This window comes from Apteryx mantelli, chromosome 39, assembly GCF_036417845.1.
Source record: "Apteryx mantelli isolate bAptMan1 chromosome 39, bAptMan1.hap1, whole genome shotgun sequence".
Taxonomy (NCBI): domain Eukaryota; kingdom Metazoa; phylum Chordata; class Aves; order Apterygiformes; family Apterygidae; genus Apteryx; species Apteryx mantelli.
In genome coordinates, this window is record NC_090016.1 from 126,631 (window position 1) to 191,519 (window position 64,889).

Consider the following 64,889-nt stretch of genomic DNA (forward strand, 5'->3'; position numbering starts at 1 on the left):
AGTGCCCCCATGACCCCTAAGTGCCCCCCCGGGCCCCCCAAGTGCCCCCCAAGTGTCCCCTCTGCCCCCCAAGTGACCCCCAACTCCCCCCAAGTGCCCCCCAAGTGCCCCCTAACCCCCTCTCGGGACCCCCAAGTGCCCCCCCACGTCCCCCCCCCCCAGGTGCGGCGCCTGCTGGAGGAGCTCCCCCCCCCAGCCGTGCCCCCAGGTGAGCGCGCTGCCCCCCAAGTGTGGGGCTGGGGTCCTTGGGGGGGTGTGTGGGGTGCCCCACGGCGCCCCTCCCCCCCCACTCGTGTCCGTGTCCCCCCCCCTCCGCCCCACAGCGCCGCCCCTCGTGGTGCCGCCCGAAGTGATCACGCTGCGGGAGCCCGAGGTCTTGCTGCTGCCTCCCGTCGAGGTGTGGGGCTGCCCCATAGCGGGGGGGCCCTGCCCCATAGCGGGGGGGGTTTGGGGAGGGGGGATCCTGCCCCATAGCGGGGACCCTGCCCCATAGCGGGGGGGGGTTGGGGAGGGGGGGGGACCCTGCCCCATAGCGGGACCCTGCCCCATAGCGGGGGGGGGTTTGGGGAGGGGGGGGGACCCTGCCCCATAGCGGGACCCTGCCCCATAGCGGGGGGGGGTTTGGGGAGGGGGATACCCTGCCCCATAGCGGGACCCTGCCCCATAGCGGGGTTATGGCTCTGCCCTATGGTGGGGGGCGGGGCTGGGGGCGGCTATAGCCCCGCCCCCACACGTGGCCCCGCCCCCGCGCGTGGCCCCGCCCCCGGGCACAGGCGGAGCCGGGGGGGGTGGTTACAGCTCTGCCCTGTGGCAGGGGGGCGGGGCCGGGGGCGGCTATAGCCCCGCCCCACGCGTGGCCACGCCCCCACGTGTGTGGCCCCGCCCCCCGGGCACAGGCGGAGCTGGCTGTGGTGGTGGGTGGTTACGGCTCTGCCCTGTGCGCAGGGGGGGCGGGGCCTGGGGCGGCTTTGGCCCCGCCCCCAGGCGTTTAGCCCCGCCCCCACGCGTGACCCCGCCCCCCGGCGCAGGCGGAGCTAGGTGGTGGTGGGGCGTAGTTATGCCTCTGCTCCATGGTGTGGGCGGGGCCGGGGGCGGTTATGGCCCCGCCCCCCTGCGTGTAGCCCCGCCCCCCACGCGTTTGGCCCCGCCCCCCCCCCGGGCGCAGGTGGAGCTGCCCGAGGTGACGCCGCGGGAGCTGGAGCTGCTGGTCGAGGCCGAGGCCGAGCTGCTGCCGCCCGGTGCGGCCGGGGGGGGGGGACGCTATGGGGCAGAGAGGGGGCCGCTATGGGGCTGCTATGGGGCTGGGGGGGCTGCTATGGGGCTGCTATGGGGCTGGGAGGGGGCTGCTATGGGGCTGCTATGGGGCTGGGGGGGCTGCTATGGGGCTGCTATGGGGCTGGGAGGGGGCTGCTATGGGGCTGCTATGGGGCTGGGGGGGCTGCTATGGGGCTGCTATGGGGCTGGGGGGGCCGCTATGGGGCTGCTATGGGGCTGGGGGGGCTGCTATGGGGCTGCTATGGGGCTGGGAGGGGGCTGCTATGGGGCTGCTATGGGGCTGGGGGGTGCTATAGGGCTGGGGAGGGGGCTGCTATGGGACAGGGAGGAGCCGCTATGGGCTGGGGGGGCTGCTATGGGGCTGCTATGGGGCTGGGAGGCTGCTATGGGGCTGGGGGGCTGCTATGGGGCTGCTATGGGGTTGGGAGGCTGCTATGGGGCTGCTATGGGGCTGCTGTGGGGCAGGGAGGGGGCCGCTATGGGGCTGCTATGGGGTTGGGGGGGCTGCTATGGGGCTGCTATGGGGCTGCTGTGGGGCTGCTGTGGGGCAGGGAGGGGCCGCTATGGGGCTGCTATGGGGTTGGGGGGGCTGCTATGGGGCTGGGGGGGGCTGCTATGGGGCTGGGAGGGGGCTGCTATGGGGCTGGGGGGGCCGCTATGGGCTGCTATGGGGCTGGGGGGGAACTTGGGGGGCAGGAGGGGGCTGCTATGGGGCAGGGAGGGGCTGCTATGGGGCTGCTATGGGGTTGGGGGGCGCCATGGGGCTGGGGAGGGGGCTGCTATGGGGCTGCTATGGGGCAGGGAGGGGGCTGCTATGGGGCTGCTATGGGGTTGGGGGGGGCTATGGGGCAGGGGGACCGCTATGGGGCTGGGCTCTATGGGGCAGGGAGGGGGCTGCTATGGGGCTGAGGGGCTGCTATGGGGCAGGGAGGGGGCTGGAGAGCCAGGGGAGCACTTGGGGGGCAGGGAGGGCGCTGGGGGCTGGGGTGGGCACTTAGGGGGCAGGGGGACTTGGGGGGCACTTATGGGGCTGGGGGGCACTTGGGGGCTGGGGGGACTTATGGGGCTGGGGGGACTTATGGGGCTGGGGGGGACGTTTGAGGGGCAGGGCGACTTGGGGGGGCACTTATGGGGCGGGGGGGGGCACTTGGGGGTCCGGGGGGGGCACTTGGGGGTCGCAGCCCCCCCCCCCCCCAGCACAGCCGCCCGGCCCACAGTGGAGGAGGTTCCCGAGGAGGTGGCGCCGCCCCCGCCCCCCGGTGAGCGCTTGGGGGGCAGCGGGGGGGCACTTGGGGGGCAGGGGGGGGCCGTGGGGCGGGGGGGGGCCGTGGGGCAGCCCCTGAGCCCCCGTCTCTGCCCCCCAAGTGCCGAGGCCCCCGGTGGAGCCCGTCCTCCCCCCGCCGCCCCCCGAGGTACGTGTGGGGCAGGGAGACGTGTGGGGCAGGGAGACATGTGGGGCAGGGAGATGTGGGGCAGGGAGACGTGTGGGGCTGGGATGTGTGGGGCAGGAGCAGACATGTGGGGCAGGGGCACGTGTGGGGCAGGCAGATGTGGGGCAGGGAGACATGTGGGGCTGGGAAACGTGTGGGTCAGGGAGACGTGTGGGGCAGGGACGTGTGGGGCAGGGAGATGTGGGGCAGGGGGATGTGTGGGGCAGGGACGTATGGGGCAGAGGAAGACATGTGGGGCAGGAGCAGATGTGGGGCAGGGGCACGTGTGGGGCAGATGTGTGGGGCAGGGAGATGTGTGGGGCAGGGACGTGTGGGGCAGGGGGACGTGTGGGGCAGGGAGATGTGTGGGGCAGGAGCAGATGTGTGGGGCAGGGGGGAATGTGTGGGGCGGGGAGACGTATGGGGCAGGGACGTGGAGCGGGGGGGACATGTGGGGTTGGGGGATGTGTGGGGCAGGGATGTGTGGGGCAGGGATATGCGGGGCAGGGGAACATGTGGGGCAGGAGCACATGGGCAGGTGGCAGGGGCAGACGTGGGGCAGGGGGGACATATGGGGCAGGGATGTGTGGGGCAGGGGGGGATGTGTGGGGCAGGAGCAGATGTGTGGGGCAGGGGCGTGTGGGGAAGGGGGACGTGTGGGGCAGGGGGGGGGACGTGTGGGGCAGGCAGATGCGGGGCAGGAGCAGACGTGTGGGGCAGGGGCGTGTGGGGAAGGGGGACGTGTGGGGCAGGGGGGGGACGTGTGGGGCAGGCAGATGCGGGGCAGGAGCAGACGTGTGGGGCAGGCAGATGTGGGGCAGGGAGGGACGTGTGGGGCAGGAGCAGATGTGTGGGGCAGGGGCGTGTGGGGAAGGGGGACGTGTGGGGCAGGGGGGGGACGTGTGGGGCAGGCAGATGTGGGGCAGGAGCAGACGTGTGGGGCAGGAGCAGACGTGTGGGGCAGGGGCGTGTGGGGCAGGGGGGGACGTGTGGGGCAGGCAGATGCGGGGCAGGAGCAGACGTGTGGGGCGGGCGCAGGTGCCCCCCCCCCGCCGCCGCCGCCCCCCCCCTCGACCTCCAGCCCCAGCTGCCGCCCGAGACGCTGCGAGCGCAACTGCTGCAGCCCCAGGCCCACTGCCGCCCCCCGGTGAGCGAGGGGCCCAGGCGTCCGGGCAGCGAGGGGCCCAGGCGTCCGGGCAGCGAGGGGCCCCGGCGTCCGCGGGAGCGAGGGGCCCAGGCGTCCGGGGGGAGAGGGGCCCCGGCGTCCGGGCAGCGAGGGGCCCAGGCGTCCGGGTGAAGGGGCCCAGGCGTCCGGGGGGAGAGGGGCCCCGGCATCCGGGAAGGAAGGGGCCCAGGCGTCCGGGGAGCGAGGGGCCCAGGCGTCCGGGGGGAGAGGGGCCCAGGTGTCCGGGAAGGAAGGGGCCCAGGCGTCCGGGGAGCGAGGGGCCCCGGCGTCCGGGGAGCGAGGGGCCCAGGCGTCCGGGAGAGGGAGGGGCCCAGGCGTCCGGGAGAGGGAGGGGCCCAGGCGTCCGGGCAGGGAGGGGCCCAGGCGTCCGGGAGAGGGGCCCAGGCGTCCGGGAAGGAAGGGGCCCCGGCGTCCGGGAGCGAGGGGCCCCGGCGTCCGGGGAGCGAGGGGCCCAGGCGTCCGGGGAGTGAGGGGCCCCGGCGTCCGGGTGAAGGGGCCCAGGCGTCCGGGAAGGAAGGGGCCCCGGCGTCCGGGAGTGAGGGGCCCAGGCGTCCGGGGGGAGAGGGGCCCCGGCGTCCGGGCAGCGAGGGGCCCCGGCGTCCGGGAGAGGGACCCAGGCGTCCGGGGAGCGAGGGGCCCCGGCGTCCGGGAGCGAGGGGCCCAGGCGTCCGGGCAGAGAGGGGCCCAGGCGTCCGGGGAGCGAGGGGCCCAGGCATCCGGGCAGCGAGGGGCCCAGGTGTCCGGGAAAAGGGGCCCAGGCGTCCGGGGGGGAGCGAGGGGCCCAGGCGTCCGGGGGGAGAGGGGCCCAGGCGTCCGGGGGGAGAGGGGCCCCGGCGTCCGGGCAGCGAGGGGCCCCGGCGTCCGGGAGCGAGGGGCCCAGGCGTCCGGGGAGCGAGGGGCCCAGGCGTCCGGGTGAAGGGGCCCAGGCGTCCGGGCAGGGAGGGGCCCCGGCGTCCGGGGAAGGGGCCCAGGCGTCCGGGGGGAGAGAGGCCCAGGCGTCCAGGGAAGGGGCCCAGGCGTCCGGGCAGGGAGGGGCCCAGGCGTCCGGGAAAAGGGGCCCAGGCGTCCGGGCAGCGAGGGGCCCAGGCGTCCGGGGAGCGAGGGGCCCAGGCGTCCGGGGGGAGAGGGGCCCAGGCGTCCGGGCAGGGAGGGGCCCCGGCGTCCGGGGGGAGAGGGGCCCAGGCGTCCGGGGGAAGGGGCCCAGGCGTCCGGGAAGGAAGGGGCCCAGGCGTCCGGGGAGCGAGGGGCCCCGGCGTCCGGGAGAGGGACCCAGGCGTCCGGGGAGCGAGGGGCCCCGGCGTCCGGGAGCGAGGGGCCCAGGCGTCCGGGCAGAGAGGGGCCCAGGCGTCCGGGGAGCGAGGGGCCCAGGCATCCGGGCAGCGAGGGGCCCAGGTGTCCGGGAAAAGGGGCCCAGGCGTCCGGGGAGCGAGGGGCCCAGGCGTCCGGGGGGAGAGGGGCCCAGGCGTCCGGGGGGAGAGGGGCCCCGGCGTCCGGGCAGCGAGGGGCCCCGGCGTCCGGGAGCGAGGGGCCCAGGCGTCCGGGGAGCGAGGGGCCCAGGCGTCCGGGTGAAGGGGCCCAGGCGTCCGGGCAGGGAGGGGCCCCGGCGTCCGGGGAAGGGGCCCAGGCGTCCGGGGGGAGAGAGGCCCAGGCGTCCAGGGAAGGGGCCCAGGCGTCCGGGCAGGGAGGGGCCCAGGCGTCCGGGAAAAGGGGCCCAGGCGTCCGGGCAGCGAGGGGCCCAGGCGTCCGGGGAGCGAGGGGCCCAGGCGTCCGGGGGGAGAGGGGCCCAGGCGTCCGGGCAGGGAGGGGCCCCGGCGTCCGGGGGGAGAGGGGCCCAGGCGTCCGGGGAAGGGGCCCAGGCGTCCGGGAAGGAAGGGGCCCAGGCGTCCGGGGAGCGAGGGGCCCAGGCATCCGGGGAGCGAGGGGCCCAGGCGTCCGGGAAGGGGCCCAGGCGTCCGGGAGCGAGGGGCCCCGGCGTCCGGGGAAGGGGCCCAGGCGTCCGGGCAGGGAGGGGCCCAGGCGTCCGGGAGGGGCCCAGGCGTCCGGGGAGCGAGGGGCCCAGGCGTCCGGGGGGAGAGGGGCCCAGGCGTCCGGGCAGCGAGGGGCCCCGGCGTCCGGGAGCGAGGGGCCCAGGCGTCCGGGGAGCGAGGGGCCCAGGCGTCCGGGTGAAGGGGCCCAGGCGTCCGGGCAGGGAGGGGCCCCGGCGTCCGGGGAAGGGGCCCAGGCGTCCGGGGGGAGAGAGGCCCAGGCGTCCAGGGAAGGGGCCCAGGCGTCCGGGCAGGGAGGGGCCCAGGCGTCCGGGAAAAGGGGCCCAGGCGTCCGGGCAGCGAGGGGCCCAGGCGTCCGGGGAGCGAGGGGCCCAGGCGTCCGGGCAGCGAGGGGCCCAGGCGTCCGGGCAGCGAGGGGCCCCGGCGTCCGGGAGGGGCCCAGGCGTCCGGGGAGCGAGGGGCCCAGGCGTCCGGGAGAGGGGCCCAGGCGTCCGGGGAGCGAGGGGCCCCGGCGTCCGGGGAGCGAGGGGCCCAGGCGTCCGGGCAGGGAGGGGCCCCAGCGTCCGGGAAAAGGGGGCCCCGGCGTCCGGGGGGAGAGGGGCCCAGGCGTCCGGGGAGCGAGGGGCCCCGGCGTCCGGGAGCGAGGGGCCCAGGCGTCCGGGCAGAGAGGGGCCCAGGCGTCCGGGGAGCGAGGGGCCCAGGCATCCGGGCAGCGAGGGGCCCAGGTGTCCGGGAAAAGGGGCCCAGGCGTCCGGGGAGCGAGGGGCCCAGGCGTCCGGGAGGGGCCCAGGCGTCCGGGCAGCGAGGGGCCCCGGCGTCCGGGGGGAGAGGGGCCCAGGCGTCCGGGGACCGAGGGGCCCAGGCGTCCGGGGGGAGAGGGGCCCAGGCGTCCGGGGGGAGAGGGGCCCCGGCGTCCGGGCAGCGAGGGGCCCCGGCGTCCGGGAGCGAGGGGCCCAGGCGTCCGGGCAGGGAGGGGCCCCGGCGTCCGGGGAAGGGGCCCAGGCGTCCGGGGGGAGAGAGGCCCAGGCGTCCAGGGAAGGGGCCCAGGCGTCCGGGCAGGGAGGGGCCCAGGCGTCCGGGAAAAGGGGCCCAGGCGTCCGGGCAGCGAGGGGCCCAGGCGTCCGGGGAGCGAGGGGCCCAGGCGTCCGGGCAGCGAGGGGCCCCGGCGTCCGGGAGGGGCCCAGGCGTCCGGGGAGCGAGGGGCCCAGGCGTCCGGGAGAGGGGCCCAGGCGTCCGGGGAGCGAGGGGCCCCGGCGTCCGGGGAGCGAGGGGCCCAGGCGTCCGGGCAGGGAGGGGCCCCGGCGTCCGGGGAGCGAGGGGCCCCAGCGTCCGGGAAAAGGGGGCCCCGGCGTCCGGGGAGAGAGGGGCCCAGGCGTCCGGGGAGCGAGGGGCCCCGGCGTCCGGGAGCGAGGGGCCCAGGCGTCCGGGCAGAGAGGGGCCCAGGCGTCCGGGGAGCGAGGGGCCCAGGCGTCCGGGCAGCGAGGGGCCCAGGTGTCCGGGAAAAGGGGCCCAGGCGTCCGGGGAGCGAGGGGCCCAGGCGTCCGGGAGGGGCCCAGGCGTCCGGGGAGCGAGGGGCCCCGGCGTCCGGGCAGCGAGGGGCCCAGGCGTCCGGGAAAAGGGGCCCAGGCGTCCGGGGAGCGAGGGGCCCCGGCGTCCGGGAAAAGGGGCCCAGGTGTCCGGGAGGGGCCCAGGCGTCTGAGAAGAGGGGCCCAGGCGTCCGGGAGGGGCCCAGGCGTCCGGGAAAAGGGCCCAGGCGTCCGGGGAAGGGGCCCAGGCGTCCGGGAAAAGGGCCCAGGCATCCAGGGAAGGGGCCCAGGCGTCCGGCTCTGCCCCCCCCAGGTGCTGCTGGAGCCTCCCGCCAAGAGGCGCCGGAGCCCCACGGAGCTGCTGCGAGCCCCGACCTGCGGTGAGCAGGGGCCCAGGCGTCCGGGGAAGGGGCCCAGGCGTCCGGCCCCACTCACCCTCCCCCCCCCCAGGTTGGCTCCCCCCCGATCTGGAGCCTCTGTGGAGCCGCTGCGCCCGCCCGGGACCCCCGGCCCCCCCGCCCCCCCCGGAGATCCCCAGCGAGGTCGAGGTGAGGGCCCAGGCATCCGGGAAAAGGGCCCAGGCGTCCGGGTGAAGGGGCCCAGGCGTCCGGGAAAGGGGCCCAGGCGTCCGGGGAAAGGGGCCCAGGCGTCCAGGAAAGGGGCCCAGGCGTCCGGAAAGGGGCCCAGGCGTCCAGGGAAGGGGCCCAGGAGTCCGGGAAAGGGGCCCAGGCGTCCGGAAAGGGGCCCAGGCGTCCGGGGAAGGGGCCCAGGAGTCCGGGAAAGGGGCCCAGGAGTCCGGGAAAGGGACCCAGGCATCCGGGAAAGGGGCCCAGGCGTCCGGAAAGGGGCCCAGGCGTCCGGGAAAAGGGGCCCAGGAGTCCGGGAAGGGGCCCAGGCGTCCGGGAAGGGGCCCAGGTGTCCGGGAAGGGGCCCAGGCGTCCGGGAAGGGGCCCAGGCGTCCGGGAAAGGGGCCCAGGCATCCAGGGGAGGGGCCCAGGTGTCCGGGGAAGGGGCCCAGGTGTCTGGGAAGGGGCCCAGGCGTCCGGGAAAGGGACCCAGGCGTCCGGGAAGGGACCCAGGCGTCCGGCCCCCCCCCAGGTGCCGCGCGAGGCGCTGGAGCCCAGCATCCCGGCCCTGCCCATCTCGGGTGAGTGACCCCAGCGGCGCCGTGGGGCAGTTGTGGGTCCTGTGGGGCAGTTAGGGGTCAATTGAGGTCTCCATGGGGCAGTTGTGGGCCGCTGTGGGGTGCTTGTCGGTGCCGTGGGGCAGTCGTCGGGCGGTTTGGGGTGGCTGTGGGTCCCGTGGGGCAGTTGTGGGGTCCCGTGGGGCAGTTGCCAGTCACCATGGGGCAGTTGTGGGGCGGTCTGGGGTGGCTGTGGGTCCCGTGGGGCAGATGTGGGGTGGTTGTGGGTCACCATGGGGCACCAGTGGGGCAGTCGCAGGTGCTGCGGGGTGGCTGGGTGTCGCCGTGGGGCGGCTGTGGGGCACTGTAGGGTGGTTGGGGGGCAGTTGTGGGTCCCATGGGGCAGCTATGGGTCACTGTGGGGCAGTTGGGGGAGGCTGTGGGTCGCCGTGGGGCAGTTGCAGTCACCATGGGGCAGTTGGGGGGCGGCTGTGGGTCACTGTAGGGTGGTTGTGGGGCAGTTGTGGGTCCCATGGGGTGGCTGTGGGTTGCCGTGGGGCAGCTGTGGGTCCAATGGGGCAGTTGTGAGTCACTGTGGGGCAGCTGCGGTTGCTGTGGGGCAGTTGGGGGGTGGCTGTGGGTCGCCATGGGGCAGCTGTGGGGCAGTTGTGGGTCGCCGTGGGGCAGCAGCGGCTTCTCCCCAGAGATTTCCCTGGAGGTGCCGGAGGAGGAGCTGCGACCCCGACTGCCGCCCCCCGAGGAGCTGCGGTGAGTGGGGACACGCCGGGGGGGGGCGGGGTCACACGTGTGGGGGGCGGGGTCACGCGTGGGGGGCGGGGACACGGCAGTGACTCCGCCCCCCACCCCCCCGCAGCCCCCCGGTTCCTCCCGCCCCCCCGGTGCTGCCCGAGGTGCCGGAGTGGCCTGAACCCGAACTGCCGCCTGCCCCCCCCGCCCCCAGCACGGCCGAGCTGCGCAGGTACCCGGACGCCTGGGCCCCTCTCCCGGACGCCTGGGCCCCTTGACTCGGACGCCTGGGCCCCTCTCCCGGACGCCTGGGCCCTTTCCCCGGACACCTGGGCCCCTTCCCGGACACCTGGGCCCCTTCCCCGGACGCCTGGGCCCCTTCCCCGGACGCCTGGGCCCTTTTCCCAGACACCTGGGTCCCTTCCCCGGATGCCTGGGCCCCTTTCCCGGACGCCTGGGCCCTTTTCCCGGACACCTGGGCCCCTTCCCCGGACACCTGGGCCCCTTCCCCAGACGCCTGGGCCCTTTGACCAGACGCCTGGGCCCCTTCCTGGACGCCTGGGCCCCTTTTCCCGGATGCCTGGGCCCCTTTTCCCGGACGCCTGGGCCCCTTCCCGGACGCCTGGGTCCCTTCCCGGACGCCTGGGCCCCTTTTCCCGGACGCCTGGGCCCTTCTCCCGGACGCCTGGGCCCCTTTCCCGGACACCTGGGTCCCTTCCCCGGACGCCTGGGCCCCTTTTCCCGGATGCCTGGGCCCCTTCCCCAGACGCCTGGGCCCCTTCACCCGGACGCCTGGGCCCCTTTTCCCGGATGCCTGGGCCCCTTCCCCGGACGCCTGGGCCCCTTTTCCCGGATGCCTGGGCCCCTTCCCCGGACACCTGGGCCCCTTCCCCGGACGCCTGGGCCCCTTTTCCCGGACGCCTGGGCCCCTTCACCCGGACGCCTGGGCCCCTCTCCCGGACGCCTGGGCCCCCTTCCCCGGACGCCTGGGCCCCTCTCCCGGACGCCTGGGCCCCTTCCCCGGACGCCTGGGCCCCTTTTCCCGGACGCCTGGGCCCCTTTTCCCGGACGCCTGGGCCCCTTCCCGGACACCTGGGCCCCTTTCCTGGACACCTGGGCCCCTCCCCGGTCGCCTGGGCCCCTTCACCCGGACGCCTGGGCCCCTTCCCCGGACGCCTGGGCCCTTTTCCCGGATGCCTGGGCCCCTCTCCCGGACACCTGGGCCCCTTTCCCGGACACCTGGGCCCCTCCCCGGTCGCCTGGGCCCCTTCACCCGGACGCCTGGGCCCCTTCCCCGGACGCCTGGGCCCTTTTCCCGGATGCCTGGGCCCCTCTCCCGGACACCTGGGCCCCTTTCCCGGACACCTGGGCCCCTTCCCCGGACGCCTGGGTCCCTTCCCCGGACGCCTGGGCCCCTCTCCCGGACGCCTGGGCCCCTTCCCCGGACGCCTGGGCCCCTCTCCCGGACGCCTGGGCCCCTTCCCCGGACGCCTGGGCCCCTTTTCCCCGGACGCCTGGGCCCTTTTCCCGGGACGCCTGGGCCCCTTCCCCGGATGCCTGGGCCCCTTCCCGGACGCCTGGGCCCCTCCCAGATGCCTGGGCCCTTTCCCGGACCCCTGGGCCCTTTTCCCGGACGCCTGGGCCCCTTCCTTCCCGGACGCCTGGGCCCCTTTGCCCGGACGCCTGGGCCCCTTTTCCCGGGCACCTGGGTCCCTTTTCCCGGACGCCTGGGTCCCTTCACCCGGACGCCTGGGCCCCTTTTCCGGACGCCTGGGCCCCTCTCCCGGACGCCTGGGCCCCTCTCGCGCAGGCTGGTGCTGGCCGAGCTGCGGCGCACGGGGGGGACGGATTTTGCTTCGCTGCCTCCTCCCGGCGCCACCCGGATCCTCGTGAGCCGCCTCTTCTCCCTGCTGCTGGGTGAGCCCCGCCCCCCTCGCAGAAGCCCCGCCCCTTGCCCAAGCCCCGCCCCCTCTCTGCCTAAGCCCCGCCCCCCCACACGCGTGTGCTGCCCGCAGAGCTGTGCGGCGCCGGCGTGGTGCGGCTGGAGCAGGCCCGGCCCTACGGCCCCGTCGCCGTGGGGCTCGGCCCCCGCTTCCCCCCCAGCCCCACGGCGGCGGCGGCGCCCTGAGGGGGGGTCCTGCCCCACGGACACGCCAACGACACGCCAACGACACGCCACGGACCTGCCATGGACCTACGGACACGCCACCGGCACGCTACTGACACGGCAATGCCTGCCCCACGGACGCATCGATGTCTGCCCCACGGACACGGCACCGACACGTTACCGACACGCTACCGACACGCCATGGACCTGATATGGACCCACGGACACGCCACAGACACGCCAATGCCTGCCCCACGGACACATCGATGTCTGCCCCACGGACACGCCATGGACACGCCACTGACATGCCATGGACACGCTACCGACATGCCACTGACATGCCATAGACCTGCCACGGACCCACGGACACGTCGATGTCTGCCCCACGGACACACCACCGACACGCTACCGACACGCCATGGACACGGTAACCCCAGCCCCACAGACACACCACAAACACGCCACGGACATGCCACCAACACGCCAGGCCCTGCCCCACGGACACACCAGGAATAGCCCCACGGACAGGCAAGATACAGCCCCACGGAGACGCCACCGACACGCAGTTCCCAGCCCCACGGACACCCCACGGACACACAGTTCCTGGCCCCACAGACACATCAACCCCGGCCCCACGGACACGCAGTTCCCAGCCCCACGGACAGGCAAAATACAGCCCCACGGACACACCAGGCTCGGCCCCACGGCGACCCCTTTATTGCCCCGGCGCCGCGACCTCGCGGTGACGTCACCCGGCGACCACCACCGCCGTCGCCTCAGGGGCCTCCCAGCGACGGGACCGGTTCCTGTTGGCAACAGCGTGACGTCACCGCGGGCCCGACCCCCCCCCCCCCGATGACATCAGTCGTCACCGGGAGGACGAAGGACCCGAACCGGGGAGGGGGACACGGGGGGGGGGTGTCGGGCGCGTCCGGTTGTACCACGAGGGGGGTGGGTTGGGGGTACCCGGCTGTACTTTGGGGGCACAAAGCTGTGCTTCATGGGTGTTTCACAGCCTCTGCCTGTGCTTTGTGGGGGTTTGGGGGCGTCCGGCTGTACTTAGGGGGTGCTGGGGGGGGGGGGGTGTCCGGCTGTATTTTGGAGTCACAGGGCCCTACTTTGGGGTTACTTGGGGGGTGGCCGGCTGTACTTAGGGCTATTTGGGGTGTGTCCAGCTGTACCTAGGGGGCCTGGGGCTGTAGTTTGGGGGTGTCCAAATGTCCTTTGGGGGTATCTGGGGATATCCGACTGTACTCTGGGGGTATCCGGGGCGCACGGCTGTACTGCGGGGGCAGAGGGCTGTACTTTGGGGGTATCCGGGGGCACAGGGCTGTAGTTTGGGGGTGTCCGACTGTATTCTGGGGGTGTCTGGAGGCACGCGGCTGTACTGCGGAGGTATCCGGGGGCACGTGGCTGTACTGCGGGGCCGCGGGGAAGTAGTTTGGGGGTGTCTGGCTGTCCTTTGGGGGTATCTGGGGCGCAGGACTGTAGTTTGGGGGTACGGGGCTGTCCTTTGGGGGTGTCTGACTGTACCGCGTGGGTATCTGGGGGCATGGGGCTGTAGTTTGGGGGTGTCCGGCTGTATTCTGGGGGTGTCTGGGGCACACGGCTCAACTGCAGGGGTATCCGGGGGCACAGGGCTGTAGTTTGGGGGTGTCCGACTGTACTGCGGGGGTATCCAGGGGCACGTGGCTGTACTTTGGGGGTATCTGGGGGTGTGCGGCTGTACTGCGGGGGCGCAGGGCTGTAGTTTGGGGATGTCTGACTGTACTGCAGGGGTGTCTGGGGCACGTGGCTGTACTCTGGGGGTATCTGGGAGCATGCAGCTGTACTGTGAGGGTATCTGGGGGTGCGGGGCTGTAGTTTGGGGGTGTCCGGCTGTACTGCGGGGGTATCTGGGGGCACGCGGCTGTACTGCGGGGGCACGGGGCTGTACTCTGGGGATGTCCGACTGTATTCTGGGGGTGCCTGGGGGCACATGGCTGTACTCTGGGGGTGTCTGGGGGCACACGGCTGTACTGTGGGGGTATCCGGGAGTGCGGAGCTGTAGTTTGGGGGTATCTGGGGGCACGGGGCTGTAGTTTGGGGGTGTCCGGCTGTACTTCGGGAGTATCTGGGGATGTCCAGCTGTGCTTTGGGGGTGTCTGGGGACGTGCGGCTGTACTCTGGGGGCACGGGGCTGTCCTTTGGGGGTGTCCGACTGTACTCTGGGGGTATCCGGGGGGTGCGTGGCTGTACTGCGGGGGTATCCGGGGGTGTCCGGCTGTACTCTGGTGGTGTCTGGGGGCAGGCAGCTCTACTGCAGGAGTATCCGGGGGTGCGCGGCTGTACTGCAGGGGTATTTGGGTGTGCATGGCTGTAGTTTGGGGGCGCGCGGCTGACACTCACCGGCGGGGGGGGGCGCAGGGCGGCGCCGACGCGGGCGGCCGCCTCGGGGGGCAGCCGGGCGAGCGCCTCCCCCGCGGCCCCGGGGCGCCGGGCGGCCACGTCCCGCAGCACCGCCGCCACTGCCGTCCCCAGCCCTGGCCGGGGGTGGGGGGGGGGACACACACACGCCGGCGTCAGTCGCTGCCGCCCGCGCGGGGGTCCCCGGCCCCCCCCGTGCCCCCTTCACCCCCCCAAGCCACCCCGTCACCCCCCGTACCCCCCAAAAGCCACTCTGTCGCCACAAATACCCCCATAAGTACCCCCAAACCACCTTGTCACCCCAACTACACCCCAAATACCCTCGCAAGTACCCCCAAATACCACCCCGTCACCCCAGATACCCCAAAAGCCACTTTATCACCGCCAAATACCCCCAAAACAACCTTGTCACCCCAAATACCCCCAAAAGTACCCCCAAAACCACCCTGTCACCCCAACTACACCCTCAAATATCCCCCAAACCACTCTGTCACCTTACATACACCCCAAATACCCTCTTAAGTACCCCCAAATACCACCTGGTCACCCCAACTACACCCTCAAATACCCCCCAAACCACCCTGTCACCCCACCTACACCCCAAATACCCTCTTAAGTACCCCCAAATACCACCCGGCCACCCCAGATACCCCCAAAAGCCACTTTATCACCGCCAAATACCCCCAAAACAACCTTGTCACCCCAAATACCCTCTTAAGTACACCCCAAACCACCCTGTCACCCCAACTACACCCTTAAATGCCCCCCAAACCACCCTGTCACCCTACCTACACCCCAAATACCCTCTTAAGTACCCCCAAATACCACCCGGTCACCCCAGATACCCCCCAAAAGCCACTCACTCACCCCCAAATACCCCCAAAACAATCTTGTCACCCCAAATACCTTCTTAAGTACCCCCAAATACCACCCTGTCACCCCAAATACCCCCCCAAAACCACCCTGTCACCCTATATACACCCTCAAATACCCCCAAACCACCTCGTCACCCCAAATACCCCTCAAAACCACTCTCTAATCCAAATACCCTTTTAAGTACCCCCAAATACCACCCTGTCACCCCAACTACACCTTCAAATACCCCCAAGCCACCCTGTCCCCCCAAATATTCCCTGAAATACCCCCAAAACCGCCTTTCACCCCAAACACCCCCTCAAATACCTCCCTAAAAACCATCCTGTCACCCCAACTACCCACTCCAATACCCCCAAATACCCCCTGAAAACATTGTCACCCCCCAAATAGCACCTTGTCACCCCCAAATGCTCTCCAAATCCCCCTAAAAACCACCCCGTCACCCCCAAATACACGCTCAAATACCCCCAAATACCACCCTGTCACCCCAATTACCCCCCAAACACCATCTTGTCACCCCAAATACCCCCTGAAAACCACCTTGTTACCCCAATTACCCCCCAAATACCACCCTGTCACCCCAAATACCCCCCCAAACCACCCCCTAACCCCAAACACCCCCTCCAATACCCCCAAACACCATCTTGTCACCCCAAATACCCCCTGAAAACCACCCCGTCACCCCAAATACCCCTCTCGTCACCCCCAACACCCCCTCAGTTACACCCCAACCCCCCCCCCAAAACACCCCCCCCCCCCATTACCGGGGGACAGGCGGGAGGTGCCCACGACGCTGCCGCACACCCGCACCAGGGCGCTCGCATGCTCGGCCAGCTGCGGGGACGGGGTAGGTCACGCACACCCGGGGGGGCAAATACACCCACCGGGGGGCAAATACACCCGCCCGGGGGCAAACACATCCACCCAGGGGCAAATACAGCCGCCCAGGGGCAAATACACCCACCCAGGAGCAAATACACCTGCCCGGGGGCAAATACACCCACCTGGGAGCAAATACACCCGCCCAGGAGCAAATACACCCTATTTTGGGGCAAATAACACCCCACAGGGCAAATACCCCCCCCCCCAGTCTGTCCAGGGACACCCCCAGGACCCCAAATACCCCCCTGGGACCCCCAAATACCCCCCAGGGACGCCCAAATACCCCCTGGAAGCCCCCCAGGGCCCCAAATGCCCCCTCCCCAGGAGCCAAATACCCCCCCCCAGGACCCCAAATGCCCCCCCAGGACCGCAAATACCCCCCCCAAATGCCCCCCTGGGACCCCCCCCCCCCAGGACCCCAATTGCCCCCCAGGGACCCCAAATGCCCCCAGGGACACCCCAAGGATCCCAAATCCCCCCCCAGCCCCCCCCCAAATGCCCCCGGCCCCCCCCGCACCTCCTCGGGGTGGGAGCGGTGCACGGCCACCAGGTACCCAAAAACGGTGGAATCCTCCTCAAAATCCTCGGTGAGGGGCAGCGCCGGCAGCAGCAGCGGCAGCACCTGGGGGGGAGGGACTCTAAATACCCCCCCCGGGGGCAAATAACCCCCCCCCCAGGACCCCTAAATACCCCTTGGGGGCAAATAACCCCCCCCCCCCCAGGACCCCTAAACACCCCCTTGGGGGCAAATAACCCCCCCTCCGGGGATCCCCAAATGCCCCCCCCCCCCGGGGCAAATAACCCCCACCGGGACCCCTAAATACCCCCCAGGGTCCCTTAAATACCCCCCCCCCAGGGGGCAAATAATTCCTCCCTGACCCCCCCCAAATACACCCCCAGGTGGCAAATACCCCCCCCCGACACCTAAATACCCCCCCCCCAGGGTCCCCAAATACCCCTTAGGGGATAAATAACCCCCCCCCCCAGTCCCTCCCCAGTAGCTCCCCAGTTGCCCCCAGGGGGTTCCCAGTCACCTCCAGTGGCTCCCAATTGCCCCCAGTGCTTCCCCATCCCCCCCCCCCCAGTGACTTCCAGTCCCCCCCAATCCCCTCCCAGTCCCCTCCCAGTGCCCCCCAGTGGCTCCCAGTCCCCTCCCAGTCCATCCCAGTGGCTCCCACTCCCCCCCCCAGTGCCCCCCAACCCCCCCCCAGTGACTCCCAGTCCCCTCCCAGTCCCTCCCAGTGGCTCCCAGTCCCTCCCAATCCCCTCCCAGTGACTCTCAGTCCCCTCCCAGTGCCCCCCAGTGATTTCCAATCCCCTCCCAGTGGCTCCCAGTGACTCCCAGTCCCCTCCCAGTGATTTCCAATCCCCTCCCAGTGGCTCCCAGTGGCTCCCAGTGGCTCCCAGTTCCCCCCAATCCCCTCCCAGTGCCTCCCAGTTCCCCCCAATCCCCTCCCAGGGGCTCCCAATACCCCACCCCAGTGACTCCCAGTCCCTCCCAGTCCCTTCCCAGTTCCCCCCAATCCCCTCCCAGTCCCCTCCCAGTGGCTCCCAGTCCCTCCCAGTCCCTTCCCAGTTCCCCCCAATCCCCTCCCAGTCCCCTCCCAGTGACTCCCAGTGGCGCCCAGTCCTTCCCAGTCCCTCCCAGTCCCTTCCCAGTTCCCCCCAATCCCCTCCCAGTTCCCCCCAGTCCCCTCCCAGTTCCCCCCAACCCCCCTCCCAGTCCCCTCCCAGTGGGGTCGGTACCTCGGGGGGGGTCAGCGCGGGCCCCAGCCGGGCCAAGGCTCCGCTCGCGTTGTCCCGCACTCGGCCCGGCCCCTCGCGCCCCAGCGCCGCCCCCAGCAGCCCCCGCACCGCGGGGCGGAGCCTCGGCGCGTCAAGGAAAGGGGGCGGGGCCTCTGCCCGCCGGGGGGGGAGGGGGCGGGGCCTCCCGGTGACGTGCGGGGTGGGGGTGGGGGAGGAGGAACCACGTGGCGCCCAGGGAACCGGGCTGGGGGGCGGGGCCAAGCCGCTGGGGTGGGCGGGGCCTCGGTGCGGGGGGGCGGGGCCGCGGCATGTGGGCGGGGCCACGGTGGAACGTCACTGTGGAGGGGGCGGGGCCGCGGAATGTGGGCGGGGCCGGGGTAGAACGTCACTGTGGAGGGGGTGGGGCTGCAGAATGTGGGCGGGGCCGGGGTAGAACGTCACTGTGGAGGGGGTGGGGCTGCAGAATGTGGGCGGGGCCGGGGTAGAACGTCACTGTGGAGGGGGTGGGGCTGCAGAATGTGGGCGGGGCCGGGGTAGAACGTCACTGTGGAGGGGGTGGGGCTGCAGAATGTGGGCGGGGCCGGGGTAGAACGTTCCCCCCCCCGGGGAGGGGGGCAGAACCGCGGGACAGGGAGGGGGCGGAGCCACGGGATGTGGGCGGGGCCACGGCAGAACGTCCCCGGGAAGGGGGCGGGGCTTCAGAATGTGGGCGGGGCCATGGGCAGAACATATCCGGGGAGGGGGTGGTGCCGAGGAATGTGGGCGGAGCCAGGGTAGAACGTCCCCGCGGAGGGGGCGGGGCTGCGGAATGTGGGCGGGGCCACGGCAGAACGTCCCCGGGAAGGGGGCGGGGCTGCAGAATGTGGGTGGAGCCAGGGTAGAACGTTCCCCTGGGGAGGGGGGCGGAGCCGCGGGACAGGGAGGGGGCGGGGCTGCAGAATGTGGGCGGGGCCACGGTGGAACATCCCGGGAAGGGGGCGGGGTTAAGGCTGGAACGCCCCCGGGAAGGGGGAGGGGCCGCAGAATGTGGGCGTGGCCGCACAGTAGAACACCCCAATGTGGGGGGAGGGGCGGAGCTATAGGAGGGCGGGGCTAAGGGCACGGGGGGGCGGGGCCTCCCCAGGGGACACACCCCCCTCCCACCACTCACTCCCCCCATCGGTGCCCTCCCTCAGTGAGGGGGGCGGAGCTTGAAAGCAGGGGGGCGGAGCCTCCACCCCTGCAGGGAAGGGGGCGTGGCCTCTCCCCCCCAAAAAAGGGAAGGGGGCGTGGCCCCGGAAGGATACGGGCCGAGGGCGGGGCCGGCGGCGGCGGCGAGGACGCCCAGGGCGTAGAGGGCGTTGCTGCGCACCTCGGGGTGGGGGTCGCCGGCGGCGGCCGCGCCCAGGGCGGAGCCCAGGCGGGGCAGGAAGGGGGCCACGGCCCCGCCCAGCGCCCCGCCCACCCGCCCAGCGTGGCCGCCGCCCACGAGCGCTCGCCCACGCTGCACCGGGGCTCCTGCAAGGGGGGGGGGGCGGGGAGAGACAGAGCCGGACGCCTGGGACCCTTCACTCGGACGCCTGGGCCCCTCGCCCGGACACCTGGGTTCCTTCCCCGGACACCTGGGCCCCTCCCCGGATGCCTGGGCCCCTTCCCGGACGCCTGGGCCCCTTTTCCTGGACGCCTGGGCCCCTTCCCCGGACACCTGGGCCCCTTTGCCCGGACACCTGGGCCCCTTCCTGGACGCCTGGGCCCCTTCCCGGACGCCTGGGCCCCTTTGCCCGGACACCTGGGCCCCTTCCCCGGACACCTGGGCCCCTTCCCGGACGCCTGGGCCCCTTCCCGGACGCCTGGGCCCCTTCACCCGGACGCCTGGGTCCCTTCCCGGACACCTGGGCCCCTTCCCCGGACGCCTGGGCCCCTTCCTGGACGCCTGGGCCCATTTTCCCAGACACCTGGGCCCCTTCCCGGACGCCTGGGCCCCTCTCCCGGACGCCTGGGCCCCTTCCCGGACGCCTGGGCCCCTTCCCCGGACGCCTGGGCCCCTTCCCGGACGCCTGGGCCCCTCTCCCGGATGCCTGGGCCCCTTTTCCCAGATGCCTGGGCCCCTTCCTGGACACCTAGGCCCCTTTGCCCGGACGCCTGGGCCCCTTTTCCTGGATGCCTGGGCCCCTTTTCCTGGATGCCTGGGCCCCTTCCCCGGACGCCTGGGCCCCTTTTCCCAGACGCCTGGGTCCCTTTCCCGGACACATGGGTCCCTCCCCGGACGCCTGGGCCCCTTCCCGGACGCCTGGGCCCCTTCCCGGATGCCTGGGCCCCCTACCAGGCGGGCGAGCAGGTGGGGCAGCAGCTCGTCGAGGTGGGGGCCAGGTCCCCCCCCACGGCCTCAGCCAGGGCCACCAGCGCCTCCCCCGCCAGCTCCCGCACTTCCGCCGCCGCCTCCGCCTGCGGGGGAGGGGAGACCTCGGCACCCCCCCGAGACCCCCCGAAATACCCCCGCTACCCCCCCCGCTACCCCACGACCCCCAAATACCCCCCGAACTCCCAGTTATCCCTGAAAACCCCCCAAACTACCCCCTGAAAAACCCCAAAATACCCTTTGAATGCTCCCTAATACTCCTTAAATCCCCCCAAATGCTATTACCCCTGAAACCCCCCAAATACCCTCTAAAAACCCCAAAATACCCTTGAATATCCCTAAAATACCCCCCAAATACTCTCAGCTACCCCCCCAACACCCTTAAGAACATCTCAAATACCCCAAATACCCTATATGACACCTAATACCCACCAAAATATCCACTGAAGACCCCAAAATACCCCCGAGTACCCCCAAATACCCCCCAAATACTCTGAGAAGCCTAACACCCCTAAGAATACCCCAAATACTGCACATTACCCCCCAAATGCCCCAAGTACCCTCTGAATACTCCCTAAATACCCCTGAAATACCGTCTACTACCCAACACCCCTAAGAACACCCCAAATACCCCAAATTATCCCTAAAACCCCCTATATGCTCTCTGAAGATCCCCAAATACCCCCGAGTACCCCCCAAAATACCCTCAGATACCCCCCAACACCCCTAGGAACACCCCAAAAATCCCATATTACCCCTAAACCTCCCCAAAATGCACTGTGAAAACTCCAAAATACCCCCAAGTACCCCCCAAATACCCTTAGATACCCCCAATACCCCTAGAAACACCCCAAATACCCATATTATCCCTGGAAACACCCAAACACCCTCTGAAGGCCCCCAAATACCCCTAAATACCCCCAAATACCCCCAAAATACCCTCAGATACTCCCCAACACCCCCAAGAACACCCCAAATACCCCATATTATCCCTGAAAACACCCAAATACCCTCTGAAGGTCCCCAAATATCCGAGTACCCCAGAAATACCCCCAAATACCCTCAGATACCCCCCAACACCCCAAGAACACCCCAAATACCCAACACCCCCACGAACACCCCGAGTACCCCATATCACCCCCAAAGCCCCCCAAACACCCCTGAAACCCCCCTAAATGCCCCCAATACCCCCTGGATACCCCCCAACACCCCCTTGTATCCCCCAAATACCCCTGAAATACCCCTGAAAATACCCCCTGCCCCCATATACCCCCCCACATACCCTCAAATCCCCCCCAAGACCCCCAATACCCCCAGGGACCCTCCAAATAGCCCCCGATAACCCCAAATACCCCCCGGGACCCCCCCAATACCCCCAGGGACCCCCAAACACCCCCCCAACACCCCCGGACCTGCTCTTCGTCTTCGTCCTCCTCCTCCTCGCCGGCTCCGGGTTCAAGGCAGGCGATCTGGGGGGGGGGGGGGGGCAAGAGACCCCGAATGCCCCCGTTTGCCCCCCAAATACCCCCGATCCCCCCCAAACACCCCAAATCCCCCCCGTTGCCCCCTTAAATACCCCCCGAGACCCCTCTAATTGCCCCCCACCCAATTGCCCCCACCCCCTAATTACCCTCCACCCCCAATGACCCCCCCCTCTAATGAGTCCCCCATGCCTAATTACCCCCCCCCATGTCCCCCAATTGCCCCCAAGCCCCAAATAACCCCCCCCAGCCCCAATTGCCCCAAGCCCCAATTACCTCCCCCAGGCCCCAATTGCCCCCACTCCTAATTGCCCCCCCAGACCCTAATTACCCCCCACCCCCAAAATTACCCCCAGACCCCAGTTGCTCCCCCAGCCCCCAATTACCCCCAACCCCCAATTGCCCCCCAACCCCCAATTGCCCCCACCCCCAAAATTACCCCCACCCCCAAAATTACCCCCACCCCAATTGCCCCAACTCCCAATAGCCTCCCACCCCCAATTGCCCCTCCAAGCCCCAATTGCCCCCACCCCCAAATTGCCCCCACCCCCAAATTACCCCAAGCCCCAATTGCCCCCACCCCCAAATTGCCCCCACCCCCCAAATTACCCCAAGCCCCAATTGCCCCCGATCACCCAATTGCCTCCCCACCCCCAAATTACCCCCCCACCCCCAATTACCCCCCACCCCCCCCAATTGCCCCCCCACCCCCAAATTACCCCCAGCCCCCCAATTACCCCCCCCAGCGCCCCCCCCCCAGCTGCCCCCCGGTACCTGCCCCGCCAGGGCGTCGCGCAGGAGGCGGCCGAGGACGGGCAGCAGCCCGGGGGGGGCGGTGGCGGCGCGGGGGCACCCGGCCAGCACCCGGCCCAGCGCCCCCAGCGCCCCCCGCGCCCCCCCGGCCCCCCGCTCCCGCCCGCGCCCCCCCCGGCCAGCGCCGCCGCCGCCCGCCCCCACCGCTGCCCGCTGCCCTGTTGGGGGGGGGGACGATTGGGGGGGGGGGGGGCGTCAGTCGGACGCAACACCCCCAAATGCCTCCTGGGAACACCCGAAATGCCCCCTAACCGGCCCCAGAAACACCCGAAATGGCCCTGGAACACCCCAAAACACCCAGAAACACCCCTGGAAACACTGGAGACACCCCAAAAGACCCCCCAAACGCCCCCAGGAACACCCGAAATGGCCCTGGAACACCCCAAAACACCCCCAGGAACCACCCCAAACACCCCTGGAAAACACCCGAAACGCCCCCAGAAACACCCAGAACACCCCCCAAACGGCCCCAGAAGCACCCGAAATGGTCCTGGAACACCCAGAAACACTTGAAACACCCCTGGAAACACCCCGAAACACCCCCAAATGCTCCCAGAAACACTCGAAATGGCCCTGGAAACACCCCAAACCACCTGAAACGCCCCCCAAACGCCCCCAGAAACACCCGAAAGGGCCCTGGAACACCCAAAACACCCCTGGAAACACTGGAAACACCCCAAAACACTCTGAAACGCCCCTAAACGCCCCTGGAAACACCCGAAATGCCCCCCAAACGGCCCCAGAAGCACCTGAAATGGTCCTAGAACACCCCCAGAAACACTCGAAACACCCCCAAATGCCCCTGGAAACACCCCAAACGCCCACCAAACGGCCCCAGAAACACCCCAAATGGCCCTGGAACACCCTAAAACACTCAGAAACACCCTCAAACGCCCCTGAAACACACCAAAGCACCCCTGGAAACACCTGCAACACCCCCAAACGCCCCCGGAACACTCTGAAACACCCTGGAACCCCCTGAAACAGCCTGAAACACCCCCAAATGCCACCAGAAACACCTGAAATGCCCCCGGAAACACCCAAAATGCCCCGAAACACCCCAGAACGGCCCCAGGAACACACCAAAACAGCCCAGAACCCCCCCCCTCCATGACCCCAAAAAACACCCCCAGGGAACCCCCAACCCTCCCCCCCCCAGAACACCCCGCGGGACCCCCCCCCCAAAACTTCCCCGAACAGCCCCAAATACCCCTAAAAATCCCCCCAAATCCCCTCGAAACCACCAAAAACACTGTGAAACACCCCAAATACCCTCGAAACCACCAAAAACACTGTGAAACACCCCAGAAAAGCTCAAAAACACCCCAAAATCCCACTGGGGGGGGGCCTGAAAACTGCCCAAAAGAGATTCCGGGGAGGGGGGGCCTCGAAACCACCAAATTCCACAAAACAGAGCCGGGAAATCATGAAAAAAAGGGCCGTTTTCCCCCAAAATATGGGTGGGAAACGCTGGGAACCCCAGAACCTCCCAGGGGAGCCTCGAAACTACCCCCCGGCGAGCCAAAAAAACGCCCCAAAATGGGGATTTTTCCCCCCAAAACGGCAAAAAGGGCTCGAAACCGCCGCTGGGGGGGGGCCCGAAACCGCCGCATCCCACCGCGGGGAGCCTGGAAACCGCCGCGAAACGGCACCGTTTCCCCCCGAAACAGGTTTTTTTCCCCCCTGCCTCCGACCGTGTTCCCGATTTGCCCGTTTTTTCCCCGAAAGCGGCGTTTTTTCGCCCCGAAAGCTCACCGGGGTCGGGGTCTCGGTCCGGCCCCCCCTCGGCGCCGGGTCGCAGCCCCAGGCACAGGCAGCCCAGGCTGCTGTAGGCAGCTCCGCGCACCCCGGCCTGCGGGAACTGCCCCGCCCGTCAGCCGGGGCCCAGGCGTCCGGGGAAGGGGCCCAGGCGTCCGGGCGACACCCCCACACCCAGGGGCCCAGGCGTCCGGGAAAAGGGCCCAGGCGTCCAGGAAAAGGGGCCCAGGTGTCCGGGAAGGGGCCCAGGCGTCCGGGAAGGGGCCCAGGCGTCCAGGGAAGGGGGCCCAGGCGTCCGGGGAAGGGGCCCAGGCGTCCGGGTGAAGGGGCCCAGGCGTCCGGGTGAAGGGGCCCAGGCGTCCGGGAAAAGGGGCCCAGGCGTCCAGGGAAGGGGCCCAGGTGTCCGGGGAAGGGGCCCAGGTGTCCGGGAAAAGGGGCCAGGCATCTGGGAAAAGGGGCCCAGGCGTCCGGGAAAAGGGGCCCAGGTGTCCGGGAAGGGGCCCAGGCGTCCGGTGAAGGGGCCCAGGCGTCCGGGAAGGGGCCCAGGCGTCCGGCTCACCTCCAGCAGCTCCAACATGGCCTCCAGACTGGGCTCCACGTAGGGCAGGAAGGAGGCGCTGGGGGGGCACCAGTGACACCAGTAACCCCCAGTGCCCCTTCCCAGTGCTCCCAGTCACCCCCTCCCAGTCCCCCCAGTCCCTCCCAGTGCACCCAGCTCCTCCCAGTTACCCTTCCCAGTGCTCCCAGTCCCCCCCAGTGCTCCCAGTCCCTCCCAGTTACCCCTCCCAGTCCCCCCCAGTGCTCCCAGTCCCTCCCAGTTACCCCTCCCAGTGCTCCCAGTCCCTCCTAGTTACCCCTCCCAGTGCTCCCAGTCCCTCCCAGTGCTCCCAGTTACCTCTCCCAGTCCCTCCCAGTGCTCCCAGTCCCTCCCAGTTACCCCTCCCAGTCCCTCCCAGTGCTCCCATCCCCCCAGTGCTCCCAGTTACCCCCAGTCCCTCCCAGTTACCCCTCCCAGTCCCTCCCAGTGCTCCCAGTTACCGCAGTGCTCGGCGACCTCCCCCAGGGCCTCGCAGGCTTCCTCCAGCTCCTGGGCGTAGGCTCCGCCCACCTCCACCCCTGGGGGGGAGGAGGCGGGGCCAGAGAAGAGGGGGGCGGGGTCAGCACCGGGGCCCCCGCCCCCAACCCCAGCAGAGCCCCACCCACCCCCGTAGCCCCACCCCCTCTCTCACTCCACAAGCTCCTCCTCCTCCTCCTCCTGGGCGCCGCCCCCGTCCTCGTCCATCGGCTCCGCCCCCTCGTCCGCATCATCGTCGTCGTCATCGTCGTCGAAGAGCAGGACGAATCAGGCGTCGCCGAGGCCGCCTGGGCGGGGCCCGGGGGGGGGGAGAAGGGGGCGGGGTCAGCGGTTTGGGGGCGAACGGGGAAGAATATTGATGGTTTCGGGGGCCCCCGGGGGCGGATTTTGGGGGTTTCAAGGCCCCCCCCAAGGTGATTTTTGGGGGTTTCCAGTCCCCCCCAAGGTGGATTTGGGGGGTTTCAAGGCCCCCCCAAGACAGATCTTTTTTTTAGGGGGTTTCAAGGGCCCCCCCCAAGGTGGATTTTGAGGGTTTCAAGGCCCCCCCCAAATGGATTTGGGGGTTTAAGGCCACCCAAAATGGATTTGGGGGGTTTCAAGGCCCCCCCCCCCCGGTGGATTTTGGGGGTTTCAAGGCCCCCCCAAAATAGATTTTTTTTTTAGGGGGTTTCAAGGCCGCCCTGAGGCTGATTTGGGGGGGGGTTCAAAAGCCCCCCGAGGTGGATTTTGAGGGTTTCAAGCCCCCCCTAGGTGGATTTTGGGGGTTTCAAGGCCTCCCAAGGTGAATTTGGGGGTTTCCAGGACTCCCAGGTGGATTTGGTGGGTTTCCAGGCCACCCTCACGGTGGATTTTGGTAGTTTCAAACCCCCCCCCCCAAACAGGTTTTGGAGGTTTCAAGACCCTCCCAAAAAAAATGAATTTTGGATGTTTCAAGGCCCTCCCCCCCCCCCCCGAGATGGATTTGGGCTGTTTTTATCCCCCCCCCCCTTCAGGACACATTTTGGGGGTTTCCAGCCTCCCCCCCAGACAGATTGGGGGGTTTCAAGGCCCCCCAAAACGGATTTTAGGGGTTTTAAAGCCACCCAAGGTGGATTTGGGGGGTTTCAAGGCCCCCTGAGATCGATTTGGGGGGTTTCAAGGCCCCCCAAAATGGATTTTAGGGGTTTTAAAGCCACCCAAGGTGGATTTTGGGGGTTTCAAGGCCCCCTGAGATCGATTTGGGGGGTTTCAAGGCCCCCCCAAAATGGATTCAGGGGTTTCCAGTCCCCTCCAAGGTGGATTTGGGGGGTTTCAAGGCCCCCCAAGGTGGATTTTGAGGGTTTCAAGCCCCCCCCAGGTGGATTTTGGGGGTTTCAAGCCCCCCCGAGGCCGATTTTGGGGGTTTCAAGCCCCCCGAGGCTCCCGCCTCCCCCAGAACGAGCACTCACCGGGGCGGGGGGCCGCCGCAACGCCCCCAGCAGCACGGGGACCAGGCGGGGGCAGGAGGGGGCCCAGGTCGTCGCCCAGCGCCGCCGCCGCCGCCCCCACCAGCCCGTACCTGCGGGGCAAAACGGGGGGGCCCGGGGTATTAGGGGGGTATTAAGGGGTCCCGGGGGTATTAAGGGGGTATTAGGGGGGTATTAGGGGGTCCCGGGGGTATTAAGGGGTAGGGGGCAGTATTAGGGGGGTATTAAGTGCTCTAGAGGGTATCAGAGGGTCTGAAACAGCATGGGGGGGGCTCTTAAAGAGCTATTAGGAGACTATTAGTGCCCATTAAGGTCTATTAGCGAAGTATTAAGAAAGCATTAGTGGGCTATTAGCATCTATTAAAGGACCGTAGAGTCTATTAGGAAAATATTAGGGAGTATTACGCAGTATTAGGGAAGTATTAAGGGTTAACGATAATTATTAATGAAATATTTGTGTATATTCGGGGGTGTTAGGAGCTGTTAGGAGCCACTAGGAGCTATTAGGGGGGTATTAAGGGCGATTAAGTGCCATAAAGAAGAATTAACAGCTATTAGAGAGCTATTAGGCTCTATTAGCAATTATTAAGAGTTATTAAAAGTTATTAATAGTTATTAAAAGTTATTACAGGAATATTTAGAATTATTAGGAAAATATAAAGACTCATTAAATGAATATTAAAGATTATTTAGGGAATATTAAGGGTCAATAAAGAATACTAACAACCATTAAAGAACTATTATGGGCTACTAAGCATGCAACAAGCTATTAAAAGCTATTAGAGTGATACTAGGGGTTATTAAAGGGATAGTAAGAGCTATTACAGAAAATTAAAAGCTATTAGGGGACTATTAGGAGCTACTAGAAAAATATTAGAAGCTATTAGGGCTATTAAAGACTACTCATAGTGTATTAAGGATTATTAAAAGCTATTAAGAGCTATTAGAGCGATATTAGTGGCTATTAGAATACTATTAGTGGCTATAAAAATACTATTAAAGACTACTAAAGGCTACTAAGAGCCACATAATCTATTAGAGATTATTAAAGGCTATTAAGGGCTATTACAGTGATATTAATGGCTATTAGAAGAGTATTAATGGCTATAAAGATACTATTAGAGACTACTAAGAACTAGTAAGAGCCATTAGTGAAAATCAGCAGTTATTAGAGTGTTATTAGGAGCTAATAAAAGCTATTAAAGGGATATTAGAGAGCATTAGGATCTATTAGGTGGTTACTGAGGGATCGTGGGGGGTATTAGGAGGGTATTAGGGGCTATTAGAGGGTCTTGGGGGGTCTCGGGGGGGGATTTGGGGCTCCGGGGACACTCACAGCACCCGCCGGCCCTCGGGCTCGTCCTCCTCCAGCGCCAGCTCCAGCCCCAGCTCCAGCGCCGGGACGAGACGGTCGCCGGCCCCGGGACCCAGCGCGCCCAGCACCTCTGCGGGAGGGCGCCCGGACACCTGGGTCCCTCGCCCGGACGCCTGGGCCCTTGTCCCGGACGCCTGGGCCCCTTCCCGGACACCTGGGCCCCTCTCCCGGACGCCTGGGCCCCTTTCCCGGACGCCTGGGCCCCTTGTCCCGGACGCCTGGGTCCCTCTCCCGGACGCCTGGGCCCCTTCCCGGACGCCTGGGTCCCTCTCCCGGACGCCTGGGCCCCTTTCCCGGACGCCTGGGCCCCTTGTCCCGGACGCCTGGGCCCCTCTCCCGGACACCTGGGCCCCTTCTCCCGGACACCTGGGCCCCTTTTTCCGGACGCCTGGGCCCCTCTCCTGGACGCCTGGGCCCCTTCTCCCGGACACCTGGGCCCCTCTCCCGGACGCCTGGGCCCCTTTTTCCGGACACCTGGGCCCCTCTCCCGGACACCTGGGCCCCTTTCCCGGACGCCTGGGCCCCTTTCCCCGGACACCTGGGCCCCTTCCCGGACGCCTGGGCCCCTTCCCGGACGCCTGGGTCCCTCTCCCGGACGCCTGGGCCCCTTTCCCGGACGCCTGGGCCCCTCTCCCGGACACCTGGGCCCCTTCTCCCGGACGCCTGGGCCCCTCTCCCGGACGCCTGGGCCCCTTTTTCCGGACGCCTGGGCCCCTCTCCCGGACGCCTGGGCCCCTTCTCCCGGACGCCTGGGCCCCTCTCCCGGACGCCTGGGCCCCTTCCCCGGACACCTGGGCCCTTGTCCCGGACACCTGGGCCCCTTCCCGGACACCTGGGCCCCTCTCCCGGACGCCTGGGCCCCTCTCCCGGACGCCTGGGCCCCTCCCTCCCCGGACGCCTGGGCCCCTTCTCCCGGACGCCTGGGCCCCTCTCCCGGACGCCTGGGCCCTTTTCCCGGACGCCTGGGTCCCTTTCCCCGGACGCCTGGGCCCCTCTCCCGGACGCCTGGGCCCCTCTCCCGGACGCCTGGGCCCCTCCCTCCCCGGACGCCTGGGCCCCTCCCTCCCCGGACGCCTGGGTCCCTTTCCCCGGACGCCTGGGCCCCTCTCCCGGACGCCTGGGCCCTTTTCCCGGACACCTGGGCCCTTTTCCCGGACGCCTGGGCCCCTCTCCCGGACGCCTGGGCCCTTTCCCGGACACCTGGGCCCCTTCACCTGGACGCCTGGGCCCCTTCTCCCGGACACCTGGGCCCCTCTCCCGGACGCCTGGGCCCCTCCCTCCCCGGACGCCTGGGCCCCTTCCTGGACGCCTGGGCCCTTTCCCGGACGCCTGGGTCCCTTTCCCCGGACGCCTGGGCCCCTCTCCCGGACGCCTGGGCCCCTTCCCCCGTCTCACCGAGAGCCTGCAGCCGCCTGGGTCGGGTCTCGGGGGGTCCCGGGCGCAGGAGGGGGCTCAGCGCCGCCAGGATGGGGCCCGCGTGGGGCCGCAGCTGCTCCCCGGCCTCCGAGGCTGTTTTGGGAGGGGGTCAGGGGGGCGCCCCGAAACCCGGGGGGGGGGTTCTGGACCCCACCCCATGGGGGAGATTTTGGGGGGTCTCAGAGGGGTTTTGGGGGGTCCCAGGGGGTATCTGGGGGTGCAAAGGGGGATTTTGGGGTCCCAGGGGGGATTTTGGGGGGTCTTGGGGGATTTTGGGGGGGGGTCCCCAAAATTAGGGGGGTCCCAAAGGGATTTGGGGGGTCCCAGAGAAGATTTTGGGGGTCTCTGGGGGATGTTGGGGTCCCCATGGGGATTTTGGGGGTCCCAGAGAGAAATTTTGGGGTCCCAGGAGATTTTTGGGGGTCCCAGGTGGGATTTTGAGGGTCTGGGGGGGATTTGGGGGGTCCCCAGGGGGGATTTGGGGGGGTTCTGGGGGTCCCGGGGGGGTTCGGGGTCACTCACCGAGGGTGCAGAGGGTGCTGAGCGCCAGCTCCAAGCTCCGGTCGGATCCGGGGGGGTCCAGGACCCCCAAAACGACCCTCAGCACCAAGGGCAGGAAGGGCCCCACTCCCTCGCCTGGGGGCAGAGAGCGCCCGGACGCCTGGGTCCCTTCAGCCGGACGCCTGGGCCCCTTTCCCAGACGCCTGGGCCCTTTCCCCGGACGCCTGGGCCCCTTTCCCGGACGCCTGGGCCCCTTTTGCCGGACACCTGGGCCCCTTCCTGGACACCTGGGCCCCTTCACCCGGACGCCTGGGCCCCTTTTCCCGGACGCCTGGGCCCCTTCCTGGACACCTGGGCCCCTTTTCCCGGACGCCTGGGCCCCTACCAAGGCACTCGAGGAGACTCTCCAGGATGTACCAGGCCTTGGCCGGAGCCTCCCGGACTCCTGGGTCCTCCAGGGCCGCCAGCGCCGTCGGCAGCATCTCCCCCGCCAGCGTCGCCGCCTCCGGCTGCCCCCCAGTATAAACCAGTATAGACCAGTATAAACCAGTACAGACTGAAGTAGCCCACGACGCCCGTGTGGGGACTCCCAGTATAGCCCAGAATGTCCCAGTGTGGTTCCGAGCCCTCCCAGTGCCCCCCAGTATAGCCCAGGGCTTCCCAGGATGGACCCAGAACCCTCCCAGTATAACCCAGTGCTTCCCAGTAGCTCCCAGTGCCTCCCAGTAGCCCTCCCATCACCTCCCAGTCCCCTCCCAGTGCATCCCAGTAGCCCCCAGAGCCCTCCCAGTGCCTCCCAGTAGCCCCCAGCACCTCCCAGTAGCTCTCAAGTCCCTCCCAGTAGGCCCCAGTCCCCTCCCAGTGCCTCCCAGCACCTCCCAGTAGCACCCAAGTCCCTCCCAGTGCATCCCAGTAGCCCCCAGTGCCCTCCCAGTCACCCCCGGTGCCCCCCAGAGCCTCTGAGTGCCCCCTAGTCCTCTCCCAGTCTCCCCCAGTCCCCTCCCAGTGCATCCCAGTCCCCTCCCAGTGCATCCCAGTAGCCCTCAGTCCCCTCCCAGTGCCTCCCAGTCTCTCCCAGTGCATCCCAGTCTCTCCCACTGCATCCCAGTAGCCCCCACGAGCCCTCCCAGTCCCCTCCCAGTCCCCTCCCAGTCCCTCCCAGTGCCCCCCAGTGCCCTCCCAGTGCCCGCGGCGGGGCGGCACCTGCAGGCAGGGGGCGAGGCGGCGCAGGGCGCAGGCAGCTGCCCCCCGCACGGGGCCCTCGGCGTCGCCCAGGCCCCCCCGCAGCACCCGCAGCGCCGGAGCCAGGTACCTGCGCCGGGGGGGGGGCAGGAGGGGGGGTGTCACCCGTGGGGCCCACGGCTGGCACCCCTGGGACCCCCCCGCCCCATAAACACCCCGAAAATACACCCAAAATACACCCGAACACCCCCAAAATACCCCCAGACATCCCAAAATACACTCGAACACCCCCCAAACACACCCAAACACCCCCAAAATACACCCGGACACCCCCAAAATACCCCAAAATACCCTTAACACCCCCCAAATACACCCAAACACACCCAAAACACCCCAAAACACACCCGAACACCCCCAAAATACCCCCAAATACACACGAGCACCCCCAAAATACACCCCAACACCCCCAAAACACACTCCAAATACCCCAAAATACACAAAATGCTTCTTAATACCCCCAGAATACCCCCAAAATACAACAAAACACCCCCAAAATACACCCGAAGACTCCTGAATACGCCAAAACACCCCCAAACACCCCCAAAATACTCAATACCCTCCAAATATCCCTGAACATCCCCCCAATACACCCAAACACCCCTAGAATACACCCGGATGCCCCCAAACGACTCCTGGATACTCCCAAAGTACCCTCAAGCACCCCCAAAATACACCCAAACACCCCCAAAATATGCCTCGATACCCTCAAAATACACCCAGACAGCCCCCAAATACTCCTGGACACCCCCCAAAACACCCAAAGTACCCCCAAAATTCACCTAGATACCCCCCAAATACCCCCAAACACCCCCAAAATACAGCCAGGTACACCTAATGTACCCCCAAATACCCCAGAAACACCCCCAAACACTCCCAGATACCCCCAGATACCTCCAAAGCACCCCAAAACACCACCCAACACCCCCATTTCGGGGCACCAGGAGTGTGTTTTGGGGTGACATTTACGGGTGAAATCAGGGCATTTCAGGGTGACGCTGGGGTATTTGGGGGCAAAATTGGGGTATTTTGGGGCAGCAAAGGGGCATTTTGGGGCAATACAGGGCACTTGGGGGTGACAATGGGGCATTTGGGGTGAAATTAGGGCATTTCAGGGTGACACGGGGGTATTTGGGGTGAAACTGGGGTACTTAGGGGCAGGAGGGGGGTATCTGGGGGCAACGGGGTGTATTTGGGGGTGACAACAGGGTATTTGGGGTGAAACGAGGGCGTTCGGGGGTGTTTCGGGGCACAAGACGGGCGTTTCGGGGGTCACTCCGGGGGTGACACCGGGTGACGCCTCCGACTGACACCGGCGGCGGCGCCGGGGGGGGTAATTTGGGGCGACACGGGGGTATTTTGGGGTGACATAAGGGTATTTTGGGGTGATATGGGGTTTTTTTTGGGGGGGGGATGCGGGGGGGGGTATTTTGGGGGGCGCCGGGTGTAGCCGCGGGTGTCGCGGGGCCGCCGGAGGACTCACCGCCGGCGCAGGTGCTCCCCGCAACCCTCGGCCAGCGCCCCCAGCGCCAGCAGCCCCCCCTTGCGGGCGGGGGGCCGGGGGCTCCCCAAAAGCGGCTCCAGCAGCGGCAGCTACCGGGGGGGGGGGGTCAGGGGCACCCCGAAACCAGGACACCCCCCAAAACAACACCCGGAAAAACAACCCCAAACACCCTCTCGAAAAAAGAGGAGATGCCCCAAAACGCCCCCAAATCCGCCCCGCCCCCCCAGGAACCCCCGACCCCCCCCCCCCCAAATACCCACCCAACCCCAAATACCCCCCAGGGACCCCAAATCCCCCCTAAATTACCCCAAAATCCCCCCCAGGGACCCCAAAACCCCCCCAAATTACCCCAAATCCCCCCCAGGGACCCCAAAATCCCCCAAATTACCCCCCAAAATCCCCCCAGGGACCCCAAATCCCCCCAAAACCCCCCAAATACCCCCCCAAAAAAAACCCAAAAAACAAGTAACTCCAGAAAACCCCAAATAACCCCCAAAACGCCCCCCCAAATCCCCCCAAATCGCCCCAAACGCACCAGGGGCCGCAGCAGCTTTTCGGGGGGCAGCGCCTGGGCCAGGACGTCGAGGGCCTGCGGGAACCGGGGGGGGGGGGGGTCAGGGCGGACCCAAAACGCCCCGATTTCACCCCAAAACGCGGCGGCGGCCCCGGAGGCCGGGGGAGCCCCCAAACGGGGGGGAAACGGCCCCAAAACGGAGGGAAACGGCCCCAAAACGGGGGGAAACGGCCCCAAAACGGGGGGGGAAACGGCCCCAAAATGGAGGGGGGGGGGGGGGGGGAATCGCCTCCGAAACGGGGCAAAATCCATCCAAAATGGGACAAAATTCCATCCAAAAGGGGGAAAACAACCCAAAATGAAACAAAAAGTCTCTAAAATTAGGGGTAACCTAAAAGGGGAAAAATTTACCCCAAACGGAGCAAGAAAATCTCAAAAGAAAAGGAAAAAAAAGTGAAAGGGAGCAAAACTGCCCCAAAACGGCGAAGAGCATCCCAAAATGGGGGGAAAATCGCTCCAAAAGGGGGCAAAATTGTTCCAAAGTGGGGAAAAACAGCCCAAAACTAAACGAAAAACTTTTAAAATTGGAAAGGACCCAAAACTAGAGAAATTCACCTCAAACAGAGGAGAAAAAAAAACTCAAAAAGAGACAAAAAATCCCAAAAGGCGCAAAAAAAAGGCCGAAATGGGGTAGAAGATCCCAAAATGGGGGGAAAACCCCAAATTGGGGCGTTTTGGACATTCCGGGGTTCGGGCCGTGTTTTGGGGCTTTTCAACCCCTTTTCGGGCTGTTTTGATGCATTTTGGGGTGTTTTGGGGCGTTTTGGCCTGTTTCAGGACGTTTTGGGGCGTTTTGTTCCCCTTTTGGGGTGTTCCGGCCCCGTTTTGGGGCATTTTGGCCCGTTTTGGGGGTGTTTCGGCTACATTTTGAGGCATTTTGGGGATATTCCGGCCCGTTTTGGGGTGTTTCAGCCCCATTTCGGGGCATTTTGGGGCGTTTTGGCCCATTTCAGGGCGTTCCAGCCCCGTTTCAGGGCACTTGGGGGCATTTTGGCCCCGTTTTGGGGCATTTTGGGGCATTTCAGGGTGTTTGGGCCCATTTTGGCCCCATTTTGGGAGGTTTCAGCCCCATTTTGGGGCATTTTGGTGTGTTCTGCCCCATTTTGGGGCATTTCAGCCCCGTTTTGGGGCATTTGAGGGCATTTTAGGCCCATTTTGGGGTGTTTCGGCCCCATTTCGGGGCGTTTGGTCCCGTTTCAGGGCATTTCTGCCCATTTTGGCCGCATTTCAGGGTGTTTTGGCCCTGTTTCAGGGCATTTGGGGGCATTTTGGCTCATTTTGACCCCGTTTTGGGGAGTTTGGGGTCATTTGGGGGCATTTTGCCCATTTCGGGGCGCTTCAGTCCATTTTGGTCCTGTTTTGGGGCATTTTGTCCCATTTCGGGGCGTTTTGGCCCCATTCTGGGGTATTTTGGGGCATTCTGCCCCCGTTTTGGGGTGTTTTGCCCTACTTTGGGGTGTTTCAGCCCCGTTTCAGGGCATTCTCGGGGCATTTTGCCCCCATTTCAGAGAGTTTTGGAGCATTTGGGGGCGTTTTGGCCCCATTTTGGGGCGGTTTGTCTTATTTTGGGGTGTTTTGGCCCCGCTTTGGGGCATTTGGGGGCGTTTTGCCCCATTTCAGGATGTTTCGGCCCCGTTTTGGCCCATAGTGGCCCCCTTCCAGGTCATTTTGGGGCATTTCACCCCATTTCGGGGTGGTTGCTCCCCGTTTTGGGGTGTTTTGGGGCATTTGGGGGCATTTCGGTCCCGTTTGGGCGCGTTTGGGCCCATTTCAGGGCATTTTCTCTATTTTGGGGTGTTTCAGCCCCATTTTGGGGCATTTTGGGGCATTTCACCCCCGTTTCGGGGTGTTTTGCCCCATTTGGGAGCGTTTTGGGTCAGTTTGGGGGCATTTCACCCCATTTCGGGGAGGTTCGTCCCCATTTTGGGGTGTTTTAGGGGTGTTTCGCCCCATTTTGGGGTGGTTCAGCTCTGTTTCGGCCCCGTTTCGGGGTGTTTTGCCCCAGTTTTGGGGCGTTTTGGGGCATTTTGGGGTGTTTCGGCCCCATTTCGGGGAGTTTCACCCCCGTTTCGGGGCGTTTTGCCATATTTTGGGGTGTTTCGGCCCCATTTCAGGCCGTTTCGCCCCCGTTTCGGGGCGTTTTGCCCTATTTTGGGGCATTTTGCCCCCATTTCGGGGCGTTTCGGCCCCGTTTCGGGGCGTTTTGCCCTATTTTGGGGTGTTTCGGCCCCATTTTGGGGCGTTTTGGCCCCGTTTCGGGGCGTTTCGCCCTATTTCGGGGCGTTTCGGCCCCGTTTCGGGGCTCACCTGGGCGGCGGCGTGCCGGGGGCTGGTGCCGCCGGAGCCTTCGGCCTCGCCGCCCTCCTCCTCCTCCTCGTCCTCCTCGTCCTCGGGGTCGGGGCGCCCGGGCGGGGGGGCGGCGCACAGGGGGCCCAGGAGTCCCCCCAGCAGCGGGGGCAGCAGCCCCCCCCGCAGCAGCGCCTACCAGTACAGACCAGTACGGACCAGTACGGACCAGTATGGACCAGTATGGACCAGCATGGACTGCCCAAACCCCCTCCCAGTATATCCCAGTACCCCCCAGTATAGCCCAAGACCCCCCCAGTATGTCCCAGTGCCCCCCCAGTGCCCCCCCAGTATGCCCCAGTGCCTCCCAGTCCCCCCCAGTATGTCCCAGTGCCTCCCAGTACCCCCCACTATAGCCCAGGACCCCCCCAGTAGGCCCCAACACCCCCCCAGTATAGCCCAGAGCACCCCCAGTGCCACCCCAGTATGCCCCAGTGCCCCCCAGTATAACCCAGTACCTCCCAGTATACCCCAGTAAGCCCCACTATAGCCTTATTCCCCCCCAGTGCTCTCCCAGTATACCCCACTGCCCCCCAGTATAACTCAACACCCCCCCAGTACCATCCCAGTATGCCCCAGTGCATCCCAGTCTCCCCCAGTATGTCCCAGTGCCCTCCCAGTACCCATAACAATACCCCAGTATCCCCCAGTATAGCCCAGGACTCCCCCAATACGTCCCAGTGCCCCCCCAGTATAGCCTAGAGCACCCCCAGCACCATCCCAGTATGGCCCAGTGCCCCCCAGTACCCCCCAGTATAGCCCAGGATCCCCCAGTATGCCCCAACACCCCCCCAGTATAGCCCAGAGCATCCCCAGCACCATCCCAGTATGCCCCAGTGCCCCCCAGTATAACCCAGTAGCTCCCAGTATACCCCAGTGAGCCCCACTATAGCCCAGATCCCTCTCAGAGCCCTCCCAGTATATCCCAGTGGCCCCCAGTATAGCCCAACACACCCCCAGTGCCACTCCAGTATGTCCCAGTGCCTCCCAGTCCCCCCCAGTATAGCCCAAGACTCTCCCAGTATGCCCCAGTGACCCCCAGTATAGCCCAGTGTCTCCCTTATGCTACCCCAGTATGTCCCAGTGCCCCCCAGTACCCATCCAGTGCCCCCCTCATGCCACCCCAGTGTGTCCCAGTGTCCCCCAGTACCCCCCATTGCCCCCCAGTATAGTCCAGTGAACTCCCAGGCCCTTCCAGTATAATCCAGTGCTCCCCCAGTACCTCCCAGTATGGCCATATGCTCTTCCCAATATAGCCCAGTACCCCCCAGTGCCACCCCAGTATAAACCAGTGCCCCCCCAGTAACCTCCACCATACTCCAGTACCCCCCACTATCCCCCCATAACCCCCCAGTGCCCTCCCAGTGCTTCCCAGTACAACCCAGTACCTCCCAGTTCCCCCCCCCCGACTCACCTTGGGGCGTCGCTGGGCCACGAAGGCGACGGTGGCCAAAGCCCTGGAGCGAACGGCGTCACCTCGGCTGGGGTCACCTCCCACCTGCGGGCCGGACGCCTGGGTCCCTCGGACGCCTGGGCCCCTCACCCGGACGCCTGGGCCCCTTTTCCCGGACGCCTGGGCCCCTCCCGGATGCCTGGGCCCCTCCCGGACGCCTGGGCCCTTTCCCCGGACGCCTGGGCCCCTTCCCCGGACGCCTGGGCCCCTTCACCCGGACGCCTGGGCCCCTTCCCCGGACGCCTGGGCCCCTCGGACGCCTGGGCCCCTCACCCGGACGCCTGGGCCCTTTTCCCGGACACCTGGGCCCCTCACCCAGACACCTGGGCCCCTTCACCCGGACGCCTGGGCCCCTTTTCCCGGACGCCTGGGCCCTTCCCCGGACGCCTGGGTCCCTCACCCGGACGCCTGGGCCCCTCACCCGGACGCCTGGGCCCCTTCCCTGGACGCCTGGGCCCCTTTCCCGGACGCCTGGGCCCCTTCTCCCGGACGCCTGGGCCCCTTTTCCCGGACGCCTGGGCCCCTTCCCCGGACGCCTGGGCCCCTTCCCGGACGCCTGGGCCCCTTTTCCCGGACGCCTGGGCCCCTTTTCCCGGACGCCTGGGCCCCTTCCCCGGACGCCTGGGTCCCTTTTCCCGGACACCTGGGCCCCTTCTCCCGGACGCCTGGGTCCCTTCCCCGGACGCCTGGGCCCCTTTTCCCGGACACCTGGGCCCCTTCCCCAGACACCTGGGCCCCTCTCCCGGATGCCTGGGCCCCTCTCCCGGACGCCTGGGCCCTCTCCCGGATGCCTGGGCCCCTCTCCCGGACGCCTGGGCCCTTTCCCGGACGCCTGGGCCCCTCTCCCGGACGCCTGGGCCCTTTTCCCGGATGCCTGGGCCCCTTCCCCGGGGTCACCTGGAGGCAGAGGTCGAGCAGGGGTCGGAGGTGAGGGGTCACAGCAGCCGGATCGGCCTCCAGGAACTCGTCGAGCACCTCCAGGGCTTCGGCCGCCAGCGCCTGCGGTGGGGGGAACCCGAAACTGCCGGAGGGGCCCCGAAACCGCCGGGGGGGGGGGCCCCGAAACTGCCGAGAAACCCCCCAAACCGCTCAGGATGCCCCAAAAACGACCTCGGAGGCCCCAAAAACGGCCTCAGGGCTCCCCAAAACCACCCTGGGACACCCAGAAACGTCCCTGACCGGGGGCGGGGGGCCTTGAAACCACCAGGGGAGCCCCGAAACCGCCAAGAATCCCCTTAAAAAAGCCCAGAACAGCCCCAAAAATCACCTTGGGGACCCCAAAACGGCCCGGGGGGGGCCCCGAAACCGCCGCGGGGGCTCGAAACCACCAAAAACCCTTAAAAAACCCCATGACGCCCCCAAAATGGCCACTAGCACCCCAAAACAGCCAAAAGACTCCCCAAAACTCCTAGAAACCGCCAAAACAGCTCCAAAATGCCCCAAAACGGTCCTGGTGCACCCCAAACCCAGCTCAGGAGCCCCCCAAAAGCACCAAAAACGCTCAGAACAGCCCAAAATACCCCCAAAACACGCTGAAACTCCCCAAAATGCTTTGGGGCCCCTTAAAATCCCAAGCGACGAAGCAAGGGGCCACCTCGAAACCACCAAAAATAGTTAAAAATGGCCCGAACGCCCCCCCAAAACCTCCCAAAAATTGTTGTAGGAGCCCCAAAATTACTTGAAAACACATTAAAAACAACAAAATCTCTTAAAAGACCCTGAAATGGCCCCAAAAGGCCCGGAAACAGCCCAAAATAGCCCAGGGCAGCCTTGAAACTTCCAGGGATCCCCTGAAACAGCCAAAAAGACCCCAAAATCGTGGATTTCCCCCCCAGACCCACCTCATCAGCAGCAAGTAGCTTCTCGAGGGCAGCCAAGACGTCGGGGACCAGCAACCGGAGCAGCTCCTGGTGGGGAGGGGAAAACAGAGGGGTCGGGGGGGTCCCGAAACCGCCAAGACCCCCATTTTCGGGCTGCGGAAGGGCGATTTTGGGCAAGACGCGAGAATCGCTGTTCTCGGGGTCCTAAAAGTGCCGTTTTCGCCCGCCAAAAAAACGCCCAAAAAACCCTAGAACTTTGGGGGGGAGCCTTGAAACCGCTCTTTTGCCAAAAACCTCAAAACCGCTATTTCGACAGACCCCAAAACACCCATTTAATTGTAAAAACTGTTATTTTAAAAAGCACTAAAAGTATTATTTATAAACAGTTATCGAAGCTTTTATTCTGAATCAAAGAAACACATTTTAAAAATAAGAACTGATGTTTTGAAAAAACTCGAAAACCGCTATTTTGGACAAACCTCAAAACTACTTTAAATTGCCCAAAAAAGACCATTTTGATGACAAGAAGTGCTATTCTGGGACAACCTAAAACTATTATTTTGATGAAACCTAAAACCCTTTTGTCGGAAGACCCGAAACTCACCGTTTTAGGTGCAAAAACTAGTGTTTTGGGGTAACTCGAAACCGCTATTCCGGGCTAGCCCAAAAGAAACAGCATTTTTTGGGGGGGAAAACCTGCTGTTTTAGAGAAATCTGAAGCTATTTAAAAGTGGGGAGCCTTAAAACTGTTATTTTGAGGGAAACGCCCCCCCCCCAAAGCCGCCATCTTGGGTTCCCCGAAACCACCGTTTTGGAGCACGGGGGGCCCCGAAACCGCCATTTTGAGGCGGAAGGGGAGCCCCGAAACCGCCCCCCGGGGGGGCACCGAAGCCTCTCTCACCGTGTGGGTGTCGCCCAACATGGCCGCCAGCCCCCCCAAGGCCCGGAGGGCGGCAGCCATGGGGCCAGGGGGGGCCGCGGCGGGGTCCAGGGCGGCCCGGCAGAGGGCGACGAGCGCGGGGCCGTGGGGCGCCAGCGCCTCGGGGGCCGTCACCACCGCGGCGCTCAGCACCAGCAGGGCCGCCTGCGGAGAGGGAACCGGGGTGGGGGGAGCCTTGAAACTGCCCCCTTGGGACCCATAGAGACAACTGGGGGGTGGAATGGGGTGGGGGGAGCCTCGAAACTGCCCCCTTGGGACCCATAGAGACAACTTGGGGGGGGAATAGGGTGGGGGGAGCCTCGAAACTGCCCCCTTGGGACCCACGGGGACAACTTGGGGGGGGAATGGGGTGGGGGGAGCCTCGAAACTGCCCCCTTGGGACCCATAGGGACAACTGGGGGGTGGAATGGGGTGGGGGGAGCCTCGAAACTGCCCCCTTGGGACCCATAGAGACAACTTGGGGGGGGAATAGGGTGGGGGGAGCCTCGAAACTGCCCCCTTGGGACCCACGGGGACAACTTGGGGGGGGAATGGGGTGGGGGGAGCCTCGAAACTGCCCCCTTGGGACCCATAGGGACAACTGGGGGGTGGAATGGGGTGGGGGGAGCCTCGAAACTGCCCCCTTGGGACCCATAGAGACAACTTGGGGGGGGAATAGGGTGGGGGGAGCCTCGAAACTGCCCCCTTGGGACCCACGGGGACAACTTGGGGGGGGAATGGGGTGGGGGGAGCCTCGAAACTGCACCCCAGCACCCCCTTGGGGGTAATTAGAGAAAAAAATGGGGCATGGGGGGGCCTTGAAACTGTCATTTATAATTTTTCATCTTAAATTTATCCCTTTTCTAAACGACCTTGATGATTCAAGAAACAAACATGGGTCACGGGGGGGCCTCGAAACCACCCCCCAGGACCCCCAGGGGCAATTGGAGGGGAAATGGGATGTAGGGGGGGGTCTTGAAACCGCCGTTTTTTGTACCTACCTCCTGGCGGGGGGGTCGGGGGTCCTGGGCGGCCGCTTGGAGCCAGGTGCCGAGGGGCCCCCAGGCGCTCAGGCCCCCCCGGCGCAGCACCAGGGCGGCCAGCTGGGCCAGGGCCACCGTCACCGCGCGCCTGCAGGGGGGGACGGACATGGGGGGGGGTTCGAAACCGCCGCGAGGGGGAATTTGGGGGGTGCTTGAAACCGCCAAAATAGGGAATTTGCGCGGTTCAAGCTGCCAGGATTTGGGAGAGTCTTAAAACTGCTGTGATCTTGGTGGGGGGGTCCCAAAACCGCCGCTGAGGGATACCAAAATAGCCACGATTTGGGGGGGACCCTGAAACTGCCGCTATTTGGGGGATCATGAAACTGCCAGGATTTGGGGGGGGGGGATCCTGAAACCTCCCCTATTCGGGGGATCCCGAAACCGCCGTGATTTGGGGGGGGGATCATGAAACCGCCAGGATTTGGGGGGGATCCTGAAACTACCATGATTTGGGGGGGGTCCTGAAACCGTCCCTATTCAGGGGATCCCGAAACCGCCAGGATTTGGGGGGGCTCATGAAACCACCATTATTTGGGGGGGGATCCCAAAACCGCCTCTATTCAGGGGATCCTGAAACCGCCAGGATTGGGGGGGGATCCCGAAACCGCCACGATTGGGGGGGGGGGGAATCCCGAAACCGTCTCTATTCAGGAGATCCTGAAACCACCACGATCTGGGGGGGGGATCATGAAACCGCCAGGATTTGGGGGGGGGATCCTGAGACTGCCACTATTTGGGGGATCTCGAAACCGTCGTGATTTGGGGGGGATCCTGAAACCGCCACAATCTGGGGGGGACCCCGAAACCACCACGATTCGGGGGATCCCGAAACCGCCGCGATTTGGGGGATCCCGAAACCGCCGCGATTCGGGGGGGGGGTGGGGGGAGGCGCCGCACTCACTCCGTCTCCCGCTCCAGGGCCTCGGCCAGCAGCGCCGGGAGCCTGCGGGGGGTGGGAGAAAGGCCCGGCGTTAGCCCCGCCCCCGCCGCCATCTTGCCCCGCCCCCCCGCGACCCCTTAGCCCCGCCCCCCGGGCACCCACCTCTGGCGCAGGCCGGGATCCAGGCGCCGCCAGCGCCCCAGGAGCCGGCGCCGGAGCAGCACCGCCGCCAGCTGGCGCACCTGCGGGGGAGGGGAGAGGCGTCGGGGGGCGGGGCCAAAACCGCCGGGGGGGGCGGGGCCACGAGATGAGCAAGGGGAGTAGGGAGGGGGCTCGAAACCGACGAGAAGGGAGCGAGGGGGGGTCTCGAAACCGACACGGGGGGTCTTGAAACCGACAAGAAGCTCAAGGGCGTCTTGAAACCCACGGAGACGGTTGCAGGGTCTCAAAATTGACACGGAAGAATCGAGGGGAAACTAGAAACCGACAAATAAGGAGGACGCTGGGGGGGCTCGAAACTCACACACAACTAAAAACCATCCAGGAGATTCTGGGGCGCCTTAAAACCGACAAGGAGAACAAAACGGGCCTCGAAACCTACACGGGAAGCGCGAGGGGGACCCCAAAAACTGACGGAAAGGGTCGGGGGTGGCCTTGAAACTGACACGAAAGGAACAAAATAGGTCTCAAAACCGGCAAGGGGCCCCGAAACCGACGGGGAAAAGCGGGGGGGAGCTTGAAACTCACACGGAGAATCAGCAGGACCGTGAAAACGACCTGAGAAAAACGTGGGGAACCTTGAAACCGACACTAAAAGTGCAAATAACAGCTCAAAACCGACACAGGAGATTCAGGGTACCTCGAAACTACCAAAAAATCCCTCAAAAGACCCCAAAACCGACACGGGAAGTGCAAGGGGGGGCCTTGAAACCGACACGCGGCGTTTGAAAAGGGCTTGAAACAGACGAGGAAGGTTCGGGGGGGTCCCAAAACCAACGCGGAGGGTCGAGGGGGAGCTTGAAACCGATGGAGAAGGTTTCGGGCAGCCCCAAAACTGACCTAGGAAGTACGGGGGGGGCCTCGAAACAGGCAAAAAAAAGGTTCAACGGAGCCTCGAAACCGACGTTACAGGCGCGAGATGGGTCTCGAAACCGACACGGAAGATTTGGGGGGTCCCGAAACCGACGACGACGGCGCGGGAAGGGCGGGGGGAGGCCCCCGAAACCGTCGCAGAGCATCATGGGCCGTCGGAGGTCCCACCTGAGGCCGGGGGGAGGCGGCGAGGAGGAGGCTGAGGCGGGTCGGGGTCTCGGGGTCGGCGAAGGCCTCGCGGAGGCGGGCGGTGGCCTGCGGGGGCGGAGTTAGAATGGGGGCGGGGCCCGGACGCCTGGGCCCCTTCCCCGGACGCCTGGGCCCATTCCCAGACGCCTGGGCCCCTCTCCCGGACGCCTGGGCCCCTTCACCCGGACGCCTGGGCCCCTTCACCCGGACGCCTGGGCCCCTCTCCCGGACGCCTGGGCCCCTCTCCCGGACGCCTGGGCCCCTTCCCCGGACGCCTGGGCCCCTCCCCGGACGCCTGGGCCCCTTCTCCCGGACGCCTGGGCCCCTTCACTCGGACGCCTGGGCCCCTTTCCCGGACACCTGGGCCCCTTCCCGGATGCCTGAGCCCCTTCCCGGACGCCTGGGCCCCTTCCCGGACGCCTGGGCCCCTCTCCCGGATGCCTGGGCCCCTCTCCCGGACGCCTGGGCCCCTCACCCGGACGCCTGGGCCCCTTCACCCGGACGCCTGGGTCCCTTCTCCTTCCCCGGACGCCTGGGCCCCTTCCCCCGGACGCCTGGGCCCCTTCCCCCGGACGCCTGGGCCCCTTCACCCGGACGCCTGGGCCCCTTCACCCGGACGCCTGGGCCCCTTTTCCCGGACGCCTGGGCCCCTTCTCCTTCCCCGGACGCCTGGGCCCCTTCCCCCGGACGCCTGGGCCCCTTTTCCCGGACGCCTGGGCCCCTTCTCCTTCCCCGGACGCCTGGGCCCCTTCTCCCGGACGCCGGGGCCCCGTTACCCGGCGGATGCGGCCGCTGTCGGGCTCCAGCAACTCGCCCAGGATTCGCTCCAGCTCGGGCGCCGCCATCGCGGAGCCGCAGCGGCCCCCGGGGGGGGGGGGGGAGGGGGGGGGGACGCGGAGACACCGGGCACGAGGGGCCCGGAGCAGCCGAGCCGCCACTTCCGGCCGCCGCAGCGGCGCTTCCGGCCCTTCCGGCCGCCGCGGAGGACCCGCGTCTCGCTCGCCTCAGGGCGCCGCGGGGCGGGGTCTGCGCAAGGGGGCGGGGCCAGGACGCCTGGGCCCCTCCCCCGGACACCTCCTCCCCCCCCCCCCCACTCACTCAGAAACGTGTTTTTTCCACCTTTTTTATTACCAAACGCTGCTCCCGGCGCCGACACGGAGCGACCAATCAGAGAGCTCCCCCCCAAGCCCCGCCCCCCCCAGGCCCTCCGGGATCACACAGACCCCCGGGGACCATAGAGACTCGCCTAGAGGCTCCAGAGCGGCCTGCGGCGACCACAGAGACCCGACCAGGCCGTCCAGAGAGGCCCACCCGCCTGCGAGGACCATAGAGACTCACCTTGAGGGTCCAGAGCGGTCTCCATGGCCTATGGGGACAATAGAGGCTCGTTTAGACAGTCCGGAAAGGCCTCCAGGGGGGCGTACAGAGACCATAGAGACCCAACTAGACCGTCCAGACAGGCCTGCCTGCCTGCAGGGACCATAGAGACCCCCCTAGGCAGCCCAGAGAGACCCCCATGGCCTAGGTGGACCATGGAGACACCTCTAGGCAGCCTAGAGAGATCCCAATGGCCTAGGGGGACCATAGAGACTCAATTAGACTGTGCAGAGAGGCCTCGATGGAGAGCCGGGGAGGGGTTACCGGCCCCGCGTCCTGATTGGCCAATGCCAGCCAATGGGAGGTGGCCCGTCCCAGCAAGGGGGAGGGGAAATGTGGGGGGGGGGGGCGCTGAAGCAGCCTCACCCAACGGATGCCGTCACGGGGGCGGCCATCTTGAGCGGTTGCCGGTGGAGGGGCCGGGTGGCCATCTTGGGCAGACCTGATGGCCGCCTGGGGCGGGTGAAGGCGGCCATCTTGGGCAGCCCGGCCACGCCTCTGGCGCACAACAGGCAGCGGGAGCGGCCACCTCGGCGGGAGCAACCGCCCGGCCGAGACCGCTGCCACCGCAGCGGCCATCTTGCCCCGCCGCCCAGGCTCCACCTCAGTCCATCTTGAGGTTGACGTAGATGTAGCGGATGAACTTGAAGGAGGCGAAGAAGGCGACGGTGCCCACCATGAGGGAGGCGGCGTAGGCCGCCAGGAGGCAGTAGCCGAAAAACTCCACCGTCTGCACCGGCCCGGACATGTTGGAGCGGCAGCAGTAGTAGAAGAGAGCGTAGAGGAAGAGGAAGAGGCCGGTGGAGCCGGTGCTCAGCGCCGAGTGCCACCACCACCGGTAGTCCTCCCCGGAGAGCTGGAAGTAGGTGAGGGCCACCGAGAGGCAGGCGCCCACGGCCAGGGGGATGGCGAAGACGCAGGCGAGGACGCCGCCGTCGAGGGCGTACGGCTCCCGGCCCCACACCGTGGCGAAGACGTAGTAGAGCTCCACCGAGATGGCGCTGGTTGGGGGTGGGGGGGGAACGGGGACACGTTAGACCATGGAGTCTTGCCTAGACGGCATGGAAAGACCTGCTGGGGGCCATAGAGTCTTGCCTAGAGATGCCAGAAAGGCCCAACTACCTCTAGGGATCATAGAGTCTCACCTAGGTGTCATGGAAAGACCCACCAGGGGCCACAGAGTCTCGCTTAGAGGCTCCAGAGAGGCCCAAGTATCTCTAGGAAGCATAGAGTCTCATCTAGAAGGTATAGAAGACCCACCAGAAGCCACAAAGTCTCACTTAGAGGCTCCAGAGAGGCCCAACTATCTCTAGGGACCATAGAGTCCCACCTAGATGGTATAGAAGACCCACCAGGGACCATAGAGTCCCACCTAGACACTCCAGAGAGGCCTGATCATCTCCAGGGATCATAGAGTCTTGCCTAGGCTGTACAGAAGGACCCAGCAGGGCCCATAGAGTCTCTCCTAGATGCTCCAGAGAGGCTTGGCCACCTCTGGGGACCATAGAGTCTCACCTAGGCAGTACAGAAAGACCCAGCGGGGCCCATAGAGTCTTGCCTAGATGCTCCAGACAGGCCCAGCTACCTCCAGGGACCATAAAGACTGACGTAGACGCTCCAGAGAGGCCCTGGGGATGCCGGGGAGGACTCACCTGAAGGGGAGGAAGCCGCCGACCACCGCGTGGACCAGGGCGGCCCGGTACCAGGGTTGGGGCGGGATGGGCCGGGCGACGCTCTTGGTGCGGCCGGGCGCCTCGAGGGGGCCGGCCCGGCTGCGCCCGGCGGCGGCGCCCAGGAGGACCAGGGGGAGGCCCACGAGGAGCCACGCGGCCAGCAGCAGCCCCCCGGCGGCAGCCGGCAGCGCCCGGGTGGAGCCGTGGGCCCAGTGCACCGCGTTCACCACGCTCCAGGTTGCGAAGAAGGGCCCTGCGGGGCGGCCGACCGTAGAGACACCTCCAAGAGGCACCAGAGCGGCCTCCCCCGCAAGGGTCCTCCACGTTTCCCCCCAGGGACCAGAGAAAACCCCCCCAAGGGGCACCAGAGAGGCCTCACCCCCCACGTTTCTCCCTGGAGACCATAGAGACACCCCCAAGGGACACCGGAGAGGCCTCCGCCCAAGAGTCCTCCCACGTTTCCACCCAGGGACCATAGAGACACATCCAAGAAGCACCAGAGAGGCCTCACCCATCCAAAAGGCTCTGTAGAGAAGGACCATAGAGCCCAACCCAACCAAGAGTGACCAGAAAGGCCCCATAGAGACTAAACACCCCCAAGGGCACCCAACGGGGACCATAGAGCCCAGCCCAACCAAGAGCGACCAGAAGGGCCCCATAGAGACTAAACACCCCCAGGGGCACCCAACGGGGACCATAGAGTCCAGCCCAACCAAGAGAGACCAGAGGGGACCCATAGAGACCAAACACCCCCTAGAGGGGGCCCCTCACCGGCGAAGACGCCGCTGGTGAGCACCCCGTTGGCCACCCATCGGCGCCCGCCGAGGCGGCGGTAGAGGCCGCCGGCCACGTAGCCAGCGGGGGGGGGCCGTGAGAGCGTAGAGGAGGGTGGTGGCCCCGCCCAGGCGGCGGCCCGCCCCCCGGCCCCGCCCAGCGCCAGCCCGGCTCCCGCCAAGGCCAAGAGCTGGCAGCCGGCGCCCAGCAAGGCGCTGAGCAGCCCGGGCCAAGGAGGCGGCCGGAAGACGTCGCCCCGCACGGCTTTCCAGCCGCCGTCGGGGTCCTCCAAGATGGCCGCCGCCTCGGCCTCGCCGCCGGCGGGCGCCCCCTCGGTGCGCAGCACCCGCAGGAGGACCACGGCCACGAAACCGCCCAGCAGGGCCACCAGGACGGCGCCGTTGAGCAAAGCCAAGCGGTGGAGGTCGGGGGGCGGGGGGCGGTGGGGGGCGGCGGCTTGCCGCTGGCCCCGCCCCGCCGGCGCCCGGCTCCAGCGCACCCCGTAGGTGTGGGTGAGGGCCAAGGGGCCCGGGGGTAGGCCCTGGGGGCGGGCGGCGCCCGTGCTGAGGTTGGCGGCCACCACGCGGTCGCCCCGCCAGGCCAGGTGGAAGTCGAGGTGGGTCCAGAGGCCGAGGCGGCGGCCGTGGGGCGGGAGGCCGCCCTCTTCCACCGCCCCCACGAAGCCCCGCACCCGCAGCTCGTCCACCACGAACTCGAAGTAGTAGAGGGCCTCCACGGCCGCCCGCAGCTGCGCCACCTGCGGGGGGGGGGGGGGGAAGGGGGGCAGAAAGGGGCCCAGGCGTCCGGGTGTGGGTGCTCCCTACCCGGCTTCACCCAACCCGGAGGCCAGGTCTACCTTCTCCTCCACCTTTGGCCTTCCGGGAGGGGCCCAGGCATCCCGGTGCCCTTCCCCCAGCCTGGGATGGGACCCAGGTGTCCTGGCCCCGCCCCCTAGCAGGACCCCAGGCGTCCTGGCTCTGCCCCCCCACCCAGGACCCAGGCATCCAGGCCCCAAATCCCTCCCCACACCAAGCTCCCACCTTGGCCATCAGGTCTACCCGCTGCCCCCTTCTGCCCCACAGCAGGCTCAGGCGTCTGGGCCCTGCCCCATGGGCCCAGGCGTCCTGGCCCCGCCCCCTAGCAGGACCCCAGGTGTCCTGGCTCCGCCCTCCCACCCAGGACCCAGGCATCCGGGCCCCAAATCCCTCCCCACACCAAGCTCCCACCTTGGCCATCAGGTCTACCCGCTGCCCCCTTTGCTCCACAGCGGATCCAGGCATCTGGGTCCCGCCCCGTGGGCCCAGGCGTCCTGGCCCCACCCCCTAGCAGGACCCCGGGCATCCTGGCTCCGCCCCCCCCACCCAGAACCCAGGCACCTGGGCCCCAAATCTGTCCCCACATCAAGCTCCCATGTTGGCCATCAGGTCTACCCGCTGCCCCCTTCTGCCCCACAGCAGGCCCAGGCGTCCTGGCCCCTCCCCCCCACCTTTCAGCCCCGCCCCCCTGCCCTCACCTCGTCGGGGCCGAGCTCCAGGGTGCAGAGCGGGGCGCGGGGGGGCGTCGTGGCGGAAGCGGATGCGGTAGAGGGAGGCAGCCATGCAGTCGCCGCCGCCCAGGGCCAGGGCCGGGGCCAAGGCGAGGGGGCGGGACCCCGGGGCGGGGCCCCCCCCGCCCCCTCGCCCTGGCCCCGCCCCCGGGCGGCACACGGGCAAGGCGTAGTAGCCATAGGTCTCGCCGGGGTTGTGGTAGGGCCCCACGGTGTTGACGTAGAGGGGCACGGGGTCGCCGGGGGCGTAGCGGCCCGGCGCCGCCCCCGTCCCCGCCCACGCCAGGGCCAGCAGGAGCAGGGGGCGGGGCCCCATGGCGGGGGCGGGGCCTGGGGGGGCGGAGGCAGGCACCTCATTGGTCAGAGCCACCCCGCGGCAGGGGAGGTTAAGCTCAAGGGGTGGGAGGGGTTTTCTAGCGTTGGGCGTCTTCACCCATTGGTTGACCCAACTTGGGTGGGTGGGGGGGGGGGTCGTCAGCCATTGGCTGGCTCAGCCGGGAGGTCAACGCCCATTGGTTGACCCAACCAGGGTGTCTGCACCCATTGGTTGACCCAACTGGGCCTTCTTCACCCATTGGTTGACTCAACCGGGTGGTCAACGCCCATTGGCCAACTCAATTGGGGGGGGCGTTTCTTAGCATTGGCCGTCGCAACCGGGGCACCTTCACCCATTGGCTGATGCAACCAGGGGGATCAATACCCATTGGCTGACCCAACTGGGCCTCCTCCACCCATTGGTTGGCTCAAGTGGAGGGTCAACACCCATTGGTTGACCCAACTGGGTCTTCTTCACCCATTGGTTGACCCAACTGGGGCGCCTTCACCCATTGGCTGGCGCAACCGGGGGTCAGCACCCATTGGCCGACCCAACTGGAGGGGTCTTCACCCATTGGCTGCCCCACTCGGCACCTCCGCCCCATTGGCCGCCCCCCGGGGCCCTTCTACCCCACCTCTCACCCCATTGGCTGCCCCCCAAGCTCCCCCCCCACCTTCCTCCCCACCCCATTGGCCGCCTCCCACTCCCCCCGCCCCTCCCCCCCCGCCGGGGTTCCCCCGTGCCACCGACCTGCTCGCAGGGGGGCGGGGCCAAGCGCCCGCCGCCGCTTCCGGTGCCGCTGACGCGCTTCCGGTGCCGCTCTTAAAGGGGCCGGCGACCAACGGGCAGCGAGTGCCGCACCAGCGATGGCGTTGCCCCTTTAAGAGCCCCCCCCGCGTTCGCTGTGGGCCCACCCGGCAGCTCTTCAAACGGCGACGCTCTTCAAGCGGTGATGGCGGAGACTAGTGGGCCCCACGGTGGGTCTTAAAAGGGCAATGCCAAATGGACCCCCCCCCCAACGCTCTTAAAAGGGCTTTGTGTCAAAACAGCCCCCACCCACCCAGCTCTTAAAAGGGCTACGGCATGACACGGTGGGGCCCACCATACCATTAAAAGGGCAATGCCGCTAAACCCCACCTCTTTGGCTTTCACATCGAGGGGAATTCCCCCCCCCCGTCCTTCCCGGAAAGGGGGCGGGGCTGCAGGCAGAGTGGGCGGGGCTACCGGCCCCCCCGCCAATGACATCAGAGCAGCCGGCGTGACATCACCAAGACGCTTTATTACACGGGGAGGGCGGTGAAGGAGGCATCACATGGGGGGGGGGGGAGGGGAGGAGCCGCTCCGGGGCTGCGGGAAAGGCGGGGTGGGGGGGGCGGGGCGAGTGGGGGCAAGCCCCGCCCCCTCACCGCGAGGGCCCCGCCCCCCCGGAGGGCCAGGACGAGGTGGAGGACGGAGCCGCCCTGGATCTTGTAGTCGGCCGCCGTCTTCTCGTCGTTCCTGGGGGGGGGGGGGGGGGCGGGAGGTCAAAGGTCGCCCGGATGCCTGGCCCCCCTGGCAAGCTCCGCCCCCGAGCCCCACCCCCTCACAGACTCCACCCCCTCCTGGAGGGCCCGCCCCCTGCTCCACACATCCCTCCCAAGCCCCGCCTCTCACCCAAGCCCCGCCCCTTGCCCCAGCTCCTCACGCCCCGCCCCCTGAGAGCCCCCTTAAGCCCCTCCCCCTGCCCTAACCCCACCCCTCTGCCTTAAACCCCGCCCCCTCCTCAAGCCCCACCCTTCCCTAAACCCCGCCCCACCTCCCTAAACCCCACCCCTTTCCCTGAGTTCCTCCTCCCTAAGCCCTGCCCTAACCCCTCCCCCTTAAGCCCCACCCCTCTTAAGCCCCGCCCCTTCCCCTCCAAGCTCCACCCCCACCCTCTCCATCTCCCTCCCCCCTTGACACCCCTTTCCAGGCCCCCCATGCGGCCCCGTCCCTCCTTTTGGGGCCCCGCCCCCTGGTGCCGAGAGGCCCCGCCCCCTCCCGGAGGCCCCGCCCCCTCCGCGAGGCCCCGCCCCCCCGGGCGCTCACATCTGCTTGCCGCTGTAGATGAGGCGCTGCTGCTGGGGGGGGATCCCTTCCTTCTCCTCCACCCGCTCCTTGATGCGCTCCACCTGCCCCGCGGCATCGTGGGACGCTGGCGGGGGTGGGGCTGGGGGCTCGCCCCGCCCCCCCAGCCCCAGGGCATCATGGGAACCCGGAGGATCCACCCCCACCACCCCCCCCAGCCCCAGGGCATCCTGGGAACCCGGAGGATCCACCCCCACCCCCACCCCCCCCCCACCCAGCCCCAGGGCATTGTGGGATGCCAGGGAAGCTCCCTCCCCCCCCCAGCCCCAGAGCATCCTGGGAATCTGGAGGACCCCCCCCCACACACACACCCAGTCCCGGGGCATTGTGGGAACCCGGAGGACCCCCCCACCACCCAGCCCCAGGGCATTGTGGGATGCCAGAGGACCCACCACCCCAGCCCCAGGGCATCATGGGAACCCGGAGGAAACCCCCCCCCCGCGCCAGAGCATTGTGGGACAACAAAGGAGCTCCTTCTCCAGGCCCAAAGCATCATGGGAGCCAGGAGAAGCCCCCCCCCAAGCCCCAGGGCATCATGGGAACACGGAAGACCCCCCCACCACCACCACCCAGCCCCAGGGCATTGTGGGAACCTGGAGGAACCACCCCCACCCAGCGCCAGGGCATTGTGGGATGCCGGAGGACCCCCTTTCTCCAGCCCCAAAGCATCATGGGACACCGAAGGACCTCTCCACTGGTCCCAAGGCATTGTGGGATGCCGGAGGACACCCCCCCCCTCGCCCCAGGGCATCGTGGGAGGCCGGGGGAAGGACCGTGGGCCCCAGGGGTTGCTGGAAGGCGCTGGATACCCCCCACCCCCTCCTCGCCGGCAGCCCCAGAGCATGCTGGGAAGCGGGGGCGGGGCCTGCCTGGCTCCACCTCCTCCTACCTTGTCCGTGGGTTCGATGTCGATCTCGATCTCCTTCCCGGTCAGCGTCTGCCCCGGGGGGGGGGGGGTGGAGCCTCTCAGTGCCCCGCCCCCTTCCCAGCGTGCCCCGGGGCACGGCAAAGGGCCCCTCTAACCCCCACAATGCCACGGGGTTGTCCGAACTCCCACAATGCCCCGGGGCAGGGCCTGGTTTCCCCCCCCCCCCCGAAAATCCCACAACACCCCAGGGTCCCCTCGGTCTCTTCCCATCCCACAATGCCCTGGGGTTGTCTGAACTCCCACAATGCCCCGGGGCACAGCCTGGTTCCCCCCCAATCCCATAATGCACCAGGGTCCCCCCAGTCCCCCCCAATCCCACAATGCCCCGGGGCCCCCCCTGGTTCCCCCCAATCCCACAATGCCCCGGGGCAGGGCCTGGTTCCCCCCAATCCCATAATGCACCAGGGTCCCCCCTGGTTCCCCGCAATCCCACAATGCCCCGGGGCAGGGCCTGATTCCCCCCCAATCTCACAATGCCCCGGGGGTCCCCCCGGTCCCCCCCCAATCCCATAATGCCCCGGGGACCCCCCCGGTCCCCCCCAATCCCACAATGCCCCGCGGCCGGGCCTGGTCTCTCCCCCCCCCCCAATCCCCCCCACACACCCCAGGACTGGGACATCCCCCCCCTTCAGCCCCCCTCTTCCCCACAATGCCCCGCGGCCCGGCCCCACCGGGGGTGGGGGGCCCCCCCCCCACACCTCCCACAATGCCCCGCGGCCGGGCCGGTTCCGCCGCCCCACAATGCCCCCGCGGCGGGGGGCTTCACCTTCACTTTGATCAGCATCGTGGCCGCGCCGGCTCCGCCTCACCTCTGACCCCCGGAAGCGAACTCCCTCCCCCCCCCCGGCCTTGCCGTCACTTCCGCCTTCCCCCCACTCCTCCCACCGCAGAGTCCCCGCGCGGACTCCATTTCCCAGCGCGCCGCCGGCCGCAAAATGGCGGGCGCCGCGGGGGCTGCTGGGAGCTGTAGTTCCGCCCGCCTTCCTTTTTCCCCCACCCGCCTGCCATTGGGCGGCGTGGCGGCCGCTCAGGGGCGGCGCGGCCAATCAGAGGCGGCACCGCCGCAGCCGGCCCGCCCCCCCCTCCGGACTGTACCAAGGCGGAAGCGCGTGGGGGGGGGGGGAACACGGACACCATTTACCGCTAAACAGGGGGGATAAATCCCATCATGCCCCGCGCTTGATCACGTGGTGCACCCCCCCCACCCTTCCCCACGCTCCCATTGGCCCCTCCTGTCCCCCCACCCCCACCCCGGAACCCCATTGGCCCGTTATGCCCTGCTCCCCCCCCCCGCTGGGTCACGTGGTTCAGCCCAGCCCCTCCGTTCAGAGCAACGGGCTGAACCACCCGGAATGGGGGGGGTGGGGGGTGGGGCCGGGCTGGACCAATGAGCTGCGGCGGCGCCCGAGGACGGACCAATAGGAACCCGGCCGGGGGGGGGGCGGGGCAGACGGCGCAAAATGTGGCAGGCGGCAAAACTCCATGGCTCTTTATTTGGCACCGCGGGGCACCGCCCCGGGGGAGGGGCCCGGACGCCTGGGTCCACCTGTGGGGGGGGGGGCAATTAATGAGGAGGGGGTAATTAATTAACCGGGGGGGGTTGGGATCGGAGGGGGGGGAGGGTCACTCACCGGGCGGGGGCAGGGCGCGGCGGGGGAGGGGCAGGGGCCCGGCCTGGGGGGAAAAGGGGGGGGCGAGGGGGGGCAATTAATTACCCCCCCAGGGGTTTAATTACCCCCCGACCCTTAATTATCCCCCCCGGACCCTTAATTAGTCTCCTGACCCCTAACTACCCCCCCCCAGACTCCAAATTGCCCCCTAAAACCCCCCAATTGCCCCCTCCAGACCCTAAATTGCCCCCAAAAGCCCCCGAATTGCCCCCTCCAGACCCCAAACTTGCCCCCCCAGGACCCCAAATTGCCCCCAAAGCACCCAATTGCCCCCCAAAAACCCCCAAATTGCCCCCTTCAAACCCCAAATTGCCCCCCCAGACCCCATATTGCCCCCTAAAAGCCTCCGAGTTGCCCCCAAAAGCCCCCAAATTGCCCCCTCCGGACCCCAAAATTACCCCCCAGGACCCCAAACTGCCCCCCAAACCCCCCAAATTTGCCCCTTCCAAACCCAAAATTGCCCCCCCAGGACCCCAAATTGCCACAACCCCCCCCAAATTGCCCCCAAAGCCCCCAAATTGCCCCCCAAAAGCCCCCAAATTGGCCCTTCTTCCAGCCCAAAAAATTGCCCCTCTGGACCCCCAAATTGCCCCCAAAAGCCCCGGAATCGGCCCCGGAATCGGCCCCGACCTTCCCGCGGGTCGACCCGTCGCTCTCCGTGTCGCTGACGACCTCATCGGCGAATTCTGGGGTGGGGGGGGGAGGGGGGGAGTGAGGGCGGAGCCCGGACGCCTGGGCCCCTCCCTTTCCCTCCCCCCCCCATTCCCCTTTTCCCGGCCGTTACTCACCCAGGGGCGGAGCGTGGAGAGGGCGGAGCCTGCGGAGCCCAGGGCGGGCTGAGATCCTGGAAGGGGAGGAGTCATTAAAAAGGAGGGGGCGGGGTCAGCAAAGGGGTGGGCGGGGTTTAGGTGGGGGGAGGCGGAGCCACTTACCGGCGGGGCGGCTCCCGGCGGAGGGATCCAGGCGTCCGGGGGGAGGTCGGGGAGGAGGTCAGGGGGCGGGGCAAAGGGCCTGGAAGGGGGGCGGGGCTATGAGGGGTGGGCGGGGCTTATGGGGAAGCCCCACCCTCCCTCCCCCCCGCCGCAAGTAATCCCTCCCCTGGCTGCGTAGCCCCACCCCACGCCGAGGCCCCGCCCCCAAAAGTTAAGCACCGCCCCCCAGGAGCGAAACCCGCCCCCCCTCTTGCCAAAGCCCCGCCTACCGCAGTGGGCGTGGCCCATGTCAGCCAGGTACCGGCTCAGGATTGGCAGCTCCCGGGGGCGGGGGCCCGGGCGGGGCGTGGCGCCAGACGGCTTCCTGCAGCTGGGGGCGGGGCCAGGGTCAGGGGGGGCGGGACTCGCCCCGCCTCCTCACTTAAGGCTCCGCCCCCTCTCCCAGCACTCAGGCCCCGCCCCCACGAGGTCGGGCTCCGCCTCCTCTCCCCCCAAAACCCGCCCTGTCCCGCAAGCCCCTGCCCTCCTCCTGCCAAGCCACACCCCCTGCGTGGGAAAGCCCCGCCTCCTGTGCCCCGCCCCCTCCCCTGAGGCCCCGCCCCCTCCCCTGAGGCCCCGCCTCCCCCCTCTCCCAGCTGCTCAACCACCCCAATCCCTTCCATTGGTTGCTCCCTGCAGTCCAGGCCCCGCCCCCTCCCATCACCCCCCTACCCAGGCCCCGCCCACCTCCACAAGCTCCGCCCCCCAGCAAAAGCCACTCCTTCTTCTCCCACAGGCTCCACCCCCTCCCCACCGTCTCACCCCCCTCCTCCTGCCAGTCCCGCCCTCCCCCCGGCCACACCCACAAACCCCGCCCCCACGCTCAGGCCCCTCCCCCCGTGATGAGCCCCGCCCCCTCCTCCAAGCCCCACCCCCTTTTTTCCCGCCCCCACCACAACAACCCCTTCCCAGCAGCCAAGCGCCTCCCGCCCTCCCCGGGCCAGGCCCCGCCCCCTCCCCCAGGCCCCCGCCCCCTCGCGGCTCAGGCCCCGCCCACCTGGCGCAGGTCCGGCTGGGGCAGGGCGCCCTCCAGGCGCTGCAGGTACTCGAAGAAGAGGCGCTCAAGGGCCCGCAGGAAGGGCTCGCCGTACTCCCCGCCCCGCTGGGCCCTGCGCCACGGGGCACTGGGAGCCACTGGAGCGGACTGGGGGGCACTGGGAGGGACTGGGAGGCACTGGAGGGGACTGGGAGGGGACTGGGGGGGATTAGGAGGCACTGGGAGGGACTGGGGGGCACTGGAGGGACTGGGAAGGGACTGGGACGGGACTGGGGGGCACTGGGAGAGGACTAGGAGGGGACTGGGGGGGCACTGGGAGGGGGACTGGGAGGGGATTGGGAGGCACTGGGAGGGGACTGGGAGGCACTGGGAGGGGATAACGGGGTACTGGGGGCACTGGGAGGGACTGGGAGGGGGATAACGGGGCACTGGAGGGACTGGGAGAGACTGGAGGCACTGGAAGGTGCTGGGAGGGGACTGGGAGGCACTGGGGTGCGACTGGGAGGCACTGGGGGGACTGGGAGGGAACTGGGGGGGAATGGGAGGCACTGGGAGCCGCTGGGAGCCACTAGGAGGCACTGGGAGGGGACTGGAGGGGACTGGGAGACACTGGGACTGGGAGAGCACTGGGGGGGATTGGGAAGGACTGGGAAAGACTGGGAGAGGACTGGGAGGGGACTGGGAGGGGGTTTGGACACTGGGAGGGACTGGGGAGGGGCACTGGGGGGGATTGGGAGGGACTGGGAAGGACTGGGAGGCACTGGCGGGGTTCCCTCAGGGTAGCCAGGCCTGACTGGGAGGCACTGGGAGGCACCGGAAGGGCAGTAGGAGGCTTTGGGGGGCACTGGAAGGGACCCAGGGGGGCACTGGGAGCCACTGGAGACGCTGGGAGGCTCTAGGGAGAACTGGAGGGCAGTGGGAGGCTCTAGAGGGCACTGGGAGGCACTGGGAGGGCACTGGGAAGCACTGGGAGAACACTGGGAGGCTCTAGGGGCACTGGGAGGCACTGGAGGGCACTGGGAGACTCTAGGGGGCACTGGGAGGCACTGGGAGAGCACTGAGAGGTTCTAGGGGGCACTGGGAAGCACTGGGAGAACACTGGGAGACACTGGGGGAACTGGGAGGGCAGTGGGAGGCTCTAAGGGGATACTGGGAGGCACTGGGGGGCACTGGGAGACACTGGGATGCACTGGGAGACCCTTTGTGTGTCCCCACCCTGTGAGATCCCTCACGATCCCGCGCGATCCCATATGATCCTGCATGATCCCATGCGATCCCGCTCGATCCCACGTGATCCCACTCGATCCCGCTGGATCCCGGGGCCGGTACCTGCAGGTAGGCCGCCCGCCGGCTCCGATCTCCCAACAGCGCCAACACCAGATCCCGGAAGCTCTCCTGGGCTTCCCCCACCATCGCCAGGTCCCGGGGGGTCTGGGGAAGGGGAGGGGGAGGGGGGGGTCAGGGGACTCCTGGGCCCCTCGTGGGTGGGTGGGTGGGTGTCGTCCCCCCCCCCCCGTCACCCACGGCGTGGCCCTGGGCGGCCGCCGGCGTCTCGCCCTCGGGGAAGAAGGAGTCGACGGCGTCGAGGACCTTCCCGTCGGGCTGGGCCTCCTGCAGCATGCGCACCACCACCTGCAAGGCATCGTGGGAACGTGGCCGCCGCCCCCGGGAACGTGGCCGCCTCCCCTAGGAACATGGCTGCCTCCCCTGGGAACATGGCCACCTCCCCTGGGAACATGGCCGCCTCCCCTAGGAACATGGCTGCCTCCCCTAGGAACATGGCTGCCTCCCCCGGGAACATGGCCGCCTCCCCTAGGAACATGGCTGCCTCCCCCGGGAACATGGCCGCCTCCCCGGGAACATGGCTGCCCCCCCCGGGAACATGGCCGCCTCCCCTAGGAACATGGCTGCCTCCCCCGGGAACATGGCCGCCTCCCCGGGAACATGGCTGCCCCCCCGGGAACATGGCCGCCTCCCCTAGGAACATGGCCGCCTCCCCTGGGAACATGGCCGCCTCCCCTGGGAACATGGCTGCCTCCCCTAGGAACATGGCTGCCTCCCCCAGGAACATGGCCGCCTCCCCCGGGAACATGGCTGCCACCCCAGAGCAACATGGGTAACAGTGTGAGGGCATGCAGGGAACATGGCCGCCACCATAGGGCAAGGAACCAACATGGCTGCCACCATGGGGAGTCCTGGGAACATGGCTGCCACCCCAGGGCAACGTGGGTAACAATAGAAGATCATGCAAGGAATATGGCCGCCACCACCGGGCAAGGAAACAACATGGCTGCCACCATGGGGAATCCTGGGAGCATGGCCGCCGCCCCCCGGGAACATGGCTGCCACCCCAGGGCAACATGGGTAACAGTGTGAGGGCATGTAGGGAACATGGCCGTCACCATAGGGCAAGGAACCAACATGGCTGCCACCATGGGGAGTCCTGGGAACATGGCTGCCACCACTGGGAACATGGCTGCCTCCCCCAGGAACATGGCTGCCTCCCCTAGGAACATGGCCGCCTCCCCTAGGAACATGGCTGCCTCCCCCAGGAACATGGACGCCTCCCCTGGGAACATGGCCGCCACCCCAGGGCAATGTGGGTAACAATAGAAGAACATGCAAGGAACATGGCCGCCACCACCGGGCAAGGAAACAACATGGCTGCCACCATGGGGAGTCCTGGGAACATGGCTGCCTCCCCTGGGAACATGGCCGCCACCCCCCAGAACATGGCCGCCGCCACGGGGCAGCTTGGGAACGTGGCCGCCGCAGCAGAGAACACTGGCAACATGGCCGCCGCCCTGGCAACATGGCCGCCGCCATAGGGCATCATGGGAAATGGAAAAAAAAAAAGGAGGCAGGAAAAACATGGCTGCCGCCATGGGGAAGGGAGTCAACATGGCTGCTACTGCAGAGCATCATGGGAACATGGCAGCTGCCATAGGACAGCCCACAAGCATGGCCGCCACCATGGTAACCTGGTGCATGCTGGGAAGGGGGGGCCGGCCATGCTGGAAAGGGCAGCGGCCATCTTGGGCAGCCCAGTGCACGCTGGGAAGCATGGAGGCCATGTTGGGGGTGCCAGGAGCCACGAGCACACTGGGAAGGGCAGCGGCCATCTTGGGTGCCCCAACGGAGGAGGAGGGAGGCGGCGGCCATCTTGGGAGGACTGGTGGAGAAGGTGGCGGCCATTTTGGGAGACCCAGGGGAGAAGGAAGGAGGTGGCGGCCATCTTGTGCTGCCAGGTGGAGAATGGGGGGGGAGGGCAGCAGCCATCTTGGGTGCCCCGGGGGAGGAGGGGGGGAAGGCGGTCGCCATCTTGGGGGGCCTGGTGGCCATCTTGGGCGGGCGGCAGCCATCTTGGGTGCCCCAGGGGAGGAAGGGGGGAAGGCGGTGGCCATCTTGGGGGGCCTGGTGGCCATCTTGGGCAGGCAGCAGCCATCTTGGGTGCCCCGGGGGAGGAGGGGGGGAAGGCGGTGGCCGTCTTGGGGGGCCTGGTGGCCATCTTGGGGGGGCAGCAGCCATCTTGGGTGCCCCGGGGGAGGAGGGCGGGAGGCAGTGGCCATCCTGGGGGGCCTGGAAGGAAGGTGGTGGCCATCTTGGGCAGCCGGGTGGAGAAGGGGGAGGAAGGTGGCGGCCATCTTGGGGAGACCGGTGCATGCTGGGAAAGGGACGGGGGACGGGGAGAGGCACGGGGGATGGGGGGATACTCACGGCTGCCTGGAGGCCCAGGCGGAGGCGGGCGCCATGACGGTAGCGCACGGCCCCCGGCGCCGCCCGCCCCACGGCCTCGAGGAGCCCCAGCACCCGCGGGAACTGGCCCAGGCTCCGCCCCCGCACCACGTGCCACGCCCCCGCCAGCGCCAGCCGCAGGGCCACGCTGGGGCTGCGGCGGGGAACCGGCGCGGGGGGGGGGGAGGAGGCGGGGTCAGCGGTGAGGCTCCGCCCCTCCCATGGGGGCCACATAGCCCCACCTACAGACCCCTCCCCAAATGAGTAACCCCGCCCCCAGCCCCATAGCCACACCCCCAGCCCCATGGTCCTGCCCATGGCACCACCAATGGTCCCTTAGCCCCGCCCACAGTCTCTAAGCTCCGCCCACATCCCCATAGCCCCGCCCCCCAGCCCCATAGCCGTGTAGCAGCCCTGTAACCCCCTCCCCAGGCCCTTAGCCCCGCCCCCAGCCCATTAACCCCACCCCATACCTGTAAGCCCCGCCCCTGGGGCCATGGCTGGGTCCAAAGCCCCGCCCCCAGGCTCATAGCCCCGCCCCCCAGCCCTGAAGCCCTGTAGCAGCCCCATAACCCCACCCCTGGCCCTTTAGTCCCGCCCCCAGGCCCATAACCCCGCCCTGAATCTCACAAGCCCCGCCCAACAGCCTTAAGCCCCGCCCCCAGGCCCACAGCCCGCTGCTGCGTCTCTAGCCCCGCCCCCAGGCTCTTGGCCCCGCCCCCAGCTCCCTAAACCCACCGGGACCCCTTGGCCCCGCCCCCGGGCGCGTAGCCCCGCCCCCAGGTCCCGCCGCGGCACCTCCCCCCCCAAAGCCCCGAACCCGGAAGTCCCGCCCCCACGCGGCGCCGTGCCGCTCCCCTCCCCCCCCCGCCGCCGTCCGTCTCCCCCCCCCCCCTCCGTTCACCTGACGTCACTTCCGCCCATGCCGGGGTGTGGGGGGGAGGGAGGCGGCGGCGGCGTCACTTCCGGGCGGGCCCCGCGGCGGCGGCGGCGGCGGCGGCGGGAGGGCAGCGGCGGCTCCGCGCGCCCCGTGCGCGCCGCGCCGGAAGTGACGTCAGCGCGCCGCCGCGCGCCGCTTCCCTCCCGCCCCCTCCCGTCCCCATTGGCCCGCGGCGCCGCGCTCCCCGCCCCGCGCGGTGACGTCACTGCGCCGGCCCCGCCTCCCCGCCCCCCCCCCCCATCAGCCCGCGCCGGCTCCGGGCAGCGGCGGCGCCTTCCGTTCCTCCCCCCCACGTGACGTCACCCCGCAATGACGTCACCCCCGCAATGACGTCACAGCGGCGGCGTCTCATCAGCAGCGGTTTATTCATAGCGTGGTGGTGGGGGAGGGGGAGGGGGAAGGCACGGAGGGACCCAGGCGTCCGGGCCTGGCTCCGCCCTCTCCCTCCTCCCCCTCCCGCGGGGGTGACGTCACGGCGATGACGTCACCCCGGGAGCGGCTGGGGCCGGACTGAGACCCCTCCCCCCTCCCCTCCCCCCCTCCCGCGGGGCCTCCCAGTGCTCCCAGTTGCCTCCCAGTGACCCCTGGGCTGGTCCTGGTGCCCCTCCCAGTGCTCCCAGTAACCCCCAGTGCTCCCAGTAACCCCTCCCAGTGCTCCCAGTAACCCCCAGAATGGCCCCCAGGGCTCCTTTTCCCATCCCAGTGCTCCCAGTAACCCCCAGGACAGCTCCCAGTAACCCCCAGAGCAGCTCCCAGTGCTCCCAGTCCCTCCCAGTACTCCCAGTAACACCGCAGAACAGCTCCCAGTGCTCCCAGTAACCCCCCAGGGCAGCTCCCAGTGCTCCCAGTAAACCCCAGGGAGGCTCCCAGTGCTCCCAGTCCCTCCCAGTGCTCCCAGTAACCCCCAGAATGGCTCCCAGTAACCCCCAGAGCAGCTCCCAGTGCTCCCAGTCCTTCCCAGTGCTCCCAGTAACACTGCAGAACGGCTGCCAGTGCTCCCAGTAACCCCCCAGGGAGGCTCCCAGTGCTCCCAGTGTCTCCCAGTGCTCCCAGTAACCCCCCAGAATGGCTCCCAGTGCTCCCAGTCCCTCCCAGTGCTCCCAGTAACCCCCAGAATGGCTCCCAGTAACCCCCAGAGCAGCTCCCAGTGCTCCCAGTCCTTCCCAGTGCTCCCAGTAACACTGCAGAACGGCTGCCAGTGCTCCCAGTAACCCCCCAGGGAGGCTCCCAGTGCTCCCAGTGTCTCCCAGTGCTCCCAGTAACCCCCCAGAATGGCTCCCAGTGCTCCCAGTCCCTCCCAGTGCTCCCAGTAACCCCCAGAATGGCTCCCAGTAACCCCCAGAGCAGCTCCCAGTGCTCCCAGTCCTTCCCAGTGCTCCCAGTAACCCCCAGAACGGCTCCCAGTGCTCCCAGTAACCCCCAGAGTGGCTCCCAGCGCTCCCAGTAATCCTCCAGGGAGGCTCCCAGTCCCCTCCCAGTGCTCCCAGTAACCCCCAGAGTGGCTCCCAGCGCTCCCAGTAACCCCCCAGGGAGGTTCCCAGCACTCCCAGTCCCTCCCAGTGCTCCCAGTAAGCCCCAGAATGGCTCCCAGTGCTCCCAGTAACCCCCCAAAGGCGGCTCCCAGCGCTCCCAGTCACCCGCCGGTGCTGCCTGCGCGGGCAGCGCGGCGGCGGCGGCCGCGGGGCAGGCGCCGGGGGGGGCTGGGGGCGCTCCCAGTGCTCCCAGTGCTCCCAGTAGCGGCGGCGGCGGCGGCGGCGGGGGCGACGTCGAGGAGGAGGGCGCCGTGGACGGGGCCCAGGCGGGAGCTTTCGAGGGCGGCGACGAGGCGACGGCGACCCGGCCGCAGCGGCACCACGGGCTGCCGGAGGCGAACGGCCTGGCCCGGCCCCACGGCCCTGCGGCGCGGACGCCTGGGTGCCTGCCCGGACGCCTGGGCCCCTTGCCCGGACGCCTGGGCCCCTTTTCCCAGACGCCTGGGCCCCTTCCCGGATGCCTGGGCCCCTTCCCAGACGCCTGGGCCCCTCTCCCGGACGCCTGGGCCCTTTCCCGGACGCCTGGGCCCCTTCCCTGGACCCCACCCAGACGCCTGGGTCCCTTCACCCGGACACCTGGGCCCCTTCCCAGACACCTGGGTCCCTGCCCAGACGCCTGGGCCCCTTCCCCGGACGCCTGGGCCCCTTCCCGGACGCCTGGGTCCCTTTCCCGGACGCCTGGGCCCCTTCCCGGACGCCTGGGCCCCTTCCCCAGACCCCACCCAGACACCTGGGCCCCTTCCCCGGACGCCTGGGCCCCTTCCCCGGACACCTGGGTCCCTTTCCCGGACGCCTGGGCCCCTTCCCCGGACGCCTGAGCCCCTCTCCCGGACGCCTGGGCCCCTTCCCGGACCCCACCCAGACGCCTGGGCCCCTTTTCCCGGACGCCTGGGCCCTTTCCCGGACGCCTGAGCCCCTCTCCCGGACGCCTGGGCCCTTTCCCGGACCCCACCCAGACGCCTGGGCCCCTTTTCCCGGACGCCTGGGCCCTTTCCCGGACGCCTGGGCCCCTTCCCTGGACCCCACCCAGACGCCTGGGTCCCTTCACCCGGACACCTGGGCCCCTTCCCAGACACCTGGGTCCCTGCCCAGACGCCTGGGCCCCTTCCCCGGACGCCTGGGCCCCTTCCCGGACGCCTGGGTCCCTTTCCCGGACGCCTGGGCCCTTTTCCTGGACACCTGGGCCCTTTCCCCGGACGCCTGAGCCCCTTCCCCGGACCCCACCCGGACGCCTGGGCCCTTTCCCAGACACCTGGGTCCCTGCCCGGACGCCTGGGCCCCTTCCCCGGACGCCTGGGTCCCTTCACCCGGACGCCTGGGCCCCTTCCCCGGACCCCACCCGGACGCCTGGGCCCCTTCCCGGACGCCTGGGCCCCTTCCCCGGATGCCTGGGCCCCTTTCCCCGGATTCCTGGGCCCACTCACCCCACGGATATGGGCTTGGGACAGGAGATTCCAGCTCCCTCCATGCGGAAAACGGCTCCCTTGAGCGTTTCGGGCAGCGGGTTCTGGAACACGACTTGGATCTCCGTCTCCTGCCCCACCACGGCTGGACCCAGGAGCTGCAAAGAAAGAGAGGGCCCAGGCGTCCGGGATGGTCCCAGGCATCCGGGAAGGGGCCCAGGCGTCCGGGAAGGGGCCCAGGAGTCCAGGGAAGGGGCCCAGGTGTCCGGAAAAAGGGGCCCAGGCATCCGGGAAGGGGCCCAGGCGTCCGGGAAGGGGCCCAGGAGTCCAGGGAAGGGGCCCAGGCGTCCGGGCGTACCGTCAGCGTGAGGTCGGGCGTGTGCAGTCGCACCCGCAGCTCCTTGGCTACCACCTGCCCCGTCTCCTCCACCGTCCCGGCCACCGTCAGCTTCAGGGCGTCCTGGTCGCCCACGTGGGAGCCGTACTCGGAGTAGGCCACCGTCATCGACACCGTCTCCTCTGGGGACACGCGTGGCGTCAGGGACCCAGGCGTCCGGGGAAGGGACCCAGGTGTCTGGGGAAGGGACCCAGGCGTCCGGGGAAGGGACCCAGGCGTCCGGGAAAAGGGCCCAGGCATCTGGGAAGGGGCCCAGGCGTCCGGGAGAGGGGCCCAGGTGTCCGGGAAGGGACCCAGGCGTCCGGGGAAGGGGCCCAGGCGTCCGGGAGAAGGGGCCCAGGCATCCGGGAAGGGACCCAGGCGTCCGGGTGAGGGGCCCAGGTATCCGGGGAAGGGGCCCAGACGTCCGGGAAAAGGGGCCCAGGCGTCCGGATGAGGGGCCCAGCTGTCCGGGTGAGGGGCCCAGGCGTCCGGGTGAGGGGCCCAGGCATCCAGGAAAGGGGCCCAGGTGTCCGGGAAAAGGGCCCAGGTGTCCGGGAAAGGGACCCAGGCGTCCGGGTGAGGGGCCCAGGCGTCCGGGGAAGGGGCCCAGGCGTCCGGGAGAAGGGGCCCAGGCGTCCGGGAAGGGACCCAGGCGTCCAGGGAAGGGACCCAGGTGTCCGGGAAGGGGCCCAGGCGTCCGGGGAAGGGGTCCAGGAGTCCAGGAGAGGGGCCCAGGAGTCCGGGAAGGGGCCCAGGCATCCAGGGAAGGGGCCCAGGCATCCGGGAGAGGGGCCCAGGCGTCCGGGCTCACCCTGGCCGGGGGGCACGACCCGCCGGTGCTGCTCTTGCCGGAAGGGGGGTCCGGTGACCCCTGTGTAGCGGACGGGGGCCAGGGCCAGGCGGAGGCGGAGCGTCCGGGGCTCCGCCCCCGTGTTGCGGGCCATCGCCCGCAGCTCCAGCTCCGCCCCTGCCACCGCCGGCCCTGCCTCCGCCGTCACCGTCACCTCCCCGGCTGCCGGGGCCCCGCTGGCCCGGCCCGCCCGGGGTCGCGACCCGTGTGACGTCGCCGTGGCCACGGCCTGGCGCTCCTCCTCCGAGCCTGCGGGGGGTCAAGGGTCAAGGGTCAGGGGTCAGGGGTTGGGGGGAGGCCTGGAGGTCAAGGGTCGTGGGTCATTGGTTGGGAGTCGGGGGTTCAAGGGTCAAGGGGTTGGGCAGTCCTAGGGGTCAAGGGTCATGGGCTTGGGAGAGTCAAGGGTCATCGGTTGGGGGGTCAAGGGTCATGGGTCTGGGGCTCAGAGGTTATTGGTTGGAGGTCAGGGGGTCAAGGGTCACTGGCCAGGCAGTCCCGGGGTCAAGGGTCATCGGTTGGGGGTCCGGGGGTCAAGGGTCGTTGGCTGGGAGTCAAGGGTCATGAGTGTGGTGGGGTCATGGGTCACGGGTTGGGCCTTGGGGGTCAAGGGTCATGGGTTGGGCGCGGTCATGAGCTGTTGGCTGGGGACCAAGGGGATCAAGGGTCATGGGCGACACAAGGGTCAAGGGTCACAGTTTTTGGGGTGTCCTGGGGGTCCAGGGTGATGGGTTGGGCCTTGGTGGGGTCAAGGGTCATCGGTTTGGGGCATCACAGGGGCCAAGGGTCAAGGGTTGGGGGTTCATAGGTCATCGGTTGGGTGAGGAGGGGTCAAGGGTCATGGGTTGGGGATCCATAGGTCATCGGTTGGGTGAGGAGGGGTCACTGGTTGGGCAATGAGGGGTCAAGGGTCACGGGCTGGGGGTTCATAGGTCATCAGTTGGGCAACAAGGGGTCAAGGGTCATGGGTCATGGGTTCATAGGTCATCGGTTGGGCGAGGAGGAGTCACTGGTTGGGCAATGAGGGGTCAAGGGTCACGGGTTGGGGGTTCATAGGTCATCGGTTGGGCGAGGAGGGGTCAAGGGTCACAGGTTGGGGGTTCATAGGTCATCGTTTGGGCGAGGAGGGGTCATTGGTTGGGCAA

General features: G+C 67.9%; 7 protein-coding genes and 3 long non-coding RNA genes across 10 annotated transcripts in view; 1 reads left to right on the forward strand and 9 right to left on the reverse strand.

The window, feature by feature from the left end:
• Positions 1-1,057: 1,057 nt before the first annotated feature.
• On the forward strand, positions 1,058-11,401 carry REC8 (REC8 meiotic recombination protein). The gene is made up of 8 exons (XM_067314958.1): positions 1,058-1,238; positions 3,744-3,852; positions 7,716-7,782; positions 8,501-8,549; positions 9,230-9,293; positions 9,400-9,504; positions 11,083-11,189; positions 11,288-11,401. The coding sequence occupies exons 1-8, from the start codon at positions 1,058-1,060 to the stop codon at positions 11,398-11,400; spliced, it is 795 nt and encodes a 264-aa protein (XP_067171059.1). The 3' UTR covers position 11,401.
• A 665-nt stretch (positions 11,402-12,066) lies between these two features.
• LOC136995184 (uncharacterized) lies at positions 12,067-13,901 on the reverse strand. Its single transcript, XR_010886782.1, has 2 exons — positions 13,768-13,901; positions 12,067-12,185 (listed from the first exon to the last, which is right to left on the reverse strand). It is a non-coding gene; the product is annotated as an uncharacterized lncRNA (long non-coding RNA).
• Positions 13,902-14,871: 970 nt separating this feature from the next.
• On the reverse strand, positions 14,872-20,760 carry LOC136995162 (importin-4-like). Its single transcript, XM_067314959.1, has 7 exons — positions 20,756-20,760; positions 19,592-19,731; positions 18,576-18,786; positions 17,290-17,410; positions 16,061-16,165; positions 15,426-15,495; positions 14,872-14,918 (listed from the first exon to the last, which is right to left on the reverse strand). The coding sequence occupies exons 1-7, from the start codon at positions 20,758-20,760 to the stop codon at positions 14,872-14,874; spliced, it is 699 nt and encodes a 232-aa protein (XP_067171060.1).
• Positions 20,761-21,038: 278 nt separating this feature from the next.
• LOC136995178 (uncharacterized) lies at positions 21,039-24,313 on the reverse strand. Its single transcript, XR_010886776.1, has 3 exons — positions 24,239-24,313; positions 23,677-23,782; positions 21,039-21,096 (listed from the first exon to the last, which is right to left on the reverse strand). It is a non-coding gene; the product is annotated as an uncharacterized lncRNA (long non-coding RNA).
• A 403-nt stretch (positions 24,314-24,716) lies between these two features.
• Positions 24,717-43,451, reverse strand: LOC136995174 (importin-4-like). Its single transcript, XM_067314977.1, has 20 exons — positions 43,327-43,451; positions 42,530-42,616; positions 41,432-41,511; positions 41,291-41,332; positions 40,348-40,477; positions 39,329-39,511; positions 38,449-38,514; positions 37,505-37,606; positions 36,569-36,652; positions 35,116-35,289; positions 32,770-32,823; positions 32,214-32,323; positions 30,695-30,803; positions 29,877-30,000; positions 29,513-29,626; positions 28,970-29,083; positions 27,536-27,644; positions 26,182-26,291; positions 24,909-25,041; positions 24,717-24,766 (listed from the first exon to the last, which is right to left on the reverse strand). The coding sequence occupies exons 1-19, from the start codon at positions 43,393-43,395 to the stop codon at positions 25,022-25,024; spliced, it is 1,881 nt and encodes a 626-aa protein (XP_067171078.1). The 5' UTR covers positions 43,396-43,451; the 3' UTR covers positions 24,717-24,766; positions 24,909-25,021.
• A 994-nt stretch (positions 43,452-44,445) lies between these two features.
• Positions 44,446-48,247, reverse strand: TM9SF1 (transmembrane 9 superfamily member 1). Its single transcript, XM_067314968.1, is given in 5 exon segments — positions 44,446-44,928; positions 45,580-45,853; positions 46,372-47,131; positions 47,888-47,929; positions 47,931-48,247. Coding segments are annotated over 5 exon segments (1,779 nt in total). The 5' UTR covers positions 48,237-48,247; the 3' UTR covers positions 44,446-44,531.
• A 1,269-nt stretch (positions 48,248-49,516) lies between these two features.
• Positions 49,517-52,114, reverse strand: NEDD8 (NEDD8 ubiquitin like modifier). Its single transcript, XM_067314960.1, has 4 exons — positions 52,037-52,114; positions 51,232-51,279; positions 50,304-50,386; positions 49,517-49,733 (listed from the first exon to the last, which is right to left on the reverse strand). The coding sequence occupies exons 1-4, from the start codon at positions 52,052-52,054 to the stop codon at positions 49,517-49,519; spliced, it is 366 nt and encodes a 121-aa protein (XP_067171061.1). The 5' UTR covers positions 52,055-52,114.
• Positions 52,115-52,744: 630 nt separating this feature from the next.
• Positions 52,745-53,785, reverse strand: LOC136995185 (uncharacterized). Its single transcript, XR_010886783.1, has 4 exons — positions 53,729-53,785; positions 53,571-53,626; positions 52,902-52,944; positions 52,745-52,816 (listed from the first exon to the last, which is right to left on the reverse strand). It is a non-coding gene; the product is annotated as an uncharacterized lncRNA (long non-coding RNA).
• Positions 53,786-53,871: 86 nt separating this feature from the next.
• On the reverse strand, positions 53,872-59,677 carry TINF2 (TERF1 interacting nuclear factor 2). Its single transcript, XM_067314989.1, has 7 exons — positions 59,548-59,677; positions 58,626-58,797; positions 56,433-56,540; positions 56,238-56,339; positions 54,909-55,035; positions 54,142-54,242; positions 53,872-53,951 (listed from the first exon to the last, which is right to left on the reverse strand). The coding sequence occupies exons 1-5, from the start codon at positions 59,565-59,567 to the stop codon at positions 54,973-54,975; spliced, it is 465 nt and encodes a 154-aa protein (XP_067171090.1). The 5' UTR covers positions 59,568-59,677; the 3' UTR covers positions 53,872-53,951; positions 54,142-54,242; positions 54,909-54,972.
• A 1,161-nt stretch (positions 59,678-60,838) lies between these two features.
• Positions 60,839-64,889, reverse strand: part of TGM1 (transglutaminase 1) — a 17,245-nt gene continuing 13,194 nt past the window's right edge. The window contains exons 12-15 of the mRNA XM_067314991.1: positions 63,709-63,996; positions 62,877-63,037; positions 62,540-62,676; positions 60,839-61,478 (exon numbers count right to left, since the gene is read on the reverse strand). Coding sequence (XP_067171092.1) covers positions 61,217-61,478; positions 62,540-62,676; positions 62,877-63,037; positions 63,709-63,996 — 848 coding nt within the window. The 3' untranslated portion in view covers positions 60,839-61,216. The remainder of the gene's footprint in view (positions 61,479-62,539; positions 62,677-62,876; positions 63,038-63,708; positions 63,997-64,889) is intronic.

Bases quoted from the DNA above. Each gene is read 5' to 3' on its own strand.
- LOC136995162 (XM_067314959.1), bottom strand. The intron at 18,787-19,591 runs GTAGGGGGCCCA...CCCCCCTTGCAG, and splicing joins CCCACCTGCTCGCCCGCCTG to GAGCCCCGGTGCAGCGTGGG. The intron at 17,411-18,575 runs GTATCCTTCCGG...TGACGCGCCGAG, and splicing joins GCCGGCCCCGCCCTCGGCCC to GCTCCGCCCCGCGGTGCGGG.
- TINF2 (XM_067314989.1), bottom strand. From the start codon at position 59,567: ATGGGCGGAAGTGACGTCAG. The intron at 56,541-58,625 runs GTGAGTATCCCC...GATGCCTTGCAG, and splicing joins GCCTGGGCCTCCAGGCAGCC to GTGGTGGTGCGCATGCTGCA. The intron at 56,340-56,432 runs GTGGGTGACGGG...CCCCTTCCCCAG, and splicing joins CGGCCGCCCAGGGCCACGCC to ACCCCCCGGGACCTGGCGAT.
- LOC136995174 (XM_067314977.1), bottom strand. From the start codon at position 43,395: ATGGCGGCGCCCGAGCTGGAGCGAATCCTGGGCGAGTTGCTGGAGCCC. The intron at 41,333-41,431 runs GTGGGTGCCCGG...CACCCCCCGCAG, and splicing joins GATCCCGGCCTGCGCCAGAG to GCTCCCGGCGCTGCTGGCCG. The intron at 26,292-27,535 runs GTGAGTGTCCCC...TTTGCCCCGCAG, and splicing joins CCCGAGGGCCGGCGGGTGCT to GTACGGGCTGGTGGGGGCGG.
- REC8 (XM_067314958.1), top strand. From the start codon at position 1,058: ATGCCTCTGCTCCATGGTGTGGGCGGGGCCGGGGGCGGTTATGGCCCC. The intron at 1,239-3,743 runs GTGCGGCCGGGG...GGGCGGGCGCAG, and splicing joins GGCCGAGCTGCTGCCGCCCG to GTGCCCCCCCCCCGCCGCCG. The intron at 11,190-11,287 runs GTGAGCCCCGCC...TGCTGCCCGCAG, and splicing joins CCTCTTCTCCCTGCTGCTGG to AGCTGTGCGGCGCCGGCGTG.
- NEDD8 (XM_067314960.1), bottom strand. The intron at 50,387-51,231 runs GTAGGAGGAGGT...GCCGCGGGGCAG, and splicing joins ACATCGAACCCACGGACAAG to GTGGAGCGCATCAAGGAGCG. The intron at 49,734-50,303 runs GTGAGCGCCCGG...CCCCCCCCCCAG, and splicing joins ATCTACAGCGGCAAGCAGAT to GAACGACGAGAAGACGGCGG.